Here is a 52,390-nt window from a genome sequence, read left to right as displayed (position 1 = left end):
TTTCCAAGCCTGGTAAAAGAGCTTCAGATCTTAGTTCAAGTCAAAAGAAAGTTTTCAGTCAGCGTCAATAAAGATGTCACAGGACCAATTAAACCGGCTGACGTAGTTCCTCATCCGCAGTCAGTATGATGTAGTTGTGCCTCTTTAAACTTTGTGGAAAAACCTGAGAGTCGGATAATACGTCTGTCCGAGTCCATGAAAAGTGAGCCGTGCAGGATGTTGCTCATCAGATGAGTGGGCTCACGGTGCCCACTCCAGTGCCAGGAAAAACTGGCACATAAACCAAAATAGCAAATCAACATTTTCACTGAGGGTCCAGTCAGACCAGATTCATGAAAAAATACAATCAGATGTTATAGCTGCGACGGCTGGACTGACGTCATATTAAATCCTGTGGTTTAATGGGACATCACTCAGGTTTATGTGCGTGTGAAGGCAGGCGAGTGAATACCTTTGGCAATATCGTGTATAAATATTAAGCAGGTAACTCAGAGAGAGGGTGTGAACAAATCCATAAATCCACCAACACAGTTGGTGAAAGAGCAGAGGCAGTGCTTCAAACAAGAAAAAAATCATTTATTTCAATATACATTGCATTTAAAACTATAGAACATTATTTGTTCATTGGATATTTTACACAGCTATCATGGAAATGTACTGGAGGTTTATAAAATAAGACCAAGCTCTGAAATAATAACAATAATTACTGCATGATTCCTTTCTCTTGTTTTTTACATAAAATTAATTATAGCTTCATACATTATTTCTGTTCTTTATAAAAGAAAAAAGCAAACCTTTTCAAAGTGAGATTACATGTTGTTTGGATGAGGAGAGCAGTGAGAGTTTTCAATATGCAATGCCTGAGAGAACTGCGGTAATTCAGATCAGAGTGGACTTTATGCAACATCACAAAAGTCCATATCGGCCACTTCAGAGCATTCACATGTACAAATATTCTGTGTGTATGGAAGATACTTGGTATGCTGGAAGCAGATTCATGAGGAGAACGGAGGTCGAGAGCGAATCGTGTGGGAAATAATTCAGTGTAAACACTTTTCAGCACAAGTCTGCTCCTCAGGAAACCGTTCCTGTGGTTTAAACACCGAGTGAGCAGGACCGCTGCAATCAGTAGTCACTATATTGCACTATAACATCAGTGAGGAAGAGGATGAACGAGTGAGTGGCCTGAAGTCCTGAAGGCCAGCACCTGAGAAGGCCTCTGGTTGGAAACTAATTCTACACATTGTGACGCTGCAGAGAGCACTGCGCCGTGAGAGGTCAACTCTCCACTAGGGGGCCTTCCAGACCCGACAGTGACAGAGGAATCCCTTTTATCAAAGTGTGCTGGCAAGGATTCCCGCGAGAAAACTCCAGGTGACGCAATGTGAGCAGAAGCAACAGGCACAGCCCGTCGCCGAGGATCAATCATGTCACATTCACAGCCATTAAAGGCTTGAAGGGATCTCCACAGAAAAGCTTTTGGGTTGTGCTGGGACTGCTGGCATGGTGGAGATCGTTTCCAGGTCCCGTATTTAATAACTTGTTAGTTTAGTTACCAGAGTCATCCTTATTTACATGGTGGTCATGACTTCAATACGTTTCAGTAATCCAAGTCCTCCTGGAAGCTCGGCCACAAGATGTAGGAAGCTCGCAGAAGCGTTGTAAAGTATGTGACAAGTCCTTTCACTTACACTAAAAGCCAATAACGACAAACAAGAGGAAGAAGGTGACCCGCTCGGGTTCAGTGAACTGCTACAGAGCTGCTCCGTAATCTGTTACTGCCCGTTGATCCTCCGTCTCATCAATCACTGGTGCTGGCCGGGCGCCGCCGCCAACACACCGGCCTCCCTCTCAAACAGACCCACTCGTCACTCCGGTCTGGACCTTCTGCCGCCTCGTCTCACTCTGGAGCCCCGCCCAGCAGGAACCATCACGACTGCTTCGTACCTCGCCGTGGATCTCTGTGTTGCATAAGCTCTGTTTGTGCTGGACCGTGTGCGTCTGGCGAGGGGTCAGGGGTCAGATGGCCGCCTTGTCGCTGTAGAAGGGCGTGACGTGAAACATGTAGCAGTGAGTGCAAACTCTGACGGGCTTCACCTGGCCGTAGCGAGGCAGCGGGGCGGAGTGGGAGGAGCAGCGGGAGCAGAAGATCTGAAACCACAGAGTGGAGTGGAACGTTTTACCGGACACATCGGGAGAGAGACGGCTTGGTTCAAGCTTCAGCTTTAAAAAAATTTAAACAAAGAAACTACAAAAGAGACATTTAGAAAGAAAAATGTGGATGTTTTCTACATGCAACACCTTCACTCCTGCCTCTTCTAGTCACACACAAACAACTGGTTTAAAAATCAAGAAAGTCTACGTCACTTGAACTGTGTGTGTGTTTCACGGGTGAACAGTCCGGTTTGTAACTCCACAGCTCGTCTGACCCAAAGCTGATGTGTTTATGGATTTACAGTTTGTTACATGATTGATTTGTGGTTTGTGCCAGGTCATTTGGAAGTTAGGGGATTTTATTTGTTTTGTTCAGGTAAGAATGAGTTTAGGATTATTGGTGATGATAACATATTACAAGACGAGACAATATAATATCCTAAATCAGATTGCTAATTGGTGTTTTCTTCCCAGCATGCCTTGTTATCTAGTTTTTGCAGCAAATCATGATAAAAAAAAAAAGAAGATAGATGGCCCTTTATTAATCCCTGAAGGGAAATTCCACTGTGCCGCAGCTCATCAAAAGAAAACATCACCCATTCAAACAGCTGTTAGCAACAATGTGAATGTGAAATTCATTCGGAAGTTTGAAGTGAACTTTAAATTAGACGGGCTGTATGGGATTTCAGATTTAAATCAGAGGAACTGAAATCCTTCCAACAGAGATTAAAGATTATAACTATCACACCTCTAATGATGAAGCGTGAGTTTGTGTACCTTTCCACAGCTCCTGCAGTGATGCTTCCGGCGGATGACGGTGAACGGAGCCTTGCAGGCGATGCAGGAGTTGCAGGCTTCATCAGGAACCCAGTCAGGAGGGTCTGAACAGAGCCAGATAGAAACAGTGAACACACAGCAGAAGAGGAAGAGGAGCAGGCCGACGGCTGAACGAAAGACGGCTGTGTGTGGACGTGCTGACCTTCGAACTGGCCCTCTCGGGCCTTGGCTGCCAGTTCTGAGGACGAAATGGACTCCTGACACAGAGCGCAGTCCTCCAGCACCGCACTGCGCAGAACAGGGCCTGGTGGACACCATAAAAGAAGAAATTTGAACCAGTGTAGTGTGTGATTGATTGTTGTTTATGTTAAAAGCCGTGCTGCAGAGTCACGGCTCAGAGAGTGTAGTGCTGAGGGGGAGAAAGGCTTTACAGTAACAGGGTTTATTTTAGAAACAGTTAAAGTTGATTGAACGGAAACATGACGGACCACGAGCATCCATCAGCAGAAACGTAATCATTATAATACATCTGCTTAATGTGTTTTTTTTAATTCTAGAAATATTTTTCATCTGAGAGAGAGAAATGCAGCCTGACGTCCTTTTTCTTTCTTTAAATCAGGATTTCATTCTAGAAGTGAATAATAATCATGGTGGGAGACGTCACGCCCCTGACCCCGAGATTCCCCCTGTCGTTGAACCCCCTCTGAAGGAGTCTTCTGGCCCCCATTCGGGGGTTAATGTTAAGATGCTATTCACGCAGACTGCAGAGAAAAATTAGAGAACAGAAACTCTCTGAAGCTTGTTTGTCAAATTTGTCATTCTTGTCATCAATATTGTCAGTCACCGTCCACCCCAAGACGAGAAGAGGTCCATTTTTGCTCACTAAAAGTGAAAAACGTCAATAAAGCAGTAACTCCATCAGAGTGGAGTTTGAAGTTGTTTCAGGTTTGTGTGTGAGAAGGTGAATTCAAACTTCAGAAATCACCCTGTGTTAAATCAGAGGCTGTATCTCCACACATGTTTCAAACATGTCCCCACCTTTCTTTTGCTGATCGTTGTCTCCCTGCTCACACTTGGTTGCCATGACTTCAAACAAAGTCTTGAGGATGCTGCGAAGGTCGCTGGCATAGTTGGTCTGTAGCTGATCGGCAACACCTGAGTCACACAGAAACAAGCCGTCAGCCCGGCGAGACGAGGAGACGGCCACAGAAACCAGGAGAGGACTTTACCCGATATGCAAACGAAGAGGCGGTGGATAAGGTCACTGCTGCTGTGGAAACGGGACCGGATTTTGTTCCTGGCCGCCATCTTGGCATCGTGCAGCGCCAGCTGGATCTCCTGGTGGTCCAGGTCTTCTGAAGTCCCTGAGCTGGAGGTCAAGCTGCTGACCGGGCTGCAGGGAGTAAAGGGACATCTCATTAGAAGCAGCTCCTATGAGTCAGGATAAATTAAAAAAACATTTAAATAAATAGTGTGGGTGGAAACTGAAACTTGACCAATTAACATGACATCAGGGGGATTAGGAAATCACGTACTGTACATCTACTGTACATCTATAACTGGAGGAAGGCAGCTGAAACCTTCCCTGGCTGCCATTACATGTTACTCATGAGGTCACGTTAGCTCAAGGGTCTGCAGCCCACACAGCTCTCACAAAATAATGTGTAAAGATGCACTTTTATCAGACTTTACTGTTGATCTGATCTCTTATTGAAGGGAAGAAGCAGAATGTTTCAGCTCATATTTACAATGAATGTACAGCGAGATGTGGTCTCTGCATTCACCCATAAACAGCAGTGAGCAGCTACTGATGTCAGATTATCCGAGTAATCATGTAAACAGCAGTGTGACATGTTTTGTTTCATAATGGCAGGTATCTTATTATGAGATATTGAATAAACACACAGGAACCTCTTGACAATACTCTGATGTATTTGTGCATGTCTTGTTATATTTTCAATATATATCAGGTTTCTGCAAACATTGTACAAAATGGAGTTGATGTAGCCAAAGCCAAAAGCCAACAAACAGGAGACGCAGCAGTGGTAAGTCAACTGAGCCTGACAAGATGAATATTTACACTAAAAGTCATAAAAAAATAACCCTCAACAAATGTTAAAGCCAGAGGCGTCGCCAAGTTCAACAGACAAACTCAGATGCTTTGAAATTAACAGGAAGTTTGAATTATTCATAACCCCATATGTACAAATCAGGGTGAACAAAGATGCAGTTTTTCATCTCTGTTAAAGGACTTTTAATTAATAAAGCCTGAGTTTAAAGGTACAGTGTCATTAATTTATTCATACTTTTACAAATGAGATATGAAAAGAGATCAACAGTCTTGATTTCATCTGTTTGATACCCACACGTTGTGCTGTAGGTTTGGGTTCTGAAGTTAGTATGCTACCCAGCTCGCCGCAGCCTGTCCCGGCTTGTGCATCATCTAGTCCAGGCGAGTTGAAAAACGTGTGAGTTCACAGGCCACATTCAGCCCAATTTCATTTTGGACAGGCCACACTGGTAAAATAGTGCTTTAATAACCTTTGAATTTAAACTTTGACGTTTTTCTTTGTTGTGATGCACAGTATACGAGACAAATGGTGAGTTACCTGGGGGTGTACGCACTGCTGGACAGACTACACGTGGTGACACTCTCACAGTCACTATCTGACACAGAGCTGAGGGGGGAGCTCTGAAAACTGAACACAACCAAATAAAGAAAAAGTAATATGAATAAAGGTAATGAAGGGATACAAACACAATGGAAAAGTATACAAAAGACAAATCATACAGGTAAACTTAAATGAAATTATGCTGACTCATCAGATAAAAACTAATAGACAGCAGACCTGGAGCTCCGCCTGCTGTCCTCTTTGGTGTCCCTCCTCACATCCTGTTTCTCTGGCTTGTCTTTCTCCAAGTCTTTGTCCCTCTGTCGACCTCCACTGGGATGCTGAATCTTGTCAGTCCTGCAGGGGAAGGCTCCGGCCCCGCCGCTGAAGCTACAATCCTGAGTGTGGTGGGTCAGCCCCGGAGCCACCACCAGGCACTTCTCACACAGCGGGGAGGCCGATTCCTCCTCCAGGGGCTCTGTAGCGCAGCGTAATGAAGCGGGGATCACCTGGGCCACGTCACACTTACTTTGGGGCTCGTGGCCACGCGGGGGCAGCTGGCAGGCAGCAGACTGGATGACGGCGCTGGAAGCTGGGGCCTTACAGTTTTTGTCCAGTCCCAGAGCGAGACCTAACCCCAGTCCCGGGGCCTCTGTGCTGACGGTGTCCTCGTGGCCATCCTCACAGCTCCCACAGCAGACGCAGGAGTTGAGCAGGCAGTGAGTGGCCACCAGGGGGCCACAGGGCTCAATCTCAGAGGGGGCGGGCCTGGGCAGCAGCAGCTTGTCCACGGCCAGCTCCGTCAGGCTGGGTGAGCGAGGGTTGAAGATGACGGTAGCAGACAGCTTCATCCCTCCCATGCGATGGGCAATGACCTCAGCCGTTTCAGACGCAGTCCCCTCTAAGCCCATCTCCCACCCATTGGCATAAGGCAAGGGTTCACAGCCTGGAGCGGAGGTGCAGGGGGCACACTTGGCAGAGTTCAGGCTGCGTGGCTGTGGACATGGCTGCTCCGACATGGCCTCACGGTACCAGCCGTTCCTAACAGGGTTCGGCCGCGGTCCGGGTCTCCGCTGCACAGCTCGAGTCTCTTTGGAGGGAGAGACGACACATCGACAAGCCTCTCGTGTGGCGCTGGTGATGTTACCTACTGCTGCATCCAGGTCCTCCATGAAGAAGACTCTGTCCTCCTCCTCTACGTAGATGCCCATCCTTCCCCGACTGCCCACAACCCTGTGTGGCGAGGCCTCGGTGCTGGAAGCCCCGCTGGACTCTGCTCTGTTGGGGTGATGGGCCGGGGACTGACCTTGGCTGGGAGGCGAAAGCAGAGTGGACATCTCGTCTCCCACGCGGTACACCATCATGTTGAGCTGCTCCAGCTCTTCCTCGTCGTACTGCATGGAGCAGGCCAGTTCGGCTTCCTCTGCCTCCTCGCACAGCAGGCCCTGCTCCTGCTCTTCCTCCCCCCGCTCAGTTTCCACCTCCTCCCAGCCTTTTTCCACTTCCGCCATCTCATCCCCCTGACTGGAACCGACAAACAGAGCCAGGTGCTCCTCTTTCTGCTCGCTCTCCTCTTCAGCAGTGTCATTAGGAAGGCTGCAGGATGACTGATTCTCTTGGACTTCTGCTGGTGCGCCGTTTGTGGCCAGTCCCTGGCTCGAAGACAACTCTCCATCCTGGGAAATACACAGGTTTCTCTCCAGCGCCATTAACTCCTCGTTCGTCAGGGTCTGCAGCAGATCTCTGCAGAAAAAAAGGCATCAGGAGAAAGTTACCACATCGTGTTACAGGGAAAAGGATCATTGTTTATGAATTTAAAAGCCCATACCTTATTTTCTTCAATAAAGTGCGAAAGGGCCTGAAGAGCTCAGACATGTCCTCTGATTTTCGGTCGAGGTTGAGCGGTCCTTCTGAATACACAACCAGGCCGCTAAAAACGCGTCGAAAGTTTCATTAGAGGGTAGAAAACAGTGCAAGGCTAATTGTCTACTATAAGCGCAAGCAACACCTACCACACAATGGCTAGTCGGGGAATTGTAAACATCAGAGCAGGTTCATAGTCGTCTATCATGTCCTGTGTGAGGTATCCCTGCTTCAGGGCTCTGAGATGACAGCAAATATCAGTCAAAATGTAACCACGATATATCTGTGTAATCTAGATTCTAACGTAAAATAACGTAGTGATCAGATTCAGTGTTTGCCACTTCGGATTCACCTCTCCACAGTTTCACAGAAGAGCACAATCACTTCCTGCTGCACGTAGTATTCTTTGGGAGACTTCACAGGCACCATGGCTGACACATAACTGGCAATGAGAGAAACACAATGACTTCAACACAGATATATCAGGTAGGTTTCTGTCCAACTTCTACATAATTGATCGGATGGTTGATAGTAATGCTTGAGACCAAGTTTACCTGAGCTCAAACTCGGCGAAAAGGCTGTCAAAATGTTGCAATGCGTCCTTCATTCGGTCTGTGTACAGGTTGAGGTCCCTCAGGGCCTGGTCTCTGGTGATGTTGCGTACCTCCTCCAGGCTGCGAGTCAGGTCCTTAGCCAGGGGTCTCATAGCGATACTCTCTATTTCTCTGTTCATAATGATGGAGCCTGCAGCCAAACACTGGACGCAGACAAATACTGCATCACTTTACATGAGCAAATGCAGATTCAACAGATGTTGGATGGTTAATTGGTTTGAAAGAGATAATGCTGGGTGATTTCTAAAATGAACATGAACGCATGAAAAAAACAACTTTTTTCAAGTAAAATAAAATGTTTTAATTGAGAAGTGCTCTTTAGCTCAGCTTTATATATGGTATATATAAATCACCAATCAACACATCTTTTATTAACTATATGAAAATTCTTTTCAGTCTCTGTAAAACAGAAGCCCTCTTTACACAGCATCGTTTCAATGTTTTAGAAAAGTTATGTATATCCACAACATTGAACTCAATGTCCATTTACACGGAAATGGCAGAAGCGCTGAAAACAATATAGTTTTCACGTTGGGTCAATAGTGGATGCTGTTGTTGGTTTTTGTAATAAAACTACACACGTGTGCGGAGAACTAGAAACATTAATAATGGAAGTACATGGACATTCCTTTGGATAGATGAAGAAGTTGGATTGTTATTACGGTGACTGTCAACTATTAAACTAACAAGTGACAGGAGAATATGGACTGGGAGTCATGACACTCTTCTGTTTTCAAAAAGTTGTGTTTTCAGTGGTTCTGAGCACCGTTGACATATAAACAGACCCCCAGAAATCATGAAAGTTTTGTGTTTTCACTTGAAAAAGTTGTGTAAACGGAGCCAGAGCTATAATTATTAATATATAGCTGATTCAACTTTTCAATAAAGGGGTCATATTATGTAAACTTCACCTTCTAATGGTTTTCCAACCGTAATAATCGTCCCCATACCTGGAATGATGCCCCAGAACTGAAGAAAGTCTGTCCTCTCTCTCCCTGGCTTGTTTCAGTTTTTAAAAAGTGTGTTGCTCCAACGAGCCAATCAGAAATCAAACCCTATATAGTGTCATCAGGGGTTTAGCCAATCCCAATAAAGGTAGGCCCTCACTGTGACCCTCCCACAATTAGACAGCTCTGCTCGGGCACATGGCACCACGAGAGGAAGTTCTTCCTCCTCTTCACAAGATGGGCATGTGTGGGCGGAGCCAGTCCAGCTCACACAGACACAGCAGATTCTGATTGTAGCTCCTATGATCCAATATTCAAATGGATTAAAATCAAGTAAGAGCTGGATTTGGGGCAATAAACTTTGAATACAATGTTTTTGGACCAACGAGGCCCATTTGAAATTGCTGAAAAGCTGTTTAATATGACCCCTTTAAGTTAAGACAATAAGTAGATCATTCGAGGAAACTTTACAACTGTAACAAACTGTCTGCAAGTAACAAGCCATCTGCAGCTGTAGAAAATGACTTGAATTTTATGGTCTTTGGTCATTCAGAGCAACTTCATGGTGGGAGGTTTATAGTGTCATTAAAACTAAAAACAGACTTATTTTACCATCTAGTGGTCAAAAATGGTATTACATAGAGTTATGATTAGCCAGTTGATCAACCTTAGACAGAATTTTCTGCAGCATAAAACAAACACAATGTTTTTTTAAATGGTAGTAAACTAAATATATATCTAAAAGAACTTTTCTTCAAAAAGAAACAGGTATGTTTACCAGTGTGTAAAAATAACTTGGTATTTCCGTGCACTCGAGGTTGTTTTGTTCACAATAAATGCAGGAGGGAATACGTACTTCAGCTCCAAACCACAGCTGCCCGGCTAAGTTGTCATGACGAATCTCCTCGGGGAACTTGACACAGAAGTCTCGGTTGGCCCGGTCGTTGGGGATACATTCATCCATGATCTGGCTGATAATGTTCAACACATTGTCCTGCGAATAAACACCAGAGTGACAGAAAAGTAAATTCAACAAACTAGGTGGGAAAAAACTCATTTTCTCTTGTGTTTTCGCAAGTGTTGGTCAATAATTTCTACATTTATCATCCTTTCAGAAATGCCCTGGTAGTGCGGTGTTTGAAGAACATTGATTGGCGAATGAATGAAGACAATTTAAGAAAGTGTGTGAGACCTTTAGGACCCCCTAAGCTACATTCTCCTTTAATAAAAAATACTGAACTTGAGTCCATAATTCCAGCAGTGAAAATGCAGTGTCACACACAACAAGAGCTAATCAAGAGCTTATGTGCCACTGGCGTGTACAACAGCCACAACAATGACTTACAATGAGCCTTTCACTCAACCGCAGCTGCACTGTGCACTGTAATCTTGTCAGGCACAGCACTGCGTCTTTCTCTGCTCGCCCCGAGGAGAAAGATTAAAAAGCTTTGAGAGAGGGAGAAAGAGAGAGAGCTTAGCCACCAACTCCTTTATGGCTGTGTGCTGCACATGTGTCCTGAGTGCCACCTCGATGTCTGCGAGCGTCTCCCAGCAGGGGACACCAGAGATAACCTTCGCTTCGGCTGGTTTCACTCACTCTGGCAAGACAACTGTCTGGCGTCTCCCCTTTGTTACAGCCTATCTTTCACTCTGCCGTCTATCTCAGAGCCTCCCTCTTCCTCTGTAGCCATCTAACTCGATCTCTGACCACTTGGAAAAAAACCTGCACGCATGCACCCACGCACGCGCGCACACACACACACACACACACACACACACACACACACACACACACACACACACACACACGCACGCACGCACTAGCTGGCTCCAGCAGGCCACTCTGTAAGAACAGCCGTGCCAACATAATATGAGCAGCATGCCAGCAACCCCCACAGAGGGCCATGAATAAGAGCTGATATTTGCAGTGGCAGGTTCAAGCGCAACATTTGGGCTTGAATGTACTTGCCTTCTATTCTCGGGGCCTCGCGGCTGAAGGGTGTCATGCTGCTCACCTCTTTGTCCAAAACTCTTGAGGCCTCAGAGGCACGCCGCACTGAATTTAAGGGGCGCCTTGAAATGGCTGCTAAACATTCTCATTGTCAACTCGTTAGGGAGAAGAAATCAGAGCGGAATTTGAGTGACAGACTTGGCCTCACACGGGCCGCTCATTCACAAAACGAGCAGCCTGATGGAGAACGAAGCAGCGAAGGAAATGAGGGTGACAGTCTGATGGAGGTGAGCGAGAGAGACAGCACAGCCGGGGATCAAGTGATGACCTTATTAAGTGGTTCTCCCTGTGTGCTCTGCCATTGGTGTGTGTGTGTGTGAGAGTGTGTGTGTGTGTGTGTGTGGGGGGGGGGGGGGGGTCCTACAGATCACTCACATATGCATCACTCAGACCTGACAGTGAAAAAAAACTAAAAACTTGTATCACCACATTTAACATTTACAGTGGTAAGATTTTCTGGAGCTTTAACCTGTGAGTCTGTACCGGACATCATGGGGGGGGGGGGGTGTGTCTGTCTGCTCAATAATCAGGAAAAATACTTTCTAGAATCCAGAGCAGATCCGTAAACTGCTCTGTGCTTTTATCATGAGGTCTCCTTCTTCTATATGTTGGTCGAAGCGGGCAAGTCTTTAATCGAAACAAATCAGAGGTTGGAGCGGAGCTACTGTGAGGGGTTTGGAACAGTTCAACCTGAATAATAAGAATTTTTTAAAAAATAACAACAATTTCTAAATTGTACTTTCATCTTTCTTCTGACGTCACTAGCTCTAGTAAACATTCACGATTAGCCTACATAACACAGGCTAGTCTTATCAGAGTGAAGACGAAAGTTTCCAACAGCTGCTTCCAAGCGAAGTCTTCTTATCTCACCTTATCACAAAACCGTTTCATAAAGGAACCCAGCAAAGCACCGTCTGCCGAGGCAATAGTCATATCAGGCCACTGTATCCAGAGAGGGATAAGGGCATAATCTATTTATAGTTTCCAGGCCAAACCAGGGTAGACAGGTGAATAAAACAAATCTTAAATAAACAGGAAACCAAAATCACAGTGTAGATTCACTGAGATTCCAGCTTTGCACCTATGGAGGGTTAATTGATTTTTGTAGTCTCTAGACTAAAAAGTGACGGCTTTGGGAGTGTTTCTCTTCTCCGGACTGACCTGACATGATCGGAACTGGTTGACCAGCAGGGTGCATCTCTGGGGGTCCTTCCTGCCATCCAGGCTGTCCAGCTCAGTGGCCACCTGGTTCAGCTCTTCATCAGCGTAGTAGAACTGGGCCAGGAGCTGAGGGTCCGTCCTCTGCACACAAACACAAGGAAACACAGGAGGGTCAATCACTACATGAACAGCAACTTCATCATCTAAGAGATGCACACGACTTCACATGTAAGAGTTAATGATTATTCTGACATAAAAACACTCTTTATGAGAGCGCTCATAAACCTTACAAACTCTACAGAGTAAATTGTTTTTAATTTTTTTATACACAGTTTGATTTGAACTAAATAGGTGAAATATTTTAACCTCTCTTATCTGTTTTTTTTTTTTTTTTTTTAAATCACGAGTCCATCACAGTGCAAACAGACTCACACTCACAATCATGCACACCAACATTTAGTCACCAATCACACCCCAAATACATATTTTTACTCATGTCCACTATAGAGAAGTCAATGTGTCCGTTCAAAGCATCACATTATAACGTCATTAGTCTGTGAAGCACCTAAAATGGTACTAAACTAGCTGAACGGTGCTGAAAAGCATTTCAATGTGCTTTTGGTAGATCTAATCTGTGATTCCAGACTTTGAGAAAGACTGTATGCTGCTTGTTGATCTGCCAGTAGCACAAAGATTAACCCATTCAAGTTTACGTATACACATTCAGTACAGGAAAACCGAGAATGTCTCATTAAACCGGCTCACCGACCCACACAGAGATGGCAGCTCCGCTAATGGTCACAATCATTAAGACATTTTGATCACAAGGACTCATTAAATGTTACTTTTCTGAATAACTAACATTTATTTCTTGTTTTAGTAACGAATAAAGTAACTCCATTACTGGTAAGTAAGCAAGTGGTAGTCATTTTCAGTAACTTACACAACACCGTGAAGCGTGAAGTACTATAAGTTGCGTGTTTCTCGCTGGTTCTAAACTACAATAAAGCTCCTTCTTTCATGGGATCTCTGACCTGACCGCTCATCTCAAAACAGCATGTTGTTTACCGAGGAAAGAACTGAACATCAAAGCAAACAATGGTTTCTCTTGACCCCAAACAGAGCGCGAGGCAGGTCAATCCGGGGTGCGGGAGCCCGCAGACATCAGGCCAGGTGGACTTCAAGCCTCATGACGCGCAATGTGGTGAGACAAATAATCTCATTATCATTTACATGCTCAGAATTGGGTGTTATCAACGTGAGAATCATACTCGGGTGGAGTAAAGAGAACTGATTAGAATAACTTATTCCTGTTTAATCAGTGTCTTCTCAAAATGTGCATGGACAAAGGCATGCTGGGAAAAAAACTCCACCCCACAATCTGTTATTAATGAAATTGCAGCCTATACAGCGGAAACTGAATAAATAAATGCAGTTACTTATTTTCACAGAACAAAATAAATATTATTTACACAATGAATAACTTTAATTTTGGCACAGCACTGGTATAAATTTCAATTAACACACAAAAGCGATAAAAACATTTTCTGCAGTATTCCAAATTTTCAAAGTTTGTTAATTTCTGAAGGTAAAATAAATGATAAATAATCCAGGCTGGCAGTATTTGTGTGTCCTGTGGCTCAGAGGATCGCTCGCAAAAGCTGCCTTCAGCACTTTAAAGATGCATTTTGACAGCTGTTATTCCACCATTGAACATCTGGATTTATGGCTGGGAGGCTACCCAGTGAAAAACATGCCACGTCTAATTACATGACGTTTATCACAAGGTGTTGATCGATGTTTTCAATCATCGTATGCCATCTTCATTCCACCCCAATGGACCTCCCCAGTGTCCAAATCCTGCACGATGAGTCAATTATTCATTTCACCTGCAAAATTTAGTAACAGATGTCATGCAGAGAGGAAAGCAGGCAGCATTAAAGAGCGCAGAACGTTTCTTAATGTCTCTGTTCGGGTGGTTGAGCCAGATCCTTGTTACTGCGTTCTCAGGAGAAGCATCCAGGAACAGTCAATTAGAGAACCGTGGGCTGTGTTCCTTCACTTGGTGGAACGCTTGGGGGAGATTGAGAGATCTGCATGGACAGAAATACTCACAAACAGCTGCAGTCTGTAGATATCCAGCTCGGTAATTTTCTGTGGCAGACAAGTCAATGAATGAGTCTCTGCGTTTCAATAACAGGTGGAGAGTTTTGAAGTGAGAACCGATTCACCGATTCCAAAAGAGAATCTAATTTTCCAGGCATCTTTCTATTTGAGGAGTTGAAAACCTAATCTCCTGCAAATAAACAAACATACCAAACCGAACCAAACAGTCAGTATCACCTGTTTATGAATGGAGACGAAACATTTACACTTCTTAAAAGAAACATGCGCTCACCAAGTAGTGGAACTCAATCTTTTCATTTTGAAAACTGAATAATAAATTACATTGCTTGGACTCAAATATTAAGTTCCAAAAATGTTTTAAGTCCCAAATAAATAAAGTTTGACTGATTGAAGAGTCTGTATATATCAGTTTTACTTGACATTAAATAAAAGAGGAAAAAATAATCAAAACATGTTAAAAGTTCCGGTGCATACACCTGTGCATAACAGATTAATTCCATCCAATCTGTGCAGAGAAAAATAAAATCAGGTACTGGTATCAGTGTATAAGCTAGTTTACTGAGATATTGTGGTCATATATGAGTAAAAAAATCTAGAATGAAGAAAAGATACTCATCCCCAGCCAAAATGTGTGCCACTAATGCTGAAGAGGCATTGATGAAGGTTAATACAGAGTGAAAGCTCCCCAGTAGAGGAGGTGTAATTAGACAGCCTGGGCCTGCGAGGACTCGTGTCATTATCTCCCACCATGCTGCCGTCATTGTGAGCAGCACAGTCAATCGCTCCACCACACACACCGCAAAGTATCTCCAAACACAACTGATCATCTGTAAAACATGATCCCAACTTCACAAGTTTCAAATCCGCTTTCAGGATCCCCAAACCGAAGACATGCCGGCATCCACACACACACCGACACGCTTCCCGCAGAGGGCTCGCCGTAACCCAAAGGTTATTGGTTCTGGAAATGGCGCCCACGTGAAGATGTGCATCATCAGAAACCACACGGCCCCGGTGATGGCACCAGGGGCTTAAAACGACAGCATGAGTGTGCGGACTGGTAAACAGGCTCCACTGTCGAGTGATGTTTTTCAAGAAGTGAAGCAGCACAGATATCTGCTCTTTACCGAAACCCCTCGCAGGACCTTTTCCCTCAAGTTTGCAGTATTTCCTGTTGCGTGATGCTCTCCCCGCGGACCGCCGCTTCTCTCTCTGAATATGATACATGCTGCTGTTCCCTCACTCTCTCTCATTAATAATGAAACAAACAGCGAGGAGAAAACACAGACATATCTTTCAGCTGGAGCACATTGTTCCTGTGAGGGTTAGAGAAACTACCACGCCAGACAGCACGCCAATTAACACATGGCCAGCTACAGCAGGCCAATAGATTTGGTCAAGGTCAAAGTTTTATTTCGTGAGGAGGAGGATTTTTCACCACACAGCAACACAGGAGACGAGCAGGTCAGCGTTTCTCTTCCCTCTCAAAAGCCCTTCGGTTTGACGGATACTTGTCACCGCCGACATAAAACACAGTTTGTTTCTCTACTCAGCACTCTGCCTCCCAGCGTCTCCCGTCAACCTGAACCCCGCAGAGAGAAATCGATGAAATTCCTCCACAGATTTTCTTCATGCGAGTGGATTCTGACGCCATTGCATGTTTACTGAACAAGTTTCAGGAGAGGAGCAGGGAAAGTGTGAAACGCAGGTAATTCTCAATCCGAATCATGTTTCATAGTAGGTCGTTTGGTGCATTTAACCATCAGCCATAACATTATGACCACTGACAGGTGAGAAATTACATTGAATATCTGTCTATCAAGTCTTCTTTTAGTGTTTTGGATTGGAAAATGTATTAGATTTTTAACATAAAGAGGAAAGTTATTGCTATGATGTTGTGGCTCAAGCAAGGTTTTAGATACGATAACACAGGTTTTCAGTTTCTGACTGCATACCATTTAGAAGTTTTAAATAACAATCTGAATTCTAAAAAAAAAAGAAAAGACTTGGCCCGACTTAAATTAAATGATATGCATGGGATATGTCAGGTAACAAGTAAACATTTTATTATCAAGGTTTATGTGTTAGAAGCAGGAAAATTATCAAGTATGAAGATGTAAACGAGTATGACAATGACTGAGCTCTTTTGAGGTGTTCCCAGTCTGAAATGTACACAATCTGTCTAAAGTGTTCCAAGGAAGGAGAAGAGGTGACAGTGCCTCACATGGAGTTCTTTTAATGGTGACTGGTGTTGGCAATTGTTGCGTTTTGAGTCTCTAAATACATTTTAATATGCAATACTGCTATTTGCACTGGAAGTGTGTTTTAATACTCAGATAAATTACACTATGTTTGTAAACGGTGAAAGGATTTCACTTAAATAGAGCATTATCAACGCTTCCATAATCGCTTTACACTGACCCATTAATGGTGTACGCACACACACACACACACACACACACACACACACACACACACACACACACACACACACACACACACACACACACACACACACACACACACACACACACACACACACACACACACACACACACACACACACACACACACACACACACACACACACACACACACACACACACACACACACACACACACACACACACACACACACACTCACACTCACACACACACACACACACTGTGCTCGACCTTTACCGGGAACAATTTAGAGTTCAGTGTTTTTCCCTGAGGTCACATCCACATTTGGACAAGGTGAGATGGGAAGTGACTGGAAGACGACCTGCTTCACCGACTGACCGTACAGCATCTTGTGGATAAATATCAGTCATGGAGCCGCAGGATTCAACAGAGTGCATGTCATCGATTCACTCCAGTGCTCAGTCTGCAGCCGCTGTAGACGGTACTTCTTGTTGTGAGCCACAAAATATGTTTAACTTTCAATATTAAGATTTAAACTTGTATATAAAGATTTGTTAAATTCACCAAAACCCAAGCATATACTGTGATTATGAAATTAAAGAACTTCAATTGAGAGCGAAATAGTTTTAGTGAAATCAATTTACTTTATAACTAGAATGCTTATCATTGGTTTAAATCTGTTTAAGACACTTTCACACTTCTCACAATTTTAGCTACTTTAGTAATTTCACCTTTAACATTTTGGTGGTTTCAACCATTTTACCTGAGTTCAGCACTTTCAACCATTATTGCAGTTTTTAGTCTTTTCAGCTCCTTTGAGTAATGTATGTACATGCAAGGGTGTCTGTTGCGTAAAAGACAGCTAAAAAAAAGATTAATATATTTATTTACACTTGATTTTGTGACCGCCGCAGGGAGCCACTTGAGCAGGGCTGAAGAGCCACATGCGGCTGATTAAACCCTGATTTAGCATCACTGTAATGGAAACAAATATAGGTCATTTCCTTTAATATGTAGGCTAATAGAAACTGAGCGGAAATCTTAGATATGCAGGAAGAAACCAGGCTTCCACAAGGTGTGTTTATATTTACATCTCAGCCGTCTGAAGTGGATTTATTAGACAAATGTCAAGATGACCAAACAGGAAGTAGTGGTAGACGGTGGAAAACCTTTTTTCGTGCCGTTCACAGACTGATGGCATTCAGGGGGAGATCTCGGAGGAAGAAAAGACGTGTCTGAGACAGACGAAGTTCTGTAGCCTCCTCCTGCTGCATTCCACACACAAGAGGGAACATTCCTGCAGCACTGCATCATGGGATAAAAGTCAGGCGACGTGCACGGCTTGCTGGTTGAGTTTTAGATAGACGGCGGTGCTCGAGCTGCTCGCCATACGGCACGTCATTCAGTAATGGTTTCTCAAGGATTAGAAGAAAGGTATGAGTGGGCTGGAGTTCACATGCTTCGGATTCTAAAACTTGGTCCGGTGCCACAAGCTGCGGACAAATTCACACCTGGGTAGACATGAGAGCAGTTTGCAGTAATTTATCTGGGTATTAGTTTAAGAACAAATCTTCTTTTTTTTTTTTAACCACAATCACGATAAAGTGTTTTCTCAACGTCACAACAAATCACAGCCAAACAAATGAAAGGTATCGTATAGAAGAGATCTCAGCGGAGCTGAATCGGGTCAACTGAACTTGGTCATGTGACTCAGAAGACGTTTTGGTTCTTACCAAAGTCCTCCAAGACACATGACTAACTCCACTTAACCTGATTCGATTGCTTTGAAATGCTTCCTATCTAGATGAATGAGAACGTGTTCACACGCAGAAGATGACCCTTTATATATCGATCTGTGCATTTCATGACCTCTGCTGAATCAAGGATCAAGCAGTTCCCGTTTGATCATGTTTATGCAGATGATAGAAAATGACTCGTTGGTTCCGATAAAACATTTCTCCATCATCAATACAACTTTAAATGTTAGAGTCAGAATAAAACACCTTTCATTAGCTGATGTGGGAAGCTTGATGCATACTTTCATTTTCTCTCTTAACTATTCCAATACATTTTATACAGGTCTCCACAAAAAGTGCATTGAAAAGCTGCAGCTTGAGTCCTTAAAAATCCAGATCTTTTCATTGCGTTGCATTCTCACACTCGTCCGACCGTCTGAATCGACTTCAAACTCTACTCTCAGATCATCTGGAGCTGCTCTGTTCAGCACACCCAAAACAGTTCAGCTTCATGATGAAGGCTGGGAACAGCTCATATGAGAGAAACATCTGTAGACAGTTTTAATAACTTAATGTCTGCTCTTAATCTTGATTTATATTGTCTGCGTTTGCTAGAAGAACAAAAAAATCTGGTCCTTTTAAATGTTTTTTTTTCTTCACTCACATACTTTAAGTATATTTCAGAACCTGCACTTTTCACCTTTCAGTTTGCATTTCTCCTTTTACCGGATTGTTTTTATCCATTTTTATCTGTACATCGAAGAGTGGAATTCGTCTGCTCTGTGTGCCTCCAAGTGAAATAAAACTAGTCGGAGTGCACAAACAAGTTTCTTCATTGCAGACGGGCCAAACGTGACGCACAGACCGAAACCGGGGAGTCCAGACTGGGATTCTCAAAGGTTTAACAAATACTGATTATGAGAGGACAATAATTACACCATCATTTTACCAGATTGGCCAAGTGAACTTAAATGAGTTTGACACTCCTGCTTTATGTATGTTTTGCATAAACAAAAGATTCCTGCCATTAACTTGATCGATGTTTTGTCATCTTTCTGAGCGCTATTGGTAACTACATTAAGGAATACAAAACAAATAATTAGTCTTCAGTAAAAATAATTCCTTATTTATGCACTTACACTCTATTAATTCACTCTATGAAAACTGAAATCTTCAGAATTCAGTAATCATAGGTTTATAACATGTGATATGGCCAAATCTTGAAAGCAAAACACTTCTTCCATACTCAATACCACAAAGGCAGAAAAAAAACAGCATAGTCCTCTGCAAGGGATTCAGATGTCCAGTGGTAATATTTACTTTCATAAGTGGAATATGAGTCAGTGATGATGTTTCTCTGAAAACAAAACAAAAAAATCTATCTGCTGAAACAAGTGCTTGCTTGTATCTTCTTACATAACCAGAGTTGGCAGAGAGAAGAGTACCGCGTTTGACTTTTACTTCACAAATTTAGAGCAAATGGTTAAAAATAATGTAGAGCTATGAATGGACTTTTAGAAACCTCCGCACACACAGATATATACAAGGCCACACATGGCCAAAGCAAAGGTGACATTTGAAAGAAGACAAACAAAAGATTAATTTCAGGGTATTAAAAACGGCTAAGGCAATATTGGATGCGACTCCTAAGCTTGCGAGCTGTGCCATCACCAATGACAGCTCTACCTTGCGTAAGTGAGGAAATGATTCAGCAGATTTGGCCCCGGTCCCCTGTGGCATGCCACTCTCCTGTTATCCTCCTGCTGTCACTTGTCCTGGGTGTCCTCTCTCAGGGATGACTCTAAAGCTCCCGCCATTGTGGCCTCAAGCGCATCATTTCAGACGACGCAGATGCCGCAAGTTCATCCGAAGTGACAATTACCGGTGAGCCCCTCTGAGAGACATCATGTCGCGATGACTGAGAGAAATTCCTGTCCTTTTTGTTTAGCGTATCATCAATAACCAGCGGTGGTGATGTGGTGTTATTGAAACGTGTTACTGAAAGTTGCCCGCTGCTGTCCCATCAACATTTTCATCATGTCAGCCGGCGCTCTGCTCCAGCTGCTGAATCTGGGCTTCATTTCCATTCAGACTGCGCAGACGATGACGGCTGTCAGGCTAATGCTTCATGAGCATCCATAGCATCGGTGCATGAACACTGAGCCCACTTAAGGGACTTATAAGAAACCTTGCCTCTGCCCTCCATACTCTATTCCAGGCTCAATTTGCTGCCTTCTGGCTGCTTTCCAAAGATCAGAGGCAAACACTGTAGAGGGAAACCAGTTCACTCTGCTTCATTCAGTAAGCTGGCAGACTGGCAGACAAAAAAGCGGGCGGGTACAGTTCATCACCTTATTTATTATTCAGGACTCAGCATAAAAGCCATGGCAGGAGCGAGCCAAACACTTTGGTAGCAAACAAGGAAACTTCCTCCAACAGGGAAACCATTATTCATATTAAGTTTGGCACAATAAAGAGGATCATCTTTTCAGAATGTATTGTTGTGCTTAGCTAGGTCCGGTTGTGTCGACTCATTCCTTTCATGTTCAGCTTGCATCAGGACTTTTCTGCCTACCTCTGGGTTATTGATGATGACTTTCCCTCCACAAACCCCCACTTTCTTAAACTCACTCCTGTCACATTTTGAGATGCTCCGAGATTACCTTTGCAGTGCCGAAGAGCATCTCTGCACTCAAATGCTGAAAGTTGATCTGGATCCACAGAGGACGACAGACTTAACTCATTTACTCAATATATTCAGAGTGGGCTGCCCATCTGGACCCGAGCTATAATCTCTGCTCGTCTGCTCCCTGAGGGATGGCCTAATCTGGCATTTGGACTGCAGCACCGCCCTGTGCATGTGCCTGGCACACAGTTCAGCATGCTGCAGTAACGCAGTGGGGCACAGAGGATTTAGGTGGCTGGAAGGTGAGCTTAGGAGCCCCCGATGGTAGTGTGGTGACACATGAGGGACACCCATCTCCCAGACAGCCACAGGGAAGTTCTTATGCAAGAAATAATCTGCTTATACAATCCACAAGTGGAGGGGAATGTGACTTTTACTCATAAAGAATATACAATTTGGAATTTGCAGGTGGGAAGGGTTGGGAACTACCACACCTCGGGTAAATGCCTCCCCCTTCTGATGAATTATTTTTATTGCGTAGGGATAAAACCTCTCCCACGGTGATTAAAGCTACTTCACTAACAGACCAGACAAAACAAAACACATCAGATTAATGTAATTTAAAATCTGAGTTAAGCAGGGGAGTAAATTCTCATGTATTGAAAATTAAAGTCAAAAGCAAATTTAATTTGATCTCAAACATTATTAATTATTCAATTATTATTAGATGCAGGTAAGTAGGTTATATAGAGCGGTAACTGGCATACTTGTTACACTAACTTGAAAAAATAAGCAATTTGTCTTTATGTCATTTAATTCCAACACTACAAAAAGTGTACAGCTTATAAAAGACCAAATGTGACAAAGCTTCTAGTTAAGGCTTGCTCAAGTCATCCTGGACCATATTCTAAGCTAAAGTAGGTTTAAGCACCATTTACACGACGTTTCAAGTAAAAACGCATTGTTTTTGTTCCTCGTTTCAGAAAAGGTTTGCGTTTATATAACAACGTTTTAAAAATGACGTCCTTAGGCACGGAAATGACAGAAATGCTAAAAACGATGTAGTTCTCCAGCAGGGCCTTAAGTAGATGCTTGTTTGTTTTTGTAATGAAACTGCACACACATGCACGCAGAGAATAATTTGTATGGTCGTTGACCAAGATGGATTGTTATTACGAAGACTGTCAACTATAAAACTACCAAGTCCCAGGAGAAAATGGACTAGGAGTCATGACACTCTGGAGGCAAACATTGTTCTTATTGTCCATCTACTGAGCATGTGCGGAAGAATTATTCACTTGGACTATGGTTCACATGCCCGGCAGCAACATTTCTGCTGTTTACGAGGAGCTGGAGCCTGGGCTTTTTCAGAAAGTTGCGTTTTCGCCTCTTTACGCAAAGACGGAGTCGGTGCATTTCAAAACGTTCCACCTTTGCAGCTGTTCTCAAGAACATTGAAATTCAGTGGTTCTACGAGCCGTTGTCGTGCAAACCGACGGAAAAAAAATGCAACGAAGGTTTGGCGTTTTCACTTGAAAATGTTGTGTAAACAGGGCCTTAAGCCTGCTGGGATATCTCATTCAATGGACTATATTTATCTAAATATTTGAATATGAGGGCCCATATGATATGATCTTAAACTCCTATGCTGGGATACCTCAAAATTAAGTCTAAACGGACTAAATAAAAAACTCAAACGAGCATAGTTTTGCACTGTTTCTATTCCTCCTCCTACTTTCATCCCAGTGTAGGACGAGCATGATTCAGTCCTGCTGGATCTGTCTGGATACTGTTCATTGTTATGAGCAGTGAGTGTGAGCAGGCATCGCGCAGGCTGTCCTAAATTACGCACACTGACAGCCGTGGAAAACAACAGCACATGAGAGAGCACACACATCTTTGTTTGCTGTCAGTGGAGGTTAAATAAATGCCAGTCAACCTACTCCTCCAACCACTGACATATGAACCTCAGGGCTGCAGAATAGTGAAACACTATCTTCTTTCATTCAACGCAAAAGGGTTTTTCCCATCACAAAGCTTTATTGCAACTAAAATATTCAATATTCAAATTGAAAATGAAAACTACAGTACGTACTTGGAGCGAGCATATCTAACCTTGTGATGATGATTGTTCAGTTTTTCCAATTTGTCCGATATTTAACAAAAAACCCAAAAATAAAACCTAAGGTGAAGAAAAAGAGTGAAGATCATGTCTCTCTATGGTACCTTTAAATCTCATTCTACTTTCCTCCAATCATGACTTTCTCACACATCTTAGACAGGGTCCTGATTCCTCAATCCTGCAATGAATTTAAAAAGGCTTTCAATCGCCTGGCCTGTCTCAAACTGCACTGGGGTCAGCCCTCTAAATCCTGGCGGCTGACACCAAATCAATTACCACATGGCTGGTGAGTAAGCAGAATGGGACATCAACAAAGAACTCCAGAAAACAGGGCTAAATATGAAGCCACAGCGGCCACTGCTCAGCAGTTTGCTGCTTCATCCACTCCCCGCCGAATGTGCAGAAGCATCAGTGCAGAGACGAACCTCCGAGAGGCCGATCCCAACACCGAGGCCTGTCGTACTCCGCACTGCAAGATGCTGTGACTACACAAAGGAAACCAGCAGCTATAATTCACCAACCTCAACATTATATGCAATAAAATCTAGAAGAACATCTAATATGATTCTACACATCAATGAGAGCAGCAGCTTTTTGTTAGTAATTCATCTGATAATCATATTCCTGATTAATCCATTGACTGTTTGGTCTATAGGCCAACAATGAGTCAAATGCGCATCTTAAGTGGGGGTACACCGACACATACATGGGTATGTGCTCCGATATGAACCACACCCAATATCAGTTTACAGCAGCTTCCCATCAAACTACATCACATGTGAGCTGAAGGAGGAGAAGCGTCAGCCCTGAGGAGCTTTTTAAAGTAAAACAGTGACAAAGGGAAAGATAAGCTTGTGATCCGATTGTATATTGATGATGGAATGGACGAACTATTGGGTTTTTTTTTTCTTTCAATGGCAGTGTTTCCAATTTGTACATGGTTGGCCTGCAGGATACAGGATGTGTGATCATATTTTCCGGGATTGAGACGATTTTCAGTGTGTGTGATGTCAGCTCTGAGACTTGTTCTTCCATTTACTCTTCAAATAACAGTGCTCTTTCTCTTGTCCCAGTGTGTTGACTTAGTTTTCACAAAATCCATTGATGTTGTGCTTGTGACTTCTACCACCGCCGAGACAAAGACAGGACGTTTCAACACTCAAGTCTGCGTCAACGCTGGTGGCAACCGTTCAAACGTCAGAAGTGGAAAATCTCTAAATGAATTAAAATAATGATGTGAGCTCAACAGGTCCACTTGTGAAATCCTGAGGTGATCAAACTGCGCTCGGTCCATAAAGACGTCTCTGTGAAGTTTGTGACTTGCTTGTATTGTCCTAAACTCAACCAAATTTAAAAAAAAAAATAAATGTGGAGGGGAAGGAAGGACGTTTAGTTATTTTGTTCTTTCAAGTCGTCATGAACTGCCTCCACCTTCCAAACACATGTTAGTAAGTGTGTGTCATCGCCGCTACTCAACAGATCAACACCTCTTCAGAATTCAAATCCATCTCATGCATTTTAAGTAGAGCCCACATAGCAGGCAACAAAGAGAAAACTGGCTTCTGACCGACTGTGAGGAATAAAGATTCTTTGTGGAAACCATCAGCTGTCACTTTGTCCGACTTTCCCTCTGACAGTAGACAAACATCTTCAGAGCATCTTTTATGGCGCCCTGACAATGATTCATTACCGGGGAAAATCCTCCGTGTTTAAACAACTCCAGCACACATGACTTTACAACAAGTTAAACAGATCAACACATTTCCTCATTTCGGTCATTAAAAAACAGGTGCATTCCAAAATCTTTAAATAACATTAGGGGGTTCATGTTTTGTCTGTTAGTTTCCATACATGTAAATGAGATTATAGGAAAATGTCTTATTTTATGAAATATTCTAATATTTTGAGACATTAAGCTATTTTCTTTTAATTATTCCTACACTATGAGAAAGAATAAAACTCAAGGGACTTAAAATTGTATAGTTCGTGTACAATAAATCTAGCTCATACTAAAGTTTTCAATGAAATTATGAGAGAAAAAAACATTTCCATTTTTTTTCTCCAATTTGTATCATTAAAACTGCAGCTCAAACATAACTCAATCAGAAATAATCAGCAACCAGTTTGGATAACTAGCCTAGACTTTTCTTTTTTTTAAGCTGAAATCCTCTTTAAGTTACAGCAACATATTTTCTCACTCTTTTTTCTGTTTTCGTTATGAAAACTGAACTGTTGGTTAGAATCAATCAAGATAACTAAAATGTAGATGAAGTCACAGCTTCTAGCTCAGGTGTCTGCAGACTTCACAGCCATTTTAACAGAAACTTTTGAAATTAAGATTACACATCTGATAATATGACAGTTCTATAAATAGTTACTCTTGTTAATCCCTCGCCAGACACTTTTGTTTGAACCGAGTCAGCATCACGAGCATGTTAGCCATAAGCTCATATCAATGTTCACTAGGTAGGTCAGGTAGCTACATCACTGTGTGAAACACTGAGCAGGGAGCATCTCCATGGCAACAGACGCTGATCTCCTCCACGAGGTGCCGCTCTCATCCGCTTTGTATGGGAAATTCTTATTGGATTTGTTAAGAAACTGTTTGCTGTTAACGTCCGAAAATCTAATCAAGTGGTCCTTGGATGATGGCAAATCAGTCATAAAAATGATATCATGATATTTGGGTGAGTAGTTTTTGTGAAAAGTTGGTAAAATACATACATACAAACCAATAAATTTATACATACAAGCAGATGAACGACTCAGCTTCCAGGTTACAGGGAGACTGCGAGGCTTTACCATTATATATATATATATATATATATATATATATTTACCATTTTCCATTATATCACACTCACACAAAACTTTATTTCACATTTCTTGACTTCAAGCAAACAGAAGCTATGTAGATAAGGCTGAGTGCAGCCTGAGGAGAAGGGAGGAGGTGGGATTGAAACAGGGAGTGTCAAGCAGTCGGAGGTGAGCGCCCCCGGCCCGGAGTGAGCCGTCACACTGACAGATGAGGTGGCGTGCGGCTGAAGGTCAGTTCCTGAATGCTTGATAGAATGGTGCCGGAGTGACAAACGGGGGCTACACAGGAAGTGAACAGGTTCAGAGTCCTGACATCTCCCCCTCCATCAGTCACCCCACAAACTTTCCTCTGATGAATGAGAGGTGAAGAGGTGCTGGCCACTTCGGCTGCCTGGAAACTGGAGCCAGGTCTCATCTTTGCAGCTCTTCTGAATGCCTCTCTGCTGGTTTCTGCTTCTCATGAGCAGTTTTATTTTTTTTTTCATGATATCTTCTATTTGGACAAGAAACTATTCACACAAAACGTGTTAAACCAGTTTCTAAGCCCAGGAGGAACGCAAAAGGTACCTTAGTGCATGATGTCTTTACTGTGGGTGAGTTAACTTATAAAGAAAGAGAACATCTATATTTACTTGTACGCTTTCAGGGGTTAGCACTCTAATGATCAATGTTGGGAATAACAGTAAAATCACTATTTTTGACAGTGAAGTGCTGGTGACTTGGAAATCAGGCTGGTATTCCCACTATTTGTGTCTATGTAAGCACAAAGAATAATAATAATAATTAAAAAAAAAAGTTGTGGAGCTGCTGTCTCTCCATCTTCTTCCAGTTGTTTGCATTAGCTGGAGCTTTTGTCTCAACAGTAACTTTTCTGAAACCTCCTGCTTACTGGAGAAGGAGCGTCTCATTGAATCTGAACTGCCACATAAAATATGTCTTGCTGTAATCAAACATTTGCATTCGCCAGGGTCCACGGGGATCTATTTGGGTATCTATGTAAACAGTAGCTTCCTGTGTGTTGCAAGTTTATCTCCACTGCTTTGCTCTCACTGTCATTAGCGCATAAGTCCCTTCATTTTAAGAACAGGTGTTATGCTGAATTCTGCTTCACAGCCAAAATGTGTATCCCCCTCACAAGAGCAAATGCAGCTTAAAATATCTGATTAATCAGACTGACCCACACAGTGCTGACAGCTCAGCTGATGTGTCACAACAACAGTCATACAGACAAGTGCGGGAAACAAAGATACATCTCTAAATATAAGTTACTTAATACAAAGTAACTAACTCAAGTATTTATTCCTGGGATGGCGCGGCACTGAAAGTCCTGCTCTGTGGGACTTATGTGAGGAGGTAAAGAATGGCTCTGCAAATATCGATATCTCAGCTCAAGTCAGGGGAACATGCTGATTCATCACTTTTCTATCTCCAGGAGAACACAGTTCAGTAATAAACTACTCTCCGTTCATGCAAAGCGACACAGCTACGAGGTGTTCAGCAACAATTGCCACAATATGGGGGCTGCACGCCAATTTTGATTACTACAGAAATATTTTCTGGGAGAGCAGAAACAAACACTGCTGCTCAGTATCGGGAGCGTAAAATAAGCTAAGCCCTCCTTTCATTACTGTTGTCAATTGATGCTGATTGGCGTAATTACGGAGGCTTTTAGCACTTCTCAGTTGGCTCCTTTGAGGCACAACTGGTCATTTAAATCCCACAGACTTATGTGTAATTCTGTTAATTCCTGCCAAGGCCGTGATTTGGCAGAAAAGGCTCTGATGCAATAGCTCAGCACTTTGTGGGCACTCGTCACTTGCAAATGTAACAATGCACTGGTGAGCCCCGACACTGGCCAACAATGCACCGCAAAAACGCTGTGACAGCAAACGTGGTTTCACACAGAAAGGGCCCATGACGCAGGTGTGTGTATGTGGTGGCGAGCAGGTGGATGGCAGGTAATCACAGGCCTTTTATCTAAGCCTTGTCTGACATGACTGAAGCAAAAACTCAGATTACAGGTGTTGTTTGATTCTGTAACTGAACTCGGATCCTGCATATTAAACCTTACACCTTGACGTGAACCCAAAACTCTCCACGCTGCGGCCAATGACTTGCCACCATGAAGCAAGGTCAACCTTTCATCCGCAGCTCATACGGCAGACATGCAAGGCGTGACAACACACACAGGTTAAGAAAAAGGCTAAAAAGCTGGTTGGTGCCCCGAAGAAGGGTTTGTGCTCTCTCGTCCTCAAAGGTGCTGCAGTTGGCATATATTGAACTCTTCATTTAACAAGGCCTTTAATACTTCCTCTGCTGTGTCAGGCATGTTTCCACACCCTGAGCGTGATTTAAAGAATCACCACACATCCATTACCACTCCAGCATCCCTAAAAAAACTGATCATTTTTGCTGACAGACGGTGTTTTTCCGGGCAGCGTTGGACTGTTGTTTCACTTTTGAAACAAGCATTGCTGCAGTTTTTAGATTGTGGGCGCTATCAACCCACAAAATCAAATCAATGTGAACTCAAAAACCATCAATCACTTAAGTAAACAGCTACGAAAACAAACATATTGAGTCATTGCCCAAAGCTTGAACGGGAAACATTTTACCAAGGCAAAGCATCTCAACTCACACAATGCGAATATCACCTTTCATTTCCTACAATCTATACTCTTTAACCCTTTATTGGGCAAAAGACCACACAGAACTAACTGTTTTCTTAATGCTTTTTTATGAACTGACAATGTCAAATAAATGAAAATGACAAAAAACAACATTAAATATTCACAGGATTTTTATCATTTCTGTCAATAAAAACAAAGCTTGCATTCTCCATGTCAAAAGGAGATAAAAAAAAAAACCGAGGTGTTTTTTGCTCCTTTGCTTTTCAAGCACACTTCTTACTCAAAGTTCGTGAATACCATGACCTGATTGATGTTCTGATAAAATATGAAAAATTGTAACCTCTTGTGTAATGGCAGCGTTCATAAAACAAGCTGATAGACAGACTGGGGGCATGTTTGTCAACCTTTGCTGCTGATAGCACTTTACATTGTAGACTGGTAATATAATGAAAACTATGTGAGACATGTCTGCAAGATTTTAGCACCCCTTTCACAAATCCAGTAAAGAATATATCAGATTTAGACAGTTCCAAGCTCATTTTTGCTACAGATTCTATGGCACTTAGTGGTTTTTAATCTTGAAATTGTTCATGTGGTAGGAATTGAAAGTATTTTACTATAAATGGTTCAATTCTCCATAGATAAAAAGATCAGAAGTTACAATTGTTAGGATGGTCTTGCATATAAAATCTATTTCAACTTAGCTGCGTCTTTGAATTCGATGACATTATTCCGAGTTTTATTTGTATTGTGCACCATGATGTGCTCCTTTGTGTTTGACTCCACATTGTTGTAGTTAACAATGCTGTGATTTGATGATAAGGACAGTAAAGGAGAAAACCTTTGAGGATCCTGGATGACAGTGTCAGCTGAGGGCAGCAGTGAGTGAGTCAGTGGGAGCCCGGAACATCGTTAGCTCTGATTGGGGTTTGAAAACAAAAGCATCAACAACAACAAAGGGACGAGCTGCTGGCTGACACACACATAAACATCAGCTAACGTTAGCAGCTGTGAGGGTCTGTGTGTGTGTGTGCAGCCGGGGATCGGGTGTGTTTTGCGGGCAGGTGGCGGGTGGATCGTCGGTAACTTACCTTGGGCTTGTACAGCCACTTCCGAAAGCGGTTCATCGTTCCCTCGCCACCTTCCTTTGTCACCGAGCCCTCCTCCTCCTCCGCCTCCGCCTCCTCCTCCTCTCCGGTACCTGGCTGCTGTCTGACAGGCTCGGCGGCGGGCTGGCTAAAGCTAGCTCGAAGGGCTGGTGGAGTCCCAAAAAAAAAAGAAAAAGAAAAAGAAAAGGAAGAAGAAGGAGAAAAAAAAATGGGAAAACGTCTAAAACACAACGTACGCTACGAGTTTCCCTGAACGTTACAGCGACGCGGCTCCGCCAGGAAATATTCGGAAAAAACGACTTATTCCCATCTTCTCCTGGAATCCCGAGGTCTCACGGTCGGTCTCCCCCCCTCCTCCTGCCCGGTCACTTTCCAACTCCCGACGACACAGACAACCGGAGCACCGACGGCTCCTCCGCTCTGCACCGACAGCTCGGCTCTCCGCTGCCCCACGAACGCTGCTCGATGACAGTCACGTTGACAACATTCACCTCCCACTTTCCCAGGAAGTGATGCGTTCAGGGCCCGCTCCACACACCAAGCTCCATCCCCTCCGCCCAGAATGGTCACAAAATACTGTGTGGAGGGATTTAATCTGATTTTTTAATCTGTTCTCACACGATTCTGACTTTAATCCCAGTAATTATTCAAACATTTCCTGTTTGTTTGTTTTCCCCCCAAAAAAATTATTCATTAATTAAACAAATGTCACTTCTTTCTTGAATTCTGAGGGAAAATGTCAGATTAAATTCTGAGATTTGATTCAGAATATTGATTTAACTCTCTGAATTATAAGAAAGAAAATTTCGATTCTAAGTGGAAAAAAGTCTGAATGAATTCTGAGAATTTTTTTTAGTTCTGACGTTTAATTACATATATTAGATATTTCTCTTGAGATTATTATTATGTTTTATTTTCTTACAGATTTATTGCTTGAATTCTGGTGGTAAATATCAGATTAGTTCCGGATTTCTTTCACAGTATAATTCATATTTTCTTAAAATTACTATTTTAAACTCAAACTTTTGAGAAGTAAATCCAAATTCCGATTATTAGTTAATTGTGAGATTTGAATCAGAATTGTGATTTAAATCTCTGAATTCATTCAGAAGAATAAAAGCAGTAAAAAAAAATTCGTAATATTGCCATTTTAAAGTAAAATTTCTGAGAAGAAAATTTGAATTCAGATGCTTTTTAAAGTGGAAGTCAGATGAAACTCTGAGATTTGTGTCAGAATTCTGATTTAAGTCTCAATCACAAAAAACGGAGATAGTCAGAATAAACTCCGATAAAGTCAGATAGTTTTATTTTTACTTTAATGTCAGACTTTTGAGATTCAGGGGAGTCTGAATAAATCCCGAGGAAAAACGTTGAATTCTGACTTCCTCTGAGAATGAAATCAAACTAAACTCTGACATTAAAGTTGTATATCAATCTCTTATTCTTCAGAATTTATTTTTCCCTTTGGACTCACCAATAGTTGTTCTTCTTCTTCTTCTTCTTCTTCTTCTTCTTCTTCTTCTTCTTCTTCTTCTTCTTCTTCTTCTTCTTACAATTAAGTAGGATCGCCTTGTTATTAATGATGACAGTAGTTATGAACATTTGTAATCAAAATTGATTTTTTTTTCAGGTTTGTGACAACATGATGGCAAACTAATGACTTTGTTTATGCTTTTACGACATAATCTGATTATTTTAATCAGATTAAAGCCTGGAATCATGATGCATTGTGAGACTGGCTTTAACCCCAGTTTTCATGTGATTTGTTCAGTAATCAGCTTTTTTCCCCACTAACACCCTCAAACCCAGATGTGAGGTTAGTCACACATCAAGAATTTCTACCAATTATTTATCTAGAATAGCATTGCATACATATTGGCCGTCTACTCTCATTTGGCTGTAATTATTTGAATATATAAGCTTTTTTTTCTGATAAATGTATTTTGAGATTGAGAATCGGCGGTGCAGAACCAACATTTACGACGACACTTGAATATAACGCAGGGCAGCGTCACAACATGCTCCGTCATACGTATTGTTATGGCAGCCAACGAAAGGTGAGGACTCTCTTAATCTCTACGGATTAAAAACCACCGACAGTACATGTTGATCAAAACAGATTAAATGTAAAGACCCTAACAGTTAAAAAACAGCGACATGTTTTTTTCCTTTTTTTTAATTATTATTCTCGGAATAAATCGAGCTGGGCCGGGCTTCGTTTCTGTTTACGTTTTCTCTGTGTTGCTAAGCAACAATGACACGACATTAGTTCATGCAGATAAACATTTGGCACCTACATGCATGTTGCGGGATTTCCTTTAAAAGCTTTCCATGTGTTTATCAATAGACTTAAAGGAAACGATTTGTCCATCCTTTTCTGTTTCTTTCTTTCTTTCTTAGATGGCATCGAACTATGGATCACTTGTGAAAGAAGCCTGTGCGCTGCTGGATAAGTTCCAGGCTGGCAGACAATGTCTGGATGACTTTATAGAAGATGCTTCGAAGGATCTGCAGGTAGATATGTCTGCTCCGTGTCCCTGTCGTTCACTTCTTTAAAATAAACATTTTTGTTGTTGTTTCTGAAGGTGAATACGCTGCAGAAAACGTTCATACTAGATGCCGTGTCTGGTTGTGTTGATCACCAAAACATGCTGGATATAGTTGTCGAAGGTTTCTACATCCAGCATGGAAAATGTTTGTCCAAGAGGGATCGCAGTCAGTTTTCCAGTAAGTAAAACCTGAAGTAACCTTATACCCACAATCAAAAGTATAACCAGAGGTAAACTTGCTAGACGCCCCAAAATAAATTAAAATGAAGGCTACTACTGTGGTAATTCTTTGATATTTAAAAAAAGTTTTGTCAGGTTTTCAGTTTAGATGTATAGTTAGTGCAGTGGTTCTCATAGTTAAATGAAATAACATTACACTAACATGTTTCTATTGCTTCTCAGTTATCTGTTACCTCACTGCGTTTGCTCTTGATGACCTTGGGCTTGAGCGTTTCAGAAGCATTGTCAAATCCCTGGACACACAGAAGATGCACACGGTAAGGAACACATTTAGTAAACACCACAGAGCTGCTTCGACGAAGGGAAACAGCAATCGATCATTCAGATGTGGCGCAATCTGTGAACATGTGTGCTTTGTGTGGTCAGTTCCTGAGCTTCTTCTTCTCAAACCTCACCACGTGGATACAAGATGAATGGAATCACATCTATGATGCTGCATTTGTGGAGAAACAATGGATTGGACCTCTGCTCAGGTGAGAATAGCCAGCACGGAATGATTTTAGATTTTGAAACTAGAAAAAAGAAAATTAAAGTGATGGTTGTGTGTCCTTTAGATGGCGCCCCGAGATCAATATTGTCATGGACCAGCTTGCTGTGAAAATGCCCCAAAGGAGTCAGGTCAAGAAAAGTGCAATCAGAACCACTGAGCCTCGGGAGTTCTCTCTCTCCAAACCAAAGCTACGACTCCCCCCCCGGCCTGAGCTCATCCCACAGCAGGAGAAGTCCAAACCAGTCAGCCTCACCGATGCATATATATACAAAGACAGATGTTTCTTCTGGCTATTAATCTCAATTTGTAGAGTGCTGTCATAGATTCCCATCAGTAATAGATAGTGCAGAGAGCATCACTCATGAGGTTTTTGTTTTGTAGGTACCGAACAGCACCTACAGGTCTCCAAAGGAGAAGGAGATCATAGATGAGATCAAACAAAAGAACCTTCAAAAAGCTGAGGTAGAGTTTCTGCTTTCGCCATTCAAATCCCAAACATCTAAATGTGGACGGTGGTCTGTTATCCAAATGTTACAACATTAAAGTTGAAAATACAAGTGTATTTCTATTGCATGTTTTTTGTTGGCTGTACATTGTCCTCACACCTTTCTTTTTGTCTAAAGGAACTTCTTTATGAGGCGAATGTGAAACAGTTCAGATGTGCTAATCCACACAAGTCCGAACACACGAAGGTAAAACTATTTTCTTCTTCTTCATTTTTTTTTAGAGGCTACTCTTTTTAAAATCGGGGGGGGGGGGGGGGGGGGGGGGGGGACGACGACATTATTGTATGCCATTTATATTTGCAGTTAGAGGATAGTATATGCATTTGCCTCTCTACATTTTTTACATTACTGACTGCTAATATCTCACAAAATAATGTGCTATTTTCCTAAATCTTACTTTTTTGCATGTGCGGGGTAAATGTTGGACACTAGATTGTAACATGCATTAGTTTCATGTGCATCATATATGGAGCAAAAGCACATCAGTGTTTATGTTATCATGAGCAAATCTCATCTATCTTTATAGTTCATACACTCCTGCAAAAACGATGCCATCTCAATGTTCAGCACTGCTTTAAAAAACATTGTCATTGTTAGTTTTAACCTGGAAAGAAAAAAGACTTTTCCAAATATGGTGATTTCACTGTTAAAAGATGAAGTTTAATCATGTATCAATATAAACATGTGAAAAATGGAACTATCCTTATTTTTGGTCATTTTACTTGATGTGAACAAATTCTACTTGGTTGTTTGGTAAATTCTAACATTCATGTGGAAGAAAAAAATCACTTCACTCTTACATTTCTGCTGAGTCATTCTTTTTTCTTTTTCACAGAGAGTGATGTCGCAGATTGAGGAAGACTTCAACTCAAAGCTGAAGTTTGATTCACATCACTCCTCTGGGACGCCGTCTAGTAAAAAGGTGAGCTGTGATAGTTTCGCCTGCACACCAGAATTCAGTCTAAACATTTTCATTCATTCATGTGCTTAGTGGGTTTGTGTGGTTCTGACAGGCGGGCGACCGTCCGGTGAAGCTCAACAATGCAGCCGTTCTGAGGAGGGAGGCGTTGCATGAGCGTCAAATGGAGGAGGAGCTGCAGAGGTACCACACAGCCCCGGTCACCTCCAAATACTCTGCTCTTAATGAAATATGTGCCAATGTGTTAGCAGAAGTGCTAATCTGACATCCACTGGAAAGAAAGTAGTGTTCAAAATGTATTTGAGTCAAAGTAGAAGCCCTGCTTTCAGCCATTTACAACAGTAATACAATATGTGTTCTGAAATGTACTTTGTGTGTGCGCGCGTGTGTGTGGGTCTGTGGGTGTGCGTGCGTGCGTGCGTGTGTGTGTGTGTGTGTGTCATAATCACCAAAAATTATCAAGCTGCTTCTATAATACATTGTCTTTAAAGAAAGCTAAAAAAAATCATACTTACTTTGTACTTTCAGAACTTGTACTATACTTAACTAAACAAGTTGAATCACAATTCGTTTATTTTTACAAAAGTGTCTTTGCACACAAATTTGTGCACTTCTACTTCTGCTGGAGTAGTTTCACCTACTCTAAAATACAGTAACAAGACATTTGAATTTATTTATTTCCAATTCTGTAAGATAACGATCCCAGTGAGAAGGCTTCAATATACTGAAAACACCCATTTGAAGCTACTGCCTGCGTGTTTCAACCACAGTTTAGAGAGACTGGTGCAGGGGGGAGGCGAGCCCTCGTCTTTCCTGCAGTGGCAGCAGGAGATGCGTGAGAAGGATCTCCAGGAGAAGCAGATTGGGTGCAGACGCCTGGAGGCACGCATCAGCGAAAAGAAGGGCGCTCTGGCTCGCCATCGAATGGCTGAACAAAACCAAAAGGCCGCGCAGATGAAGAGGGAAGAGGTGGGTATAAAACACCTGGAAACTGATGGTAACAATACAGATGATCACATAAATGTAATATTTCTAATGAGAACAAAACATTCCGTGTTAAAACAATTTCAGAACATTTTGAATGCCGAAAGGAAACGTGTTGCTTTGTTTGTTATAGACAGCTCAGCTGATGCAGAGTTATGCCCAGAAAAGGTTACAAGAAGAAAAAACTTTGAGAGACTTGGTGCAAGCGGTAGCCGAAGGCCACAAACATTCAAAAGCAGCTAAAGAAAAGATACAGAAATGGAAGCAGAGCATAGGTACGTGTCCTCATTGATACGCTGAAGATTTGCCACGATAGTCCCACTTGTTCTCATCAGTTTTATGCACATTTCACAGTCAAGGAAGTCTCGGAGCAAAGCCAAGGGCTCCTCCGTCAGGCCCTGGAGGAGGCTCAGGCCAACCTGTGCAGAAAATTTGAAATCATCCAGGAAATCCACAGCATTGAGTCGCTTTCTCACATCAGAGTGAAGAATTTCGATGACACAGAGGTGAGTGAAATAAAGGGAGGATGTCATTTTAAATGTCACGCTCTCTCCTGGAGCTGTCTGTCACAGTTAACCTGTCCCATGCCAGACTTCAGGCCACGGGCTGCTGGAAGAAATGTCCCTGGCGGAGCTGAGGGTTCGGCTTTCCCGTCTGAAAGAGGCTCAGCAAACAGAGCAGCAGGAGAAACGCAGGAGGATCCTGGAGGAGAAGCAGAAACAGAAGCAGCTGCAGCAGCAGAGGCTGGAAAACATCAAGATCCACGAGAGAGTACTGGCGCAGGCTGCTGCCATCAGGTGAGGGAGATGGCTCGAGTCCTCATTCATCAGAAGAAATGTTACAAACGTTCATGATGTCTTGGCATGTGGCAGGAGGGAGGAGCAGAAAGCCAAGCAGGAGGCCTTTCAGCAGATTGTAGATCAGAATGAGAGGATTCTGGCTCTGAAGAGGGAGCTGGAGGAGACAAACCAGGAGTACCAAAGACTGAAGCAAATTGAACACAACAAGTTCAAAACCTCCAAACGGACAGCAGGGCACACCGGGACACACCAACAGGTGAGTCTGATGGAACAAGCAGAATCTGTCTTAATTCTTCATGTTTGCAGCTGTTTGGCGTCACTCCTCTCTTCTGCTTTATTACAGAAAAGCACAAAAGTGTTGAGCTGGGACGAACTGGAGCAGAGCCTGGCACGCTTCATCCAGGACACCGAGTCCTGAGTGCTTCCATACCGCCTCAACCAATTCAAGGTCACTGGAGTCAATCCTAACAGAGGGACAGCAGGGTCACAGAGACAGTCACACATACAGCCAGTTTACAGTCACAAAATAGCCCCAGAGGAAACCAGAGCAGCCAGAGAAACCCACACAAGCACAGGAAGAACATGCAAACTGCACACAGATTTGTAAGTTCTCCTTGTGCATGTGTGGGTTTGCTCTGTTACCCTCCAAAAACACATGTTTTAGATGAATTAGTGACAGAATTGTCTGAAGGTGTGACTGTGTCTCTTTCTGTGTTGGCCATGTGATGAAGAGGTGATGTGTTCAGAATGAACTCATAGTCAGCTGGGATCAGTTCTCTGTAACTCACTATATAAAGATAAATAAACAGATGAGAAATGTGGATGGATTAATGTTTCTGACTGAATGGTTTCCTCTTTCTTAAAGTTTCCACCCTCCCACCTGTGTCTAATATACAGTAGAAAAGGGAAGTGAATCTGAAAGACTAACTACATTTTCTGTTCCCTTGTTTGGTGGCATTTCTGTGTGGTCTTGTGTGGTTTGGTAACAAGTTACTGTAAAGGCCACTCATGAATCACCATCTGTTGGAAAATATTGTCAGAGCAAGAAAATTACAGCTCAGAGTTACTGTAATGCTTCAGACTGGAAATGAGAATATTACCTTTATCATAGAAAAACAAAAAGGGCTGCAGAAGAGTTAAAAGGTTCTAATACTGGCCTTTCTGTGTGGAGATTGTATGTTCTGACTCTCTGTGTGTGTGTGTGTGGTTGTCCTGTGATGGACTGATGACCTGTCCAGGGTGTATCCTGCCCAGCGCCCTGCGACCCTGCACAGGATTAGGCAGAATAGAAGATGGAAAATAAAATGATGTGATTTCAGCATTTGATAATGGTTTTCTGAGAATATTGTGCACATTTGATCAACTACTGCCCTTGTATTCTATACTTCTGAATGATCACACATTATAGTTTCTTCTCAAGTCGAATTAAAGTTAATAATGAATTATTTTGTTTGTTTTGTGATCACAAAGCAGCTAAATAAATAACTCTAAACTAACCCTGGCCTGTAGATTTGAACCTGTGCGTGACTCTGCCGCCCCTGCTGGCGGCTTGTGGTAACAGCAGCCGGTGTGTCTGAGCCCATTTGTGCTCAGTTTTGCCCTCTGGAGCAGAATCACATGATGTGTATTTTGTCATATGACACTGATGAGGGAATTGATTCCCCTGCGAGCCTCTCCGTCCTCCTCCCCGGTGGAAACGGGCTGCTCTGCTCCTCCAGTCCGGGACGAGATGCTGCAGACGGACAGTGTTCGGTGGTAGTTCTCGGTAATCTGGATTAGGATGGCCTGTCCAGGACTTCTGCCTGCACTGGTTGCCCTCACTTGTTTCGTGGGTGAGTTATTTTTGGCTACAAAATGTATTGTAACTTCTTAGAAATAAGGTTTCCCACAGATCAGATCATTTTCACTACTTTTTAAAAATTTCAACCTTGCTCTTGATCAAACTTTACTTTGTTAGAAAGACTTTCTGTAAAACTATTTTCATTCCCTGTGTGTTGCTTTGGTTTCACAGTAATCCAGAAAACACTGAAACTACCAGATTTTGCTGCATTTCTAACATATTTTGAAGAAAAATGTTTCCAAATTAGAAGACATTGAAGCAGAGCACATGATCACATGATCCTCTTTCTAAATAATTACATTTCATGAGGAGGATGGCTCCTATTCAAGAAAGCACTTAAGCACATGGCTTATGTGATTACTCCCACAATATGGGCTCTGTTGTTTCTGATGTGCTTATACCTGCTGGCCCTACTTTTCTTTTTTCAATGTCTGAGTGTAGTAGTTGAGTTTTTTTTTTTTGTGTGGAGTGATTGAGGATGAGCAAGTAACAGCTGCAGCTGAATGTTTTATATTAATAGTATATGACTGTTGCATGACATGGCCTAAGTAAGCAGGTTCTCACCGTTTGCCAGTGTTTTTCTTAACTGGGTGGCTTCCCCGGGGCTCGGTCTGAGGAGGAAGGTCACGAGGTGGTTCTTCATCACCAGAATCCACTGTTTACTTCAGCCACCATCACACCAAAGCACACAGAAGCTGCGTTTGTTCTGTTCGAATGCTAAAATGTTTTCTGTTTTAAAAAAGAAAAAAGAAAAAGTAGAGAAAAGGTCATCAAGCATCAAGGATTATGAAGGATTATGAAGTGCTGAATAATGAAGTATCTCTAATTAATATATGTGAAGGACGTCAAAGAGAAAACATCTTCCTAAACATGCAACATTCTTTGTCTGTTCATCTCAATTCGTTTCAGCATGTGAAAGTCAGTGAAGGAATTAATCGATTCATTAATGGGACTTTACACTTAAACTAAAAACTCACATTTTTATATCATGTTGTTTATACTGAACTCTACATTTAGAACAGGCCTGCAGGTTGCTGCCAGGGGCCTGTGGGCACTGGCTGGGCTATACCTGCTGAGGAATCAGATGTTGGGTGTGGAGAGGAATCCCCGGCGGTCAAAGTCATTTCAGTTCAGCTAAATTGTCTCGAGAGAGGGCCGGATCCGTCAAATGACAGCATGAACACCTTTTGATATAGTTTTTGGTTCAGTGCAAATGTTCTGATTACAGATTCAGCATCATATCATCTTTAATGCTGAGTCCTGGTGCAAAAATACAGAAAATGTCATTAAAACCAAGTCATCTGTTTGCAGCCATGTTTGTGCAAAACTCACCCTCGCAGTGTGACTGCTTCTAATGCTACTTTAATAAGGCCGTTGGCTTTCACTCCTGCGTCACTGATCTCTAAACTCAGGCCTTAGTGTTGTGTGCAAAACGCCAAACAACCCGAGTTCAATAATTAGCATGAGCAGTTAAGATCAATAAAAAAAAATAAAGCACTGTCAGTATTTTCTTTTTTTGCACTTTACAAAACCATCCTGGTCGGCTTGGACTCTCGGATGGTCCAGGTTTGCTCCTCAGGCTGTATGTTTGACATCCCTGCTGTAGAGAAATGTTCCCTCTGCATTTTAAAAAGTCTTACAAGTAAACTTTTGTTCACCGACTACGAATATCAAACAATTTGAATAAAGCAGCTTTGCAAGCACAGATATTCTGAAGTAAAATATAAAGTGTTAATGTCTGTTACAATTTTGACAATAAATTCAAATGTGTCATTGATTTGGCAGCATACAATGAGGTCATCGATAGATAGGAGATGTTGGGTGGATATTTTATAAATTTGTTTCAAAACAAGTGAATAAATATGACATGTTTGGTGGATTTGTGTGATCGTTGATCGACGTTTGGCCGGGAGCCAGGTCCACCTCTCAGGATGTTTTTCGCTACCTTATCTATTTATTTCCAGTCAGCCTCAACGTGAGTTGATACCGATCACTCCCAACTCGTGGGCCGTTTGGCCTCAGGGGCCAGAAAACCTTCCTTTAGGGGAAAGTTTCTCACAAAACTATGTAAATTCAAATATTAAGGCAGTGCAACTGAATAGATTGTCATATCATTAAGACATTTTGCATGGAGTATCCTGACACGTAGGGGAAACTAACAAAATAGGATTTGGGAGTTTGCTGCATTTCAATTTTCACATATCACCTGAACATACACAAAAAGACAAAACAATGCCATTCCGACTTACAAGTTCTCATCAAAAGTGATTATTTTCATGCACTTTATTGAACATGTCACTGCCCAAATTGTATTTAAAAAACAAAACAAAAAAACAAACCTACTTCTCAGGCTTATGAGCTTCAATTTAAGCCACAAATGAGTTTTCTATCTTGAAAATGACCCTTTCTGTGGCCAAACCTCCTCACTTGTGTACTTTTCGTGTATCTTTAATTTCTGAGTAAGAATAAAGCTCGTTCTCTTCCAGGCGTGGTGGTGAGCCAGACCACGCTGGCTCCCGCTGTGACGGACACGACGCTCTTTGACAACGTGACGGAGGTGACTTCTCCACCGGTGACTTCTCCACCGGTGACCTTCATCAGCACGACGCCGAGCTGCTCGGCTTTCAACGTGTCCATGTGCGAGCTCTGTGCGCCGGGATCGCAGTACGACAACAGTGAGTCGCGATGGCAGTCAGATCGGTCAATAATTCTTTGAAAATGATGTGAAGGACATAAGGTGTGGATGATAATGTGTAAACGACGGCCCGGTTGTCTGCCTCTGCTCAGACACCCTGCTGTGCTCGTGTTGCTCCGACCCCGGGCTGTGTGTGTTTCCGGGAGCCTGCTTGCCGTGCAACAGAGGCTTTTATCAGCCACTAGCAGGGCAGCAGCAGTGTCTCCCCTGCAACCAGGGCTTCTACACCAAGTAAGCTTCTTCAAAAGGTCTAATCAGGAACCAGCTGTCTGTCATTGCTCCGATTACTCAGTCTTCCACATGCCATGTCACAGCTTCACTGGGAGTCCGTTATGCCACTCGTGTCTTCCTGGATCCTTCAACAACAACACCGGCAGAGATAGCTGCACTAGTTGTTCCGCAGGTAGGTTCACCCAGCTGGAAGATAGATCACAAGTCACATGCAAAAACAGGAAGTGCCTTGCAGTGGAGAATTAGGTTTTTTTGTTTCGTTTTTAAATGGTTTCTTCATGCAATTAATGATATATTTTTTTTACGTTAGGGCTACAGCAGGGGTGTTAAACACATTTTAGGGGCCACATGCAGCCCAGTTTTATCTTGAGTGGACTAAACTGGTAAAATATTGTCATAATAACCTTAGAGATTAAACTTTTTCTTTGTTATGACGCAGAGTATACGTGATAAAAATGTCTATATATCCAGGAAACCAATAGAATATTACCGTAAATGACTACAATCTCAACGTCAAGCCAAATTTAAGTAAAACTTCTGGTGCATTATACATTAAAAACTCAAGTAACTTCTCCTGTAGCTGTTACATTATGCATGTTTTAACAAACTCCCCTTGACATCATGGCTTTAGGCGAGGTATCTATCTTTCATGGCAGTATCATGATATCTCAGCTCGGGTCTCAGTGTTGTGTCGTGTCACTACTGTTAAGAAATTTGTTTAAAAAAAAAAAATCAATGATTTCTTTGAATTTTCACCATTTTCTTGGAGGCTTGGCCTGATTGGAGCCTCTTGGGGGGCCAGTTTTGGCCCACGGGTCTTATGTGTGACACCCCTGCTCTACTGTTAGTGTGCCGTTTTAGCTTCTTGTGTATTTCAGGGAAAGCACACCTGTTTCCCTCATTTTGGAACCTTCCCCACACAATTGCTCGAAATTTGACACCAGCATCATAACATTTTATCATTTGGAGATAATCGATCTGTGACGCTATTTTTAAATATGAACCCCTTATCTGTACGTAAAAAGAGGAATAAAGAGAAAGGCCTAACATTTACCCTCACCTTGATGGATGATTGATACTTTACATGTGATTATTGTAATACTGTGATCTTCTGCTTCCTCCTTTCAGGTTTTTTCTCCTCGCTCCAGAGTGCGACTTCCTGTACACCGTGTGCACTCGGAAGTTTTTGCAAGTGAGCTGCATTCAGTTTCGACCTGTGTTAAATTCCTGATCCTGCTTCTCCTGCGCCCAGAGTCCAAAGATCACACTGCAACTGTTTGTGTGTTTGGAAATCCAGTTATCTAACCATCAAATTTACCATCACATGCTTTCATCGTCTCATGGCTCGGACACACACACACACACACACACACACACACACACACACACACACACACACACACACACACACACACACACACACACACACACACACACACACACACACACACACACACACACACACACACACACACACACAGTTATAAAAGGCTGTATGGTTGTGTCTAAACTGCTTGTAGGATTGGCTTTGAACACTGTGAAACAGATTATTGCACCCAGACAAACACATAATATCAAACACATTTATTATTATTTTTTTTAGGGGATATACGGTAAGATAAAACCCTTTTGATTGCAGAGAATTTCCAGTCTTCAACAGCTCCAGTACAGTGTGAACAACCTTTTGAATAAACAGGATTTACAGTCATAGACATTTACAGTGAATATTTGAATATTTGAATATAGCGTGCAGAGTAGCAGTGTTCCTTCTTGCATGGAGTACTTTTCCTAGTCAATAACTTAACTCATACTTAACAATCTACACCATGTTTAGCTTTTGACAAATCCCGCATTTTAAATTAATATTGCATTTTTGCATCCAACATTATTCTTCCATCAGAAAAAGTTCCCGATTTACAGTTTACAAATAATTGCTGAAGCTGAACTTTATATGCTATTTATCAGATATACATTGAAACAAATCAAATAAGAGTATTGAGTATGGAAACATAGAAAGGGAAATAAGTTAATTCATTTTCAGTATTTAATGAAAACACGTATTTTCAATTGAATCCTTTAAGTTGCTATTGAGTACAATTGAAGCTCTGGAACAGTACTTTTCCATAGGGGCAGTGAGGAGGAGCAGTTTTCTCACATCTAATCTCATCTATCTTTTACGACAAACTGAAATCAGCATATGAACCGGGGAGCTCATCACAAGCTCATAATCGCAGTGAGAGTTGATGTTAGGACGGTTGCAGGCCACAGTCTGGTCCCATGTTGGGACCTGCCAGTTCAGAGTCGGTTAAATATGCTCTTCTTTCCAGCCTGTGTGCCGCTGAGGGTTCGGCTGAAAAAAGCAGCCCTTCTGCTCTGTTTGTGTGTGCGTGCCAAGCCTGAGCGACTCTGACTTAGCGTCCACCAGCAGCTTCCTGGGCTGCTGCCACGACACACACTGACGCCTCTCTGCAGCTCCTCAGCTGATTTATAGTGGCTGAAAATATTGTGTGATATTAATTTTTGTACTCTGATGTCCAAACAACTCAGACGTTGAAAACGGTTTATAATTCTTTTCCTTTGGCTCAGTAAGTGACGGATATTAACCAAACCGTTGCTGGTATGTCAAACTGAGCTGCTAACAAAATCGGTCAGCCATGAGAACCAGACTGAACTCTCCTGCTCTTCTCTCTGGTCTCTTCCTAACAGCTCGACTGGCTGCTCCGAGTGTCAGACGTGTCCCGCGGGAAGAGAGGCTCTGCAGACCGCCGCTAAAGACTGCACGCCATGTCGGCCAGGTAGTTCACGTCCTGCAAACCCTACAATACAGGCCCGCTTTTTATTTACTTTGAATATGTACTTTTTCCTTTTTGTAAAGAAAATTATGATTTTTATGACTGTTATTGCAAATATTATTTTATGCTCTTCTTATTTTCATGTCTTTGTGCATCATGGAGCTGATGTGGTGATTGAATTTCCCCACGTGGGATGAATAAAGTCGTATCTTATCTTTAAATTGAGAAGCAGGCATCACCAGAAAGATTTATGGTGATGATGCAGCAGCAGACAAAACCAGAGTGTCGGGGAAAAACATTTTCACTGCATTAAAAATTCATAAGTGGAGGTTAACACTGTTAAAGACTGTCTTAAAACTGAATTCATGATGACTATAAATATGGTAGAATAAACTTTAATGCAGAACTGTAAGAATAAGAGTTGCACTTGGCAGCCAGAAATTATATTGTTCATACGGCATATGTCATGGCTGTCAAACATGAGGCCCGAGGGTTAAAACCGGCCCACAAGAGGCTCTAATCCGGACAAACCACCAAGAAAATATAGAATTTCTAGTGACGCAACTCAACACTGAGACCCGAGCTGAGATATCAGTGATGCTGCCATGAAAGCTAGCAGCCTCGTTGCTATCAAACTAACCTCGAAGCCATGATGTCAGGGGGAGTTTGTACAAACACCCATAATGCAACAGCTTTAGAAGAAGATTTTTGGACATTTCACTGTATTGTGCACCAGAAGGTTTCAATTAGAATTGGCTTCATGTTGAGATCGTAGTAATTTTCCATAATAATTGTTTGGTTTTGTGTAAATATATATAGGTATATAAAGGTTATTATGGCACTATCTTAACGGTCCGGCTCACTCGAGTGAGTTCTTTTCATGTCTGCCTATTTGTGTGGGCTACAACATAATGAAAATAGTTTATTTTTTAATTGTTTACTCTCTCATTTATTATAGCTGGTATTTGACTCCGGTTGCAGATTATTTATAAAGACGTGCCAGACATTTCAAACATCATCATCACATGAGTGATGCTTTACTGTTCAGCTTAAACCATATGGATGGAATAAATACCCAATAATGTAGGAGAGATTTATCTGTGGGTTTTTTTTCCCACAGGCATGCACAAGGCAGCTCATCAGACCATGTGTCAGATCTGTGGCAGCGGCTTCTTCCAGATCCGCTGGGGTCAGGAGAGCTGCGACATGTGCCCGGAGGACCACTACTGCCCGGTGAGTACCGCCTCCTCACCACACCGGGGGGGGGGGGGGGATCACACGCCCTGCAAGCACTGACGGAGCTTCCCGTTCTGCCAGAGTCCTGACGTGAATCCCATCAAGTGTCCCAGCGATGCCTTCTGTCCAGAGGGCAGCCTGGCTCCAGGTTACTGTATGGAGACCTTCTTCCGTAAAGCCGGGGACACGTGTGAGCTGGCTCCCGTCACCATCGCTCTGCTGGTCATCGGAGGCGGGGGTGAGGTCTAATGTGGACAGAAGAAATAACGGCATTAGACTCACTGCAGTGATTTCACATCGACTTGTAAAGCTTGAAGCTGAAAGTTCTACTTGTCGATTACATGCTAAATACTTTCTTTAAAGGGTTTTTATCTGGTGTCCGATTTGATAATTCTTCATAAGAATTCCTGTTTTTAATTCATTTATACTGTGGCATTCGCTCTAAGATGAAAAACAGGCAGAGAAGAGACTAATTATGTATTCAGGAGAACTTTAAAAAAAACAAATCACTACAGTTAAACAGAACTTTAATACTCATACTTTTACTGGTGCTGATCTGTTCAATAATTTATTAAAAGCAACTTTATCTTTAAGACTTAAAGTGTCAACAGGTTCAACCAAACACAAGAGTAGAAACACTTTATTAATACCAGAGAGAAATTCAATTAGAATTCTTTAGGAAGGACTCTTTATTAGTAAACATTGTGGGATTGAGGGATGAATCTTTCTTTATTTCTCCTTTCTTTCCTTTCTTTTTACTTCTTTCTTTCTTTATTCTCCCATTTTAACTTAATTTTCAAACTTTCTTTCTTTATCATTCTCTTAATCCCCTTTTCAGTTTTTATCTTGCTTTGCTTCTTTCAACTTTTTCCTTTTCTTTTATTCTCTCCTTTTTGTCTTTGTTCTTTTTTCCCTCTTTCATTTGTTCCTTGGTTTTTCTTTCTTTCTTTCTTTCTTTCTTTCTTTCTTTCTTTCTTTCTTTCTTTCTTTCTTTCAACTCATGTCTTCAGGAGCTGTGATGAGATGAAATGAGAGACACATTGTGCTCTGTATATTTGTTTACGGCTTGACCCTCGCCTCTTCTCCTCTCCTCCTCCTCCTCCTCCTCCTCAGTGGCGTTGCTCTTCATCGTCGTGCTCGTGGTGCGTCGCCGGAGAGACGTTGACGGAGAGCTGACGATGGCCCGAGCTCCTCTGTTGGGGAAGGAGCGGCCTCAGGGTCGATACTACGGACTTCCCTGTGACGCGGAACCGGTCTACGCAGGCTGGTGATCCACAAAACCCAAGAACTGATGAGATGTGAGGGTACTTTGACATTGACCGGCTTTTTTTACCTGGTACATTTCAATATGTTGTGTACAAGCAGACTTTGATTATTGTATGAATTCTGTTGGTTTGACCTTGTTACAATTGTCCCACTGGGAGATAGACGTTTCTTTTGTGAATTGGGTTATTGGATTGAGGGAGGAATGCTGGAGCGGGGGAAACCTCATGCATGCCTCCCCTCAGTGGAACACATTTGTCTCCTGAAAGCACTTTTTTTTTTACCGAGGTAATTGATTTACTTTGCATTCACGTGTTGTGAGATGTTTGTGTACCCCTTCGATTTATTGTAGCTCGTCAGTGATGCTCTGCTTTTACATTGTTTGATTATTGTCGTGTCTGTAGTTTCACTGTGTCTTTGCCTGATTGTTCCTCTTCTGCTTTTTTTAAGGGTATATTTGTATGTTATGAAAACGAATAAAGATTGTTTTTAATTTCTCATTATTTTGTGTGATATTTGTATTGTGCAGTTGGTCTTTTGAGAATAAATCATGAAATTAAATGAAGAAAGTTGAAAATGATTTAAAGAAAACACATTTTTGAGCCAAATTCAGTCTAATTTAGTGGAAACCATTTGAAATCAATAAATAAGCTTTAGTGCAAATCCCATAAACAGACTCAAATGATATTTTATATAAGAAGTATTAATAAAAAAAAAAAAACTATCTCTAAAGATGCCATGAGTGAATTTTGGCACGTTATATATGGAGCATTTGCGACATAAAGTAGAAAACGTTTCACTGAATTCATGAAGTGAAACGTTTTCTACTTTATGATGAGCCTCCTAATGGTTGTATCCCACATGGAATTCAATTATTTCCACACTGCACAAATATCCATCCGGAGACTGTGACGAATAGCACGTCTGAAGATCAGATAAACATGTTTACAGAGTGTGACAGCCGTGTAGGACGACTGATTCAGCTGGAAGCTGCACACAAGACACTGAACTCCATTCAAACTGTACACACAGTAAATACTGACCATGACAGATCTTTAATGCGTGGAACAATGATTTTGTGGTTGCATCTCTCTCCTTTCTGCAGAAAAAACAAACGTTTAAAACACATTGAAAAGTACACCAGGATACACAAGTATCAAGACCACAATGTAGAAACACACCGTTAGAAGCTAAAGTCATGCATTCACAGTTTGCGTTGTAGAAGTACAGCAAATGAGATTCTTATGTTAACAAGTGTACAAAGTCTTGATGATCCAAGTGTGTCAGAAAATATTTTGAATTCATAAAACCTCTTCTGATTCAAACCCAGAGTTGGACATAATGCGATGCAAGTCACAGTACTATTCAAATCAAGTTGTCCTTTTGGGTATTTGCATGTAAAATTGGTTAAGTAAATTACATTATTATTTCTACTGGCCACTATTCAAATCATCTGATCTTCATTTTTGTAGAACTTTACTTTATTTCTAACTGGTTACATTTCTGTTTCGTGAGTCCATTCATTTATCATTGTGTAATGTCTACATACATTAATGTTATAGAAAGTCTGAATGTAGATTATGTACAATCTAACTGAATACCCTGCTGTGATAGTGCAATCATATGTGCTTAAAAAAGTAAGAAGTAATGTACTTTAAGCATATTTAGTTCATTTTTGGTTGCTCAAACCACATTTCATTATGTTATATGTGCAGAAGAATCGAAAGGCAAGAAAAAGAGTACACAGAAAGAGCAAAAAAAGAGAAGCATGTTTTTATGTCGTAGCTCGTGACTGTTTACTCTATTTCAAACGATCTACAGTAGCAGGCTTGTAACGTTACATGAATATGTTTTGTAAATAACTGCTGCAGTTTGCTTAAAAAACAAATATAGTATCTCACTGTAATGTTTCCATTTCAACTATATAAAAGTTTTTTTTTCTATCAAAATTATGTGTGCTGAGATTTTTCTTCTCACCTGAACTCCTGGAACAGATGAGCCCACAGTACTCAGATACCTGCTGGTGGAACTGTAACACAGAGATTGGGAATGACACTCAAATGATAAACAAATTCTGTGAAAACGTTTTATAGGTCCTGAGATCAAACTTTCAAATTAATATTACAAATGAGAGTGACTCATTCTTTTGTTTTGATCTGTTGGTTTTGACAGTAGTATTCATCCATCCATCTTATATACGGTTCAATCACAGGACAAACACTCAGAGACAGACACAAACTTACATTCACACGTAGGGACAATTTAGGGTCACCAATTACCCTCACATGCATGTTTTTTTGGGATTGTGGGGTAGGCAAACCTCATTTTCTGTTCTTATCCTATGCAGTATCACCTGAATAAAGGTAGATGGGCAGATTACAAACTATGGAATTGTGAAATGTTTAATTTATGTATTATGCTATATGGGTTGTTAAAATCTAAATCTAAACAAAAAAACTTCTTAAAAAATGTGCTTGATGTTTTTGTAGGTGCACATCCCGTTGCAGCTACGAGGGGGCGCAAACGCTCTCTGTATGTCATGACGCGGAGCGGAGAACTTTGTCCACACAGGCCGCCGTACTGACGCGGAACCAGAGAGGAAAAGATGGCGGCCGCCATGGCGAGAAGGCTCTGCGGTGTGTGACACAATTTGACTTTCAGATTATTAATCTTCATCTTTATCGTCCCGCGAAATAGGAGCATTTTACCGACGTGTCACCGCACTGAGCTGCTTTATGTGTCAGCAGACATGTTTCCTATCGTAGATACACGGAGCTCCGCTGTGTTTCTCTTTCTAACGTGTTTCTGTTTGCTTGTTTGTGTCTTTCAGGACTGCTCAGACCTCTGTCTCTGTCTGCTTCTGCCAGGACGCCACAAACCTGTCAGATCTCCCACCTGGTTCATCGTCCGGCTCTCTGCAGCTCCTCAGCCGCAGTCCGAGCTCCTGTGGTCGGGATACTGGGTCAGACCCCCCGGTTCAACATCCTGCAGAGGTACTGATCTATCGACACTGACAACCACCATCACATCTGCTCTTATTAAGAAACATAACAACCACCATCCTATCATCTTTGATAGAGAAACATAACAACCACATCTGCTCTTATTGAGAAACATAACAATGTCAATCGAATCTTACCTTTTATAATCATCCATGTGCAGAATGCAGTCTAAACTTCATAGGCATAAACAATGAAACAGTAATTGAAAATAATCTAAAATCGAATGAATTAGACATTTGAGTTATAAAAAAAGGACAAATTCAATTTAATTTCTATAGTACTAAATGCAACACAATCGCTTCAAGGCACTTTTACAGAGAGAACCAATAATTCCATGTGAGGAAGCAGAGGAGATGGTGGGAATGGAAAAAAAGAATCCTGCAGAACCAGACTCGGAGGTGGAGACTTTCTGTTGTTCCGGTTATGGTGAGGGGATGGAAGGAGAGAAATGGATATGACAGACAGATTGCAGGGATCGATTCAAACCCTGGTTCTTCATGTAGAGGGCAGGGGTTCTCTATTCAATTCAACAGACAGATCCACTCACTGCAGACGGATGGAGGCATCAAAATCACACACCAGAAATTATTCAGACATTTGAGTTATACTAAATGACTTGGTATTATGTGAATCTGCTTTTCGTCTAATGTTGTGACCAGTCGTCTTGAAATTATAAGCAATATGATAGTTGAACGAAAAATCACATTGAATTAAAATAGAACTCCTTTTGCAGATTTTCACGACATAATACAAATATAATTTAGAAAACTGAAGTGATCAGCACAGATGCCTGAAAAAAAGCACAGATGATGTGAAACTGAGTTATCAAAGAATGAAAACTGACCGATGCTTATTGTTTATGCACTACTCACGCAGGCAGAGGGAGAACATCAAAACTTGGTACTGAAATGTGACTGCCTGAAGTCAAACCCAGGTTTTCTTTCTGTGGATGAGCTCGTTCTAACCACTGCAGCGCCACCTTACTGACAGACTACATACTGGCTCTATTGATGTTTCTATTTATTTTATGGTTACACTGTCAGACACTCAAAAGTGTATTTGGTGTTTGTAGCCGACTGAAACTTGCATAAGTATAGAAAGGAATAAAATACAATGAATGTAGAAAAAAAAAATTGTAATTTGCTGATAAAAATGTTTTCTTTCATTTTGTTTTTGCCAGTGAAAATTTTAAAGCTGCAGAGTCAAAAGCACTTCACCAGGAATATTTAATGAAGTTGCGTTAGAGAGCACAAACCTTTTGGTCATGCAATAACACAATTATTTTTACATTTATTTCTGATCGGGACAGATCACTATCCACACAAGAGAAACTGTCACAAGATTTAATTATTCCATCTGAATCAGGGTTTTTAGAGAGTGTGAAGATGTCGGTAAGTTTGTACCACATTGTACGCATTATTGTCAACAGCTGCTGGGTTCCACAGGCCATGAAAAACAAAACTCCTCTGGTGCTACTATAATAAAAGTCTTGACTTATAGTCTGGAACAGATGTAACTGGCAGACTGTTTGTTTTTGCACAAAACCTTATTTTAATATAATAAAATTTTTTCTTCATTAAGCTCAAAAATATTACAATAAATGAAGTAATTGTTTTGCCATCTACTTGTTTGTCTGTATCGTGTCTTTCAAAAAATGAAGAGGTGAAAAAAAGGCAATATTACGAGTGGCAACTAATAAATATGTTGTCCTGTATTGGCGTCTGTTAGGTTTACGGTGTATTTTATTTCGCTATATATTTCACTGGATTTATTATCATGTGACCCTGAGAGCCCTTGGAAAACACTCACAGATGAAATGCATTATTAAAGGGAACAAAAAGCTTGAGATCTAGTTATAACCTGATACGGTGACACGCTGGTGTTCATCCTGGAAGCCGTTTCATTGAATCAATGACTGAAACATCAGGATCCGGTGTGATCTCCTTTTATTGGTTTTTCACATTTGAACAGCCACACCTGCTATAAATGGAGCGCTTGCTGTCACACCGTCACCTGAATTCTGGCGTTTTGCTTCATGAAGGTTTAGAACATGAGGAAATGTTTGTTTTAAGCTCCAGTTAACAGACCCGGTGAAAAAGAGGAGGAACCGGATTTAACCGAGGCTTTTCTGGAGAAACGTGTTACTATTGATTTTCTTAGAGCTGTGAGCACCTTCATTGTATTAAAGTCGGAAGTGAAAACCTCAGAAAGATCTCTGAAAGTAATCAGATTAACCGTTCGTGTAACAGCTGTTGGGCCTGTCTGTGTTGTCGCAGGGTGTCGGCACTCGTTCCCGGCCTGACTCAGCAGCCATGCAGGACTCTGACATACTTTAGCCTGAAGAAGGGGAAGAGAAAGACTATAAAGTCTGTGACGGACAGGTTCATGACGCTGCACTGTGGCCTTTGGATCAGACGCAAGGTAGGGGGGGTTTTACTGGGCCGAATCACATTTTCTTCCGTTTGAAATGAATGCACACACAGTTCCGCCAACCTGACCTCTCGATCTTGTGAACAGGCCGGGTACAAGAAGAAGCTGTGGAACAAGCTGCCGGCCAGACGAAAGCGCCTGAGAGAAATTGTGATCTGTAACAAAACCCAGAGCAAGCTTTTGAACAAAATGACCACCTCTTTCTGGAGGCGGAGGAACTGGTACGTTGATGATCCATATCTGAAGTACCACGACCGGGTCAACCTCAAACCCTGAAAGCACCATAATTTAAATAATAATAAAGTATGTGATAAAGCTCTGTATAATGGATGTTTTCCTTTTGGCTTCATATGTCCTTATGAAAAAACAAACAAACATTCAGTGGAAGGTTTGATTCATATTTAATGACTGTGAGTTGATTCACCAACAGAAGAGAAACTCGTGGAACAATAAACCGATGGTCGTAAACCAGCGTGTCGTCACATCACTGCTTTTTGTTGAATAATCACAATCAAGCTGAAACCAAAGACATTTGACATTCTGGCCTGCCAGAAAAAAAAAAGTTAGTTGGATTAGTTTGTTCCTGTGTGGCTCTTTTGACAGGATAAGACCAGGTTTGTTTCACCCACTGAAGTGTCGTTACAAATGGAGCAATAATAGGAAAAATAATAAACGGGGGAGCCGATAACCCACTGAGCTGC

The 52,390-nt window shown here is 41.9% G+C and overlaps 4 protein-coding genes across 5 annotated transcripts; 3 read left to right on the top strand and 1 right to left on the bottom strand.

Moving 5' to 3' along the window:
- Positions 1 to 557: 557 nt before the first annotated feature.
- Positions 558 to 30,197, bottom strand: zfyve28 (zinc finger, FYVE domain containing 28). 2 transcript variants are annotated; one of them, XM_080479482.1, is made up of 14 exons: positions 29,695 to 30,197; positions 12,140 to 12,280; positions 9,824 to 9,961; positions 7,961 to 8,163; positions 7,759 to 7,848; positions 7,556 to 7,645; positions 7,372 to 7,473; positions 5,781 to 7,286; positions 5,541 to 5,630; positions 4,161 to 4,324; positions 3,970 to 4,086; positions 3,134 to 3,235; positions 2,932 to 3,035; positions 558 to 2,151 (listed from the first exon to the last, which is right to left on the bottom strand). In XM_080479482.1, the coding sequence occupies exons 1-14, from the start codon at positions 29,728 to 29,730 to the stop codon at positions 2,020 to 2,022; spliced, it is 3,015 nt and encodes a 1,004-aa protein (XP_080335608.1). In that variant the 5' UTR covers positions 29,731 to 30,197; the 3' UTR covers positions 558 to 2,019. The 2 variants fall into 2 exon arrangements, with proteins under 2 accessions (XP_080335608.1, XP_080335609.1); XM_080479483.1 differs by lacking the exon at positions 5,541 to 5,630.
- A 1,915-nt stretch (positions 30,198 to 32,112) lies between these two features.
- Positions 32,113 to 37,028, top strand: cfap99 (cilia and flagella associated protein 99; the record flags this gene model as incomplete). Its single annotated transcript, XM_080479876.1, has 15 exons — positions 32,113 to 32,226; positions 32,298 to 32,439; positions 32,664 to 32,758; positions 32,868 to 32,974; positions 33,056 to 33,233; positions 33,373 to 33,453; positions 33,615 to 33,683; positions 34,333 to 34,419; positions 34,511 to 34,599; positions 35,187 to 35,385; positions 35,534 to 35,675; positions 35,755 to 35,906; positions 35,992 to 36,197; positions 36,273 to 36,456; positions 36,544 to 37,028. The coding sequence occupies 15 exons, from the start codon at positions 32,113 to 32,115 to the stop codon at positions 36,616 to 36,618; spliced, it is 1,920 nt and encodes a 639-aa protein (XP_080336002.1). The 3' UTR covers positions 36,619 to 37,028.
- Positions 37,029 to 37,834: 806 nt separating this feature from the next.
- Positions 37,835 to 46,820, top strand: LOC308120048 (uncharacterized protein). The gene is made up of 9 exons (XM_080480428.1): positions 37,835 to 38,032; positions 40,527 to 40,715; positions 40,828 to 40,966; positions 41,050 to 41,138; positions 42,095 to 42,158; positions 43,673 to 43,761; positions 44,879 to 44,991; positions 45,076 to 45,232; positions 46,108 to 46,820. Exons 1-9 carry the CDS (start codon positions 37,981 to 37,983, stop codon positions 46,263 to 46,265), a joined length of 1,050 nt encoding a protein of 349 aa, XP_080336554.1. The 5' UTR covers positions 37,835 to 37,980; the 3' UTR covers positions 46,266 to 46,820.
- Positions 46,821 to 48,848: 2,028 nt separating this feature from the next.
- On the top strand, positions 48,849 to 52,161 carry mrpl35 (mitochondrial ribosomal protein L35). The gene is made up of 4 exons (XM_080479792.1): positions 48,849 to 48,893; positions 49,088 to 49,250; positions 51,536 to 51,680; positions 51,777 to 52,161. The coding sequence occupies exons 1-4, from the start codon at positions 48,863 to 48,865 to the stop codon at positions 51,963 to 51,965; spliced, it is 528 nt and encodes a 175-aa protein (XP_080335918.1). The 5' UTR covers positions 48,849 to 48,862; the 3' UTR covers positions 51,966 to 52,161.
- The last annotated feature ends 229 nt before the right edge of the window (positions 52,162 to 52,390 follow it).

Source organism: Lipophrys pholis (assembly GCF_963383615.2).
Source record: "Lipophrys pholis genome assembly, chromosome: 14".
Classification (NCBI taxonomy): Eukaryota; Metazoa; Chordata; class Actinopteri; order Blenniiformes; family Blenniidae; genus Lipophrys; species Lipophrys pholis.
This window is presented reverse-complemented; position numbering and strand designations above follow the sequence as displayed.

Coding starts and splice junctions, on each gene's coding strand:
- zfyve28 (XM_080479482.1), bottom strand. CDS start 29,730: ATGAACCGCTTTCGGAAGTGGCTGTACAAGCCCAAG. Junction 12,281..29,694: donor AGTGGCTGTACAAGCCCAAG/GTAAGTTACCGA, acceptor GTTTGTGTGCAG/AGGACGGACCCTCAGCTCCT. Junction 3,036..3,133: donor CCGAGAGGGCCAGTTCGAAG/GTCAGCACGTCC, acceptor GGCTCTGTTCAG/ACCCTCCTGACTGGGTTCCT.
- LOC308120048 (XM_080480428.1), top strand. CDS start 37,981: ATGGCCTGTCCAGGACTTCTGCCTGCACTGGTTGCCCTCACTTGTTTC. Junction 43,762..44,878: donor CTGCACGCCATGTCGGCCAG/GTAGTTCACGTC, acceptor TTTTTCCCACAG/GCATGCACAAGGCAGCTCAT. Junction 45,233..46,107: donor GCTGGTCATCGGAGGCGGGG/GTGAGGTCTAAT, acceptor CCTCCTCCTCAG/TGGCGTTGCTCTTCATCGTC.
- mrpl35 (XM_080479792.1), top strand. CDS start 48,863: ATGGCGGCCGCCATGGCGAGAAGGCTCTGCG. Junction 48,894..49,087: donor CATGGCGAGAAGGCTCTGCG/GTGTGTGACACA, acceptor TGTGTCTTTCAG/GACTGCTCAGACCTCTGTCT. Junction 51,681..51,776: donor GCCTTTGGATCAGACGCAAG/GTAGGGGGGGTT, acceptor TCTTGTGAACAG/GCCGGGTACAAGAAGAAGCT.